Source organism: Stegostoma tigrinum, chromosome 3 (assembly GCF_030684315.1).
Source record: "Stegostoma tigrinum isolate sSteTig4 chromosome 3, sSteTig4.hap1, whole genome shotgun sequence".
Classification (NCBI taxonomy): domain Eukaryota; kingdom Metazoa; phylum Chordata; class Chondrichthyes; order Orectolobiformes; family Stegostomatidae; genus Stegostoma; species Stegostoma tigrinum.
Genome location: NC_081356.1, coordinates 70,697,454 through 70,769,542, shown reverse-complemented (window position 1 = coordinate 70,769,542; position 72,089 = coordinate 70,697,454).

Sequence of the window (72,089 nt, the reverse complement as noted above, 5' to 3'; positions counted from 1 at the left end):
TTCTTCTTGTAAAATCTAGTAAATTCAACTAATCCCTGTATCAACCTGGACTGTATTCAATACATGCAATTTAATAAATCTTTCATTACTCACCCATAAATCTCCTTGTGCAAGTATATTTACTTATGGCCGCTGTGGAAAGAAAATAAAGCTATCAAGATCATAATTTCTTTGGGAATGACAATAAATGAGAAATTGGGATTATAGTCATAAAATAATTGTTTCCATTAATAACTCTTATATAAGAGAATGTCCAAGTGCATTTGCCAAGAAGAAATACACATAGGGTTGTGTCTGACTATTTGGGTTCCCACATGAAGAAAAGAACTGGGGGTTCATTGATGTCAATGAATTTGGACCTCAACTTGTATTAATCCCTGTGAAGAAGTAATGAGTAATATTAGTGTTTGTTTAATCCTCCCAATGCGAGCCCCTTTCAAGATTTCATTGGATCAATGCATTCTATTATCTGGGAACTCCAAATGAATTTACCTTAATCATATTAAAGAATTGGCATCATAAAATGATTATTTGGCTACAGCAATGTTAAAGTCTTGTACGAGTTAAATAGCAAATGTCATCATTTCAGGCAGAAATTCTGATGAAATTTCCAGACAAGGCGCTACCTGAGGAACCTTGCAATTTGTTGCAGATCTCAGGGTAAACCACTGTGAAACTCATTCTCCACCTTTACCTAACTTCTGCATGATCATGACCCTTGCAAAAGGTAACATAGAAAACTCAAGGAAGCCAGAAAATGAAGTTACTCATTCACCAGAAATATATTTACAGACCTTCAAAACACACCTTAACAGAAAATGGGTTAAAAAGAAAAAATAAGTTATAAAACATATCTTATTTAAACAGGAATAGATAAGATGTTAAAATCAAGCTCTGATTTCTATACTTAGAAAATAAACTTTCTTCATTGTGGTGATTTTAATGAGTTAATTACACCTTCTGACTCTTGTGGCATGTTAAACAACACAACCATCTGTCCAGAACAAGATATTTAATTCCATTGGAAGAACCATCTTGGATTATATTCAGAAGATCATAGCTTAGTTGATATTTATATTTGCAACACTATAACAGTGTTTTTTTGTCGTTTCTGTAATGAAAGACATTTTTATGTTGACACACAACATGCAGCTAGGAAGGCTCTGGAGAATGTTTAATCTATCTTACAACTCTTTGGCTTGAGCAGCATTATTGAAGTAGATTCCTTAAAGATAGTCTATGACTGGGATTAAGCTTACGGTGGCGGAGGAGTTGCATCAGAAATAAATACTCATCTTTCTTTTCATGTAAGTCAGCATTCTATTAATAGAGCCGTGCCTTAAATCAGCCATTATGTCTATCCTGAATCAAACAGGGCACTATAGTAGGCCACACATCAATGAATCAAGTTGACCTGGGAACACCTTAAGGATATTGGACAGTCATAGTTCCAGGATTCCTGATCCCATTCCTGGGGTTTCTAATTTTTACAAGTGCCTTTTAATTGTGCAGGTTGGTTCAGTTTGTGAGGCTATGATTGTTTTATTACCTTGGAGTAATGTCCTTTCCAAAGTTCAACATGGTCCATGTGATCACAGACCACAGACACTTGGTCATTGAACAGTCTGGGCAAAGTGTGCCTGAAGATTAATGCTTAATGTATCCATTAGTTTCACTGTAAATAAATCCATCAGAGACCTCAAAGTAAATGGACTCCATGTATCCCACTTGTGTTCCAATTAGATAACACAAGAATATCATTATATTTTGTGCAGTTGGAGTGTTTTGTTTTCTTGAAAGAAATGAAAAGAACAAACAGAACCTTTTAAACTTGAATGCCAGATTGAGTAGCAGGAAACAAAATATAACCGCAATCTGGAAGTTTCTACCATACAAAGCATAGAAGAAAATAAGAGATAACAAAATGTGGAGCTGGATGAACACAGCAGGCCAAGCAGCATCTTAGGAGCACAAAAGCTGACATTTCGGGTCCAGACCCTTGGGTCGAGGCCCAAAATGTCAGCTTTTGTGCTCCTAAGATGCTGCTTGGCCTGCTGTGTTCATCCAGCTCCGCACTTTGTTATCTCGATTCTCCAGCATCTGCAGTTCCCATTATCTCTCATAGAAAATAAGATTCATTTGTAAACTGTGAGTACCTTTAAGTTGGCCAAGGTCCCTGTCAGCTGGTTCAGGCTAATCTCATTGAAAGTTTGCAGACGGCACAAAGATGGAGAAAGAAGGCAGGCTGCCAAAGGACCTGGACAGACTATGAGAATGTGCAAAGAAGAGGCAGATGGAATGCAATGTGGGAAAGTGTGAGGTTGTACACCTGGGTAGGAAGAATAGAATAGAATATTTTCTAAATAGGGATAACCTTCAGAAATCTGAAGCACAAAGGAACTTAGGAGTCCAATTTGGGATTCTCTTAGGATTGCCATGCAGGTTCAGTTGGCAGTTAGGAAAGCAAATGTAATGATAGCATTTATTTTAACAGGTCTAGAATGCGAAAGCTGGGATGTACCACTGAAGCTGTGTAAGGCTCTGGTCAGACCACATTTGGATTATTGTAAGCAGGTTTGGGCACCATATCTAAAAAAGGATGTGCCAACAGTGGAGGGGATCCAGAGAAGGTTTATAAGAATGTTCATGGGGATGAAAGGCTTGTCATATGAGGAGCTGTTGAGGCCTCTGAGTCTGTACTCCATGGTTTAGAAGGGTTAAGGGGTACCTCATTGCAACTTACAGAATGCTGAGAGGCTTGGATAGATTGGACATGGACAAGATGTTTCCACCAGTAAAGGAGATTAGGACCCCTCAGAGTGAAGGGATGGCACTATGGAACTGAGATGAGATGGCATTTCTTCACCCAGAAGGTGATAAATCTGTGGAACATATTGCTGCAGACGTCTGTAGAGAGTAAGTCGTTCAATGCATTTAAGGCAGAGGTGGATACTTTCTTGATTCATAAGGGGATCAAAGGCAAAGGGTGGAAGGCAGGAGACTGGGGTTGAGAAGCATCTCAGCCACGATCAGATGATGGAGCAGACGCTATTGGTCGAATGACCTCATTTTGCTCCTGTATCTTAAGGTCTTAAGGTTATTTACAATTTGATTGACACAATTACAAGTTACACCTGCACTGAACTAAGACAAAACACACCTGTATTCAAACAACAGGATTAAAGAGATTATATTCAGAAGTGATGCAGACCCAATAGAGTAAGTCTTAAAACAAGTTTCAAGCCAAAAAATTGAAACAGTCACGAAATACAGTGCTGAAAGCAGTGAATGAGCGAACAAAGTTAAATAAAATGTGAAATAACAAAGGTAGAACAAAGGGATAGAAACTGGAAAACCAAGGGCCTTCATCTAAGTTCACATTCTTTAAACAAAGGATGCAGCTTCATAGATCAAATAGTTGCTGAACAAGCTCAATAAGATGTGGAAGTGTGGATTGCTATTAGTACTGGGGGTGTTGCATCGTGTCAATACCTCAGTCTTACCTGAAGAATAAGTTCCTACAAAGATGATCAAAGCCCTTAGAAGACTAGCTACACGTAAGAGTCAAATTTTGGATGAATCACTTAGAATTGATGTCCTATGAGCAAAAGTCACAAGAATCAATAGGTTGGCTTCTCAGTAGAAATCATAGCAAGGGCAACAAGGCTGAATTTCTGCATTGAATAATGGAGTTGGTGATTGCTTCAAAATCTATCAAAGCATTCAAAAAGGACTTCTTGGCTAAAAACAAAGAACAGTGCATTTATTCACTGCTAACAGATGGCAGATGACCCTAATATGCAATGCCCTGACAATGGCCAAACTTAAGTACAATGTAGCCCATGCTTTGAATAGGGCCATCAGGCAGCGTAGGTCTGCTGAAGATGAGATTCCAGCATATTCGTGGCCTGCTGTGCTCTGCACAACCTGAGCAGGCAAAGAGGGGACATGATGGATGCTGAAGAGCTGGGAGAAGGGCAGCAGTCATCCAATGAGGAAAATGAGGATAATGATCTTGAAGAACATCCTCTTCAGCAAGATATACTGACCAACTTCAGAGACAACAAGCCTGACAGGACTTAATTGACACCCAGTTCCAACAGATGTGAACTGGGTGCAGTGATCACTCAATAATTATAAAATGTCTTGTTCCTGGAAAGGCAAGCAGTTCCAGTCTGTCCCCAAAAGCAAATACAGTTTCTGTGTTTTTGTTATCTCTTCACCCTTACAGTTGCTGAGGAGAAGTGAATGTTTTCAATTGTTCAAGGATTTCCAAACTATGATGGTCCCACATGGAACAATGCGAAAGTATCAGTCTGTACTTGATGTTGGGGAAAGAGTAGCACTCCCTCAGACAGGTTTCTCAGAAAAGGTGATGTCAAGGATGGGAACTATGTAACTTGGTTCTCAAATACCAATAAATTTACAAATGTGCACTTTTATTTATGATAAAATATCAGCCGTGCCGCCATTATGTTGCCCAAAGCATTTCTTTTTGGTCCCCTCACCTTATGTGTAAAGTGGCAGCCAGTGTTTGATGTGGCACATGACTGTGTTTAAAAATGGCACTGGTGCTGGTAATCTCCGGGAGTTCCAAGCATGGTAGGCAATAGTGGCATTACCACTGGACAATTGATCCAAGGACCCGGATAATATGCTAGGGACCTGGGTTCACATCCTGCAGATGAAGGAATTTGAATTCAATAGTAATCTGGAAATAAGACTTTAATGATGACCATGAAATTGTTATTGATTATCAGGAAAACCCATCTGGTTCACCAATGTCCTTTAGGGAAAGGAATGACCATCCTTATCTGGTTAGGCCTACAATGATTCCAGACCCATAGCCATGTAGTTGACTCTTAGCCCTCTGGGGTAATTAGGGATAGGCAATAAATGCTGGTGCAGCCAATGATGCCCACATCCCATGAATGAATAAATAAAAAAGGTGGGCATTTCCTACCAGTGGTAAGAGGTAAGACAGACAGAGTGGGTGCAATAGAGATGTGGTGCATAACTAATGAGATGAGCTGTGGAGAATAGTGTGAAAAAACTGGTAAGGGCTCACAGAGAGTAAAGGCCCATGGAACTTTCCAACATTAATTCATTTGTTGATTTTAGTGGTTTGCGATCACAGTTATCTAATACAAGCAGTTGATGATTTGGAGTAATTTTCTGATAGTTTGTTGAGAAGAAGCAGTTTAGATATCATACATCAGTTCATTAGGCGAAGAGTGGAAGTATACATCTTGGGGCAGATGAGAGTTTTTCACTGATCCCGAACACACCTGTAAAATGAAGGACTGGAGGAAGCAAGAAACAGAAGTTGCTGGAAAAGCTCAGCATCTGTAAAGGAATGCCCTTGGAACGGTCAGAGGACCAAAACGTTAATTCTGACGACTTCACAAATGCTGCCAGACCTGCTTTTCCAGCAACTTCTGTTTTTGTTCCTGATTTACAAATGTCTACAGTTCTTTCGGTTTTTATTGATTAGAGGAAGCAGACTCCCACAGACAAAATGTCTTGTAGCCTTTAGTGACCTTTGGTAACAGCTGTCAATGTTAATCCCTTGGCCTGATGCAGGGAAACTTCTGGTCTTCCCTCCAGGAGCTGGTGGCTTGTTTCCTGATCTTGCTCATACCTGCCACTTTCCACCTTTCTCTATTGAAGTGCTATTTTGGGGGCTGGCAATCTTTAATCACCCATCTGAATCGTCTTAGTCAATGATCATGGGCAGCTACTCATGATGCCAGGGTGACCTTTGCGGTCTTGCACACCTCTGTTTAAAGGTGAGTTTTCATTTCTTGTGAGAATGAAACCTTATTTCTGAAAACATTGCACTCTGTTTGTGTAGTGTAGTGCCTGATAAATCTTTTGTTTATGCTTGTGGAAGACTAGTTACTAAAGTGACACAGTTAAACGAGATTTCATGTCACACAGGAAATTCCAAATATTCAATGCTGAGGGAACACCGGTTTCAGGGGGATCCAAATTTCCAACAATTATCTGATTTCTTTCTTAAATTCCACTGTAATCTATCCAACTTCTACTGTTACACTACATCAGAATTTCAAGGATTTTGCAGGGCCAGAAAAGATTCTGGCTGTCAAACTGTGAATTCTTGGTACAGGATTGTACTGCAAAGGAAACAATTTTTTTTGCAAGAAAAGAGAAACTGGCAGGCATGATGAGTGGGGAGTAAATTGTACAGCATTTTGAAAGCAATTGATGCTATTTGCCACACTACTTTCTCATAATCACTGAACTGATAATTTAAGCACAAGGCCCTCAGGTACTCACCTCTGAATCAATACCTTAAATTTTTCTTTATCCCGCTGCAATGCATCATTAGAGTGCTCTTTGTATCTAATGTAGGGTGAACTCATGGAAATAAAGAAACAAAAATCTCCCGATGGCAAGTATATTGACATTTACAGATGCAGTCTGAGTCATTAGATTCACAACATAAAAAGGGTAATAAAATTGTGACTGCTTTCCACTGAATAACATTTTTCAGCAATGTCACTAAATCCCACAGTGTTCAGTCATAGAAACATGCAGCTAAGAATCTCTGAGTCAAGCAAATATATTTTCCATTAGCTGGATTTATTAACCAGTGCAAAATTGATAACTTTATGTATTATAATCCAAATAATTATGATTTTATTGATTTAAAACATTCACTTATTCATTGGAGATCAGAATTGACCTGTAAAATCAGGAGCTGTAAATAGAAAATAAAGCCTATAAATGCTTGCAATACTGAGTATTTCCAATACTTTCTGATTTTTATTTCAGATTTTTAACAACTGCAGTATTCTGCTTTTACATTCATGGCAGCAATTAGGAAGACTGTGTGAGGAACAACAAACAAATCAGCTTTCAATTGGGGAATTCCAAAAGGACAGATAACGGAGAGATGATGAAACAATGTGAGCTTGGAATGTCCGAAAGGAAACAAGGGAAAAGTCAGGGACACAGTTGATTGGATGGTCTTGTCAAATGGCAGAGAATCAAAGAGATCCATACAGTTCATAAAGTTGAGACTGGAGGAGACAATGGAAAGAGTTTTAAGAAAATGATTTTGTGGGAAATGAAGGGAGCCAGTTTATCTTTGAATTTCAGGATGATTGTGGGAGAGCCAGAAGTTTTGATAGATGAGAGCAGAATTGTCCAGTTAGAACTGGTGGTGAAAAGCTAAACAAGTTGTCTATTCTTTCATAATAATAAAATGTGAGGCTGGATGAACACAGCAGGCCAAGCAGCATCTCAGGAGCACAAAAGCTGACGTTTCGGGCCTAGACCCTTCATCAGGGAGGGGGATGGGGAGAGGGAACTGGAATATTCCAAAGCCACATGACGTAGCAAGGTCAAAGAGGATGGCATAAATATGAGTTGACAAATCATAGGGAGGATGAGACAGCTGCAGATTCTGGTGAGAGAGAACATGATCAACCAAAATGAAGACTGAAATCACAGGGTGATCAATCCAGAAGCTGAATGGAGAAAGTAGGAAAGATGTCTCAATGATAACGTTGTTGTGATAGTTGGGATGGCAGTAAAGAATTAAAATTTTAAATAGGATAATGAGGGAGGTTATCAAAGGATGTAGCAGGATCTAGATCAGCTGGAAAGTTGGGAGTTTAACACAGACAAGTAGGAGGTGATGTATTTTGAGAAGAAAAATGAAAGAAGAGAATGTAGAGTAAATGACAGGACCCTTAGGAGCACTCGTATATATAGGGATCTGGGAGTCCAAGTGCATAGCTCCTTGAAAGTGGCAACACAAGTGGATAAGGTGGTAACGAAGGCATACAGCACGCTTCATCAGTTGGGTATTGAGTATAAAAGTTGCCAAGTCATGTTGCAGCTCTATAAACTTTGGTCAGGCCATATTTGGAGTGCTGTGTGTAGTTCTGGTCACCATGTAAGAAATATGTAGAGACTTTGTAGAGGGTGTAAAAGAAGTTATCAGGGCATTGCCTGGATTGGAACATATTAGCTATAAGGAGAGGCTGGGCAAGCTTGGATTGTTTTTTCTAGAGCGTCAGAGGCTGAGGGGTAATCTGATTGAAAATGTAAAACTACGAGGGGCATGGATAGAATGGGAATGCCAAATACAAGAGGGCATAGGTTTAAGCTGAGAGGGAAAAGTTTGGAGATGTACAAGGAAAGCTTTTTTACATGGGGGTGTTGTGTCGAACATGCAGCTGGGGAAGTGACAGAAGCAAATGTGTAAGCAACGTTTAAGAGACATTTAGACCGATGCATGTTTAGGTGGAGGACAGAGGGACATGGACCATCTGCAGGCAGGTAGGATTCGTTTAGAAATAGCATGATGGAGGGTTGAAAGGCCTGTTTCTGTGCTCTATTGTTCTACGTTCTATGTTAAATGAAATGTGAGAGGGATGGAACTGAGCAAATTCTCAAAGGAGCAGAGATTTAAGGAGACAGACCAAGATGTAATTTGTCAAGAAGACTTAAACTGCCAAAATGATATTCTGCGCAGATCAAGATTTGAAAGACATCTGGGGTAAGGTGTCATCACCCATAAGCTAGGTTTCCATCAAAGCAAAGATATTGGTTCAATTATCCACAATAAGCTCATGGAACTTCATCACAAGTGTACAGAGACTCTGGAGTGAAGTATGAGGAGGGGCTTTGAAAATTGATCCACAGTTTCAATGGTTTCAATGGGGCTGCAGGATCAACAGTGAACTGAATAAGGTGGAGCTTTTAACACTCGCCCTCATTTGCAGTTGCTTCTCAAAATGAGGCAGTGCCATGTACCATGATCTACCTTTTGGTGGATGTCAAGAGAGGCACGGAGAGAAGTTGTCATCTTACATAGTCAGGGTGGCATGGTGGCTTAGTGGTTAGCACTGCTGCCTTACAGGGCCAGGGACTTGGGTTCAATTCTAGCTTAGGGTGACTGTCTGAGTGGAGTTTGCATGTTCTCCTCATGTCTGCATGGGTTTTGGGGAAAACGGCTGCTCCTGTTTCCTCTTACAGTCCAAAGATGTCCAGGTTAGGTAGACTGGTCATGTTAGATTGCCCATAGTATCCAGGAAAGTGTAAGTGGGTTAGTCATGGTAAAAAGGGGATAAGAAAAGGGGTTAGGTCTGGGTAGAATGCTCTTTAGAGGGTTTCTGTAGACTGATGGGCTGAATGGCCTCTTTCCAAACGGTAGGGATTCCATGATAATTGAGAACTGAATGTGACAAGGACCTAGATGGTGGATATTCAAACAGCACTGAAGTATAGAGACGGACATTTCAAAGGGCACAATACCTGTAAGGGGTAAAGGGAAAAATAAATGTCTGAAGCCATGAGAACAGCTCAAAGAGAAAAAAGGTGAAGAACAACCTAAAAATAGAAGTGATTTGGAACAACAGTTAAATACACAGGCAAATGGACAACGGTAAGTTCCAGTTACATGGGATACATAATATACTGGTGGTAAACAATGACTGATAGGATACTATTGGAGAAAGTCTAGAGTTAAAATCAGAGATCCAATAGTGAAATGAAGTTGATGCAAATAAGATGGAGTCAATATGGAGCAACAATAAACTGTTGCCTAATTAGGCATACTGCAGTGAGTAAATGAAGCCCAGAAGCTTTTTGCAGGTAGGATGTTTTAATGGAGGCATTTCTATGATAAGGAAGAGTCCAAAATTGTCTGGAATCAGTTGTGAGATGAAAAAAGTAATTATAAGAAGCAGAAGAGAATTTATCTTGGCCCAGGAATCACTGGTCAGGCTGAAACTGAGAAACTGTAGGATTAGAGACGTTGTGACTGTTTTCCTTCGAGAGAAAGCTAAGGGGATTTGTGAGAAATTTTAAAAACCATTGGGTGGGGTTGAGTCTGGACAGAATGGATAGGGAGAACTTTTCTGATGAAGGGTCTAGGCCCGAAACGTCAGTTTTTGTGCTCCTAAGATGCTGCTTGGCCTGCTGTGTTCATCCAGCTTCACACTTTGTTATTCCGGATCCTCCAGCATCTGCAGTTCCCATATTCTCGGATAGGGAGAACTGTTCCCTTTATAAACAGATTGAGATTGAGTGCTCAGTTTTAAAGTATTTTGCAAGAAAAGAAAATGTGAAAGTGAACTTTATTACTCAATAAGTAGTTAGGGTCTGGAATTCATTGCTTGGAAGTGTGGAGGAGGTTGTTTCAATTAAGGTGTTCAAAACGTCATTGGATGATTACTGAACAGGGATACACGAAAATTTACACTAAATTGAAATGTTCAGGGTACTGGTGCAGACAGGTTAGCAACCAAATGATGTCCAAATGATGGCAATGATATGCTAGCCACTTTATCTACTACAAATAGACTTTCCATGTGAGATTCACTAAGCAAATAAAATGGCCTGGATTTTCTGCTGGCCAGACAGTCATCATTCCAGTGTAAACAGGAGTTACCATGGGGATCCTGTGGAATCTCCATGATGGTACGCTTTGAATGAATTGCCTGGGGAATTGAATTTTCTGCTTGATAATTCCTCTACACCTGGAAACCTCCTAAAACTAAATTGTAGTCTTTGGAGGGTTTTGATGAGATTAAATAAAATAATTACTTAGCAAATGTTAGATAACTAAATACACAGAGCACATAACATTCTTTAAATTTCAGAATACAGCAGCTGACTGGGGTGATAAGGTTTGCTTTCGTTTGACAGTTGCATGCTGAAAACTATCAGAATGGTCACATGGCTCTACATTTCTGAAGCAGCCCTGAGTGAAATTGCCTCTCAGAAATACCAAATTTCTTCTTACATTCAAAATGACGGGTCAGCGTATCAATCCATGTGAGATTGCCATTCTAAAAATCTCCAAAGCTATTCATCTCCCTCTGCATAGTGTTAATGACATTTATCAACTCTGCAAGGATTTATTCAAGTATTTTGATATAGGCTTATAAATACATGACAAAGCATAGGAAAATACATAAATAGGCATTGGGCCCGTCTTACATACAATATCACCCATCCTGTTTCCCAACCTACCCTAAAAAAAAATACGGTGCAGGCCAGAAATGTGAAATTAAAATCCATGTACAAAAAACTGAGTTAATGTTTTGGATGAGATGTGACAGTCCGGCACATTGGTTCAGATGCTCTGATCAGGATTAGAAATGATATGTCTGACCCTGTTTAGATTAAAAATTACATATTGCCTTCAGTTACCTTCTGTGCTGTAGGTTCCTAGACAGGGTTCTCCTTTTTCGAGGCTGTCCAGAAAGCCATGAATCCAACAGCAGAGGGAATTGTTATAGAGACCATTTCTCTTTTGCAGCAGGCAATTTATGGTATTTCATAATTGAAGTATTCAGCAGCACACTTTGACACTTTCTATGAAAGGGTAGGTACGGAAGGTAAGTGTGAGGCTTGGGTGCTAGATGGATAAGCGTGGGTAGAGAGCCAAGTGGATTGGGGGGCAGGGGGAGGGTGTGGTTGGTGAGGTGGGTAGTACTGAATGATAATCATTTGAATCCTTATTGTCCTTGAGAATGGGATCCTTACTCTGGCTGCCCTGGGTATTAAAGTGACCAAACACTGGACTGTTAGCAGACAATGCCCATAAGGTACTGCACCAGGGTACTCTGACTGAACCTGGCTTGACTGAGGACTACTCCTCCTCGACTTTGAGACATGACCACTGTCTTGAGACATTCAGCAAGCTAGTGTTGTCAGGTATCTGCTTTGAACTTTATTTCAGGACTTCCCTGCATTGTATTAGTGAGGTGACATTATATTATACTGAGGGTGATGAGTGATAATTCCCATAAATAGGTTTCTCACTGCCTGTTAATAACAAACTTGTCTCAACTTTAGGAATTTAGTTGGAGAATGTGACTTACTCGTCTTGACATTGAAAAAGGCCTCCTTGGAATCTGACACACTTGGCATGATCCTCCCAGTTTGCTAACCTTGGTGAGTATCATTCAGGGCCTGGGAAGGTTCTGCCCTCTGAGTTTGTCAGGTGAAAGTGCCTTTGATCTAAATAACACTAATGAAGAGAAACAAACATCTAGAACATCTCTCACTTTGGCAGTTCCAGTTGTGAAGGGCACTACATGCCACAATGTTATGGAACACCCTTTCTGGGCTATGCTGCAAAGCCCTGGTGGAGCAATCAAAGATTTTTTACAGATTAAGGTCTACTTGTTCAGCAATTAAAGTAATAAAACCCCACCCTTATTTTTCCCTGAGAACTTTGTTAGACATTGTTTCCCAAAGTCATTTGTGTTTTTTGGAGACAACAGATAGACAACAGTCTCTGTTAACCTTTTCACTTTCAAGCATTTACAAGATAAATTCTTTTTAAATTAGTAATATGTTGAAAAATCTCCAAATTCCAAGTCTCAAACCACACATAGATTAGATTCTCTACAGTGTGGAAACAGGCCCTTTGGCCCACCAAGTCCACACCGCCCCTTGCAGCATCCCACCCAGACCCATCCCCCTATAACCCACACACCCCTGAACACTATGGGCAATTTAGCATGGCCGATCCACCTAGCCTGCACATCTTTGGACTGTGGGAGGAAACCAGAGCACCCAGAGGAAACCATGCAGACCTGGGGAGAACGTGCAAACTCCGCACAGACAGTCGCCCAAGGCTAGAATTGAGCCCGGGTCTCTGGCACTGTGAGGCTGCAGTGCTAACCACTGAGCCACCGTGCCGCCCAAACACGTGCTCCCAACATTATTTCCAACATTCTGCATGGATTATCAGTTCATGGATCTGAGATGAAGCCTGTGTTCCAAGAAGCAACTGGGCACCTGTACGACATCTCACAACCCTCATGAATCTATGCAGGATGTAACTGATGACCTTTCCTCCAAAGAACAGATCTTCATTTTCTTCCCCTGTGATGAGGAGAGTCATGCAGCCTGGAGCCTGTGAGATTCTCCAAAATCACTGGTTTCCCCAGCTGGAGCATTAAAAACACAACACCCACATTGCTTTGAGAGTGCCCTTCACTAACAGAAAATGTTTACCCCCATCATTACCCAGCTTATCTGTGACCATTGATGATACGTCTCGGAGATGTGCAGTGAATATCTTTGTTGTTGCCAAAACTCTTACTTGCCAGAAAACTTATGGGTTCCCATGTCCTCAGGTCATACAGGAATGGTTGCTGGGAGACAAGGATTACCCAGTCTAAACATGGCTAACAGCTTTGGAATGACGCAGAATGATCCTCATGCTTGAACAAGGTCATAGTGTATGCCTCCAGATGTACCTTTCATTCCTTGATTGCTCCTCCATGTCTTGCAACATAGCTCATGGACACCCCATCTGATTATGGCAGGTTGTGCCCTTCACAACTGGAACTGTCAATGTGAGGGATGGTTTGGATGCACAGGGAAATGGGAAAATCAACAGCAATCCTCAGAGGCTGAAGCGGAACCTGAAGATGAGGATCGGGGCGTTGACCACAGGGGGCATCCAAGAGATAATGATAGATCAATGCATCTTGAGCTCTAGAGTCCAGACTTAAACTGATTGAAACCGTCTTCCCATGGGCCTGAGCTGCTTTGGAGTTCCATTCATTGTGCAACTTTGTTAAACAAAGCAAGCAACCCCTGCTCATTCTACAGTGAGTGCCTTCTTATCCATATGGCATCATCAGGTGGGTCTGACCTTCAAGTACCTGCACATAATAGGTCCTTCTCATTGTTGGGAGAACGTGCGACACTGGCAGGAAAGAAGGTGCCGTAGAATGATGAAATTGTTCCAGCACCAACAGTGTGGCCCCAAGTCATGACTGGCAGAGGCAGTGGCATTCTGGCTGCAGGAGCACATGGGGACTTGGGGCATCTGAGAGTTGGCACACTGAGGGATGAACTTTGTGGCTTCGTCTTTCTGGCAGCAAGGTCTCATGGCAGAAGTGGTGGGGGAGGGGTGTGTGGTTGCTGATCTGGACATTTACTTTTCTTTTGGCTGTTTCTATTATTTCTGCTTCTGTTTTTGATGCTGTCTTTAGTATTCTAAGATGGCACTGGAGAATGGTAACATGTACATTTTTCATGTACTCAAGCATACATGACAATAAAATTGAATAACAACAATAGTGTTGAGATGAGTAAGAGCAGTAACAAGGCATGATGTTGAGATTTTATTGCTTTTGAAACTCTAGTCATCATACCATATCTGAGTGTTGTGCAGTGAAATCTCTCGCAATAGCTAGCAGGTTAGAAGCAATCCTAAGGCACCTCCTATCCACCAATCCATCCACCAGCACCTCCAAGTCGCTTTTGGTAAACCAAGGGATTAACTTGTCTTTTTGGGCCATATCTCTGTGATATTAGCCAAAAAGGAAACTATGAGAAGCAGTTCATTGCTTGGAACATCTGAAGTGCTGTGGAGCTGGGGTTTAAATATAGCGCAAACAGAGTAAGCCACGCAAAATCCTGGCAGCAATGAGCACTTCCACTAGACTTATCCTATGATTGCATGAGCCAGTTGCTATGGCGGCCAGTTACATAATTAATAAGCTGAAGATGGGAAGCTTGCATGAGCCAGATCGTATAGACCACAGCACGATACTCACATGAACCTCACTGAAATTATAAGTTTGTTAAAATTCAGCTTACTGCACATCAATTGGATAAAACATTATACCCATAATATATTACTTTCTAGAAGGCAGTCACTTTTATTATAGAGACAAATATATAAAAACAAAACTTAAAAACATTGATTGGAGTGATTTCAAAACGCCTGTCACAAACTTGATGACAATCAAAATAAAAAACACAGGAAAAACAATTTTGCAGAAACATTAAGACCAAAGCCACTGTTTCAAAGTGACTGAATAGATTGAACTTCTTTTTAATACTTTGGACTTCAGTATTGTCATTTTTTTAAGAGTCACATTCTTCCATTTAGATTATCATTTTCTGCCAAATATTAACAGGGCTGCGAAATGGGCTTATTATCAACTAATAGTTCATTTGTACTATGCCTAATTTTCTTTCCCATTGATTTTACATCAAAGAAAACCAGGCTCAGTGTTTGCAGGCTGTCATTTCAATATGAGCCCATTGTAAGTTATTGGGGAAGATCAATTTCAATCCCTATTACTCTCATCCACCATCTAAACTATTCTAATTCTCCCACACTTGACTCAGTGTCTCCTCAGCCCTTCATGCGGATTTGGATAGATACAATTTAAAATCATTTTCGATAGTTGACTCTTTCCATGCAAATATCAGTTTTCCATCCCCATGCAAACACTGATCAGAAAAGTGTAGACTTATCAAATATAAAAAGCCAAGTACTACAATGGCTGGAGATCCGGAATAAAAATGGAAACTGCAAGAAATACCCAGCTGGCCCAGCAACATCTGTGGAGAAAGAAACAGAATTAATGTCCATTATGACGCTTCTTCAGAGAAAGGACTCTGTCCTCTTTCCAAAGGTGCTGTCAGACCGCCAAGATTGTCCAATATTTTGTATTGTTTACCTATTATGCGGTTTCTAATGTGGGCATGAAGTGAAATTTAAGTTTATAAGTTGGTGTTCCTTAGAATTAAAATTGCTATTGGCTCTATACTTATTGTGTATTTGTGTCTTTTATAAACTTGTTCAGCTTTAATCTTCTCCTATAATAAGCCTATATAACATTCTAACAAAATATGCAACATATTTCTGTTTCTGTCAGTAAGAACATAATATATTGCAGCTAGAAACTGTAAAACTATTCAACAGTTTTAATGAACAACAGCTCAAAACTGATTCAATTTATAAGCTGCCAACTACTTGATTGCTTTGGTATGTCCTTGTATGACAGACTCCAGTATGAAATTCTGTGGTACTGCAAAGATAAACTCAGTGGCATTCACACATTAACAAACAAATTATAAGCAACATATGCAAAACACATTAGCATCTATTTAGCACAACAAGCCATCAAATGTGTGAAAAAAGGGTCTGAAAAAACCTCTGAAGGTTTCTGAGCAAGTCTGTCAACAGCAAGCAAAGATCTTCTCCCGTATCTTTGGGTGGGTTGAATATAAGTGTGCACTCATGCTGCATGGGTTTCCTCCAGGTCCTCTGGTTTCCTCCCACAAGCCAAAAATGTGCAGGTTTGGTAGACTGGCCATGTTAAATTGCCCATAGTGTCCAGAGATGTGTAGGCTAGGTGGATTAGCCATGGGAAGTGCAGGGTTTCAGGGATGGGGTGAGATGCTCTTTGGAGGGTCAGTGCAGACTTGATGGGCTAAATGGCCACTTTCTGTGCTTTGCAGATTCTATGACATTTGCTGTACTAGAGCATCATGTTCATAGTCTTGGTACTTCTCTTTTCTGGGCACCAAAATCCCAAACTTGGGCCTAGGTATCTCAATTAAGACAGAGGTGAGGAGGAATTCATTCTCAGATGGTTGTTAGTCTTTGAAATTCTCTGGTATTACAAAAGCAATTGAAATTCTCCAAACATTGGAGTTCGGGTCATTGATTGTAGCCATGACTGTTTTATCAAGGGAGTCAAAGGTTATGGGGGAGGGCTGACCCTAGTGATGGTACTGAGTTTGGAAGGGAGGAACATGTGGGGTCATGTACTATGATACATGCCTTAACATGAGGGAATTCCTAGGCCACAACATAACTATCAGGGGTCACTTGGCTGCCCCACCACATGTCATCCACCAGTAAAATACCAATGAGGGGAAGACCACAAGTGGTCTTTAATGCACTGCTTAAGAGTTCCAAATGCCCTCTTTGGCAAGTATCCTCCCGACTAGTGCAATTCCCTGGCTAGTGCCAAGATTTTGGCAATGTGTCATCTTTTAAACCCTTTCCTGAAGTTGACTCCCCAGTAGTCAAACAGATTACTTGTACCTCTCCCTATAGATTTTGCAACTCCTAATTAATATTTATGATTCTTTACCAATAGGGCAAGTGCTATTAGCCTTCCCTAACAATCAGACACATGGATCACTTTCCTTGAACCAATCAACTTGCAGCAATCCTAATTGTTATTTATAGCTGGAACAGGGGGTACTTTGGCTCCTTCCTGACCATTTCCCTCTTAAAACCACATTACAGCATCCAGCACTTTAGCAGACATGAAATTTAAGATGATTCATAAAGTAAACTATGCACGGTATAATTTACCAATTTTAAGCTCTATTAACTACATAAAACAAATGTGCCAGTGAAGTGAATTCTAATATCCAGGACATTGGTTGCAGAGGGGTTCAAGTAAAACACATTCCAGCATATTATTGCACAGATTCCAGAAAAGTACAGAATATAGAATCATAGAATCCCTGTAATGCAGAAAGAAACCAATCAACCCATTAAGTCAGCACTGACCCTCCGAAGGCCATCCAACCATAGCTCTCCATTTATCATGGCTAATCTAAGCATGTCCGTGAACACTTTGGACGATTTAACATAGCCAATCCGCCTATCCTGCACACGTTTGGGTCCCTTTAAGAAAGCTAGGTTACATCATGATATTATGGTCTACAATATGAGGTCTCCACCTTATTCTCTGTTTATCCATAGAATCAAAGGATCATATAGCATGGAAACAGATGCTTTGGTGCAACTCGTCTATTCCGGCTATATTTCCCAAACTAAAATGGGTTTGGTCTATATCCCTCTAAACCTTTCCTATTCACGTACCCGTCCAAATGCCTGTACCTGCATCTACCACTTCGTCTGGCAGTTCATTCCACATAAGGAACCATTCTTTATATGATAAAGCTGTTCCTTTTAAACCTTTCTCTTGTCACCTTAGAATTACGCTCTCCAGTTATGAACTTCCCAACCCTAAGGAAAAGGCTTTTCCTATTCACCTTATCTATGCCTCTCATGATTTTATAAACCTCCATACGTTAGCAATCTATCTGTTAGCAGCTAACTGATCAGTCAGTCATCCGCGTACATAATGTCATAGCAATCAAAGTCAGCATAGTACTCACACAATATATGTATGTCTTATTAGTCTGCATGGTTAGATATTAACAAACTAACAGATACCTGTTTGAATAAAAAGCTGAGTCTTTGTAGTACATTATGTTGACTAACATATGGAAAAACACATCACATTAGTTCCTACAATGAACTTATTTCTCCGGGACTGCTGTCAGTTTTGCAAACCTTGAAACCCATTTCACCCAAACCAATCTTGCAGCCATGCAATTAACTCTTTAATCTTATTTACCCTAATCCATTAGCTTCTAATTCTTGCTATTAAATTATGTTAAGTTAATTACAGAAGTATTTTACAAGAAACATATATGGATTCGGACACTTGAACTGACATAATTTTGGAGCTAACAGAAATTTTTTGCAATCTGAATTTACATCTAACAAATTTTCCTTTAGAAATCACTCATTTACTGTGCCATATTTTCAAATTGTGGTAAAGGAAGCATAAAACCAAGAACATTTCAGAATTATTTGAGATTCAATGAATGAAGCAAAGACGTGCTTACTGGATTGTAACAGGAATTACAAATTAATTGACAGGAAAAGGAAACAACATTCAGTCAACTGCACAACATCTGCAAATTAGTCTTGTGTAGACCACTTCTGTATTGTTGCCACTAATAAGTGAAAAGGTTAATGAACTCAATCACATTCCCGAATACTTACAGAATTATTGAACACCATGCACTGCCTTATCATTACTATTCTACCATCATTTCTTGGAAAAGTAACCATGTCACATGAACAAAGCAAACATAGAAATCCAGGGCCATTAATGCACTCTTCCTGCTAAGGTAACATGCTCAGGTTGTCTAAGAGAATGCCATGTGCCAGTGATAAGGACCCTTGACCACAAATTTCTATCAATTACATTCATTCCAAGAAACTAATTTGCTGAACCAATCTGTTATTAGTGTCTAGGATTTCGTTGGCTTGGTTCTACAGAGCAGGAATCATCATACTCAAAATATTTCAGGGCTCTCTTCTATGTTGTTTTCTAGAGTATCTCATTTTTGCAGGTGGAAGATAGGAAAGGAATATGTTTCCAACAGACCCCTGTTATTACCTCATTCTGCCAGTAATATATATGAAAAACAGCATATTCTTTTGTGCCAATCAGCTCTTCACAACTGTCTTTAACAATGGACCCAAAGCTCATGATACAACAATTATTATTGCAGTCATGGACTAGGTCAGCCTCATATCATGCAAGGAAGAATGTTTGCTCTCCTCTCTCTCTTCAGGTTCATGAGAAAGCATTGGTGACCATAGACTTCAATTTTGATATTGGTCTAGTGTCATGGATCATAGAATCCCTAAAGTCTGTAAACGGGCCCTTTGGCCCAACAAATCCACACAGCATCCCACCAGACTGATCCTGCATAACCCACCTAATCTACACACCCCTGAAAACTATGGGCAACTTAGCATGGCCAATCCACCTATCCTGTACATCTTTGGATGGGAGGAAATCAGCGAATCCAAAGGAAACCCACGCAGACACAGGGAGAATGTACAAACTCCACACAGACAGTTACCCAAGGGTGGAATCGAACCCAGGTCCCTGGTGCTATGAGGCAGCAGTGCTAACCACTGCGCCACCATGGATGATCTTCATTGACAGTGCTTTCATCCAAATTGTAAGTCTCTTTCGAAAGGCTGTTCATTTTCCATGGCAATCCCTTTTATCATCAATATGTTCTGTCAATATCAAACTTCCTAAAGCACATGTTCTTACTGCATTTACAACAAATTCAAATTATTTTTTCCTTATCTTGGTCAGCCATCATTCGTTTGGTCCCTGATTTTTTTCGCACGTCTTCATTGGCATTGTGATTTGTCCAAGACGTTTTCTTGGACAACAACTCCGCTGCTTCAAAGCCTTTTTGCATTATTGCTTTAGTCAACACCTCTTGCTTCTTTGTGTTAAAGTTGATGCGATGCAGCACTGATGTAGCAACACACACTTCGAAAGGTCTAAAAATGGGAATTTCCCAAAGTTGCTGTGATTGGGTGCGAATTAGAAACATTGGTCGGAATCTATCATTTTTGTTTGGCAAAGTCTGAGTTGCATTGAGATTTTTGTAGAGAATTCTGCCACGAGACCTAGAGAATATTAAGCGCATTAACTACCTACCACACCCAGCGGCTTGCCTCACATTCAATCCCAGCCCATCTTAACCAGACACCAGATATCAGCAGATATCATGGAATTCACCAGCATACCTTGAGCCCATGCCTGTTGTGCACTTAGACAGGCACTGTCGGTCTGGAACAGTCCTGCATGGTTCACTACAGTTGCCCCAGACATGGCAGACAGGAGGACCCATGCTGTGGACTGGTACCTGAAGATCCAGGTGGAAGGGTTAGTGCAGAAACAGGACTCCCTCTTCAACCAGGACTAGGGCTAGAGGTTACAACACCAGATGTCAGACTGGTCAATGGATGCCACCCAGGTTAAGGCAGTCTTGGCCAACTGGAGGAATACCCAGAGCTGGAGGAACCTCAAACCTGCCTCTCTCTCATTCCACAGGGAAAGCAGCCTGCCTGCTCCTGGCCCATATTCCCCTCCAAACCTTTCCTGTACATATATCCATCCAAATTCCTTTTAAACGTTGTATTTGTGCCCATATCCACAGCTTCATCAAGAGGTTCATTCCACACTCGAACCACACTGTGTAAAAACTTTGCCCCTTATGTATTTTTTAACTCTCTTTCCTCTCACCTTAAAGATATGTCTTCTAGTCTTGAAATTCCTCATCTTAGAGAAAAGACAACTACCATCAACTTGATGTATACCTCTCATTATTTTATAAACTTCTAATCAGGTCATCTCTTAACCTCCTATGCTCCATTGGAAAAAGTCCCAGCCTATCCAGCCTTTCCCTATAACTCAAACCTTCCATACGCAGCAACATTCTGGAAAATCTCTTCTGAACCCTCTCCAGCTTGTTAATATCCTTTCCATAACTGGGTGACCAGAACTAGACACAGTAATCCAGAAGAGGCCATGACAATGTTCTGTACAACCCCAACGTAACGTCCCAACTCCTATACTCAAAGGACTGAGCAATGAATGCAAGCGTGACAAACGCCTTTTTAACCAGCCTGTCTATGTACGATGCAAACTTTAGAGAATTAAGTACCTGTATCCCTGCATCCCTCTGTTCTACAGCACTATCCAAGGCCCTACCATTAATTTAATAAGCCTTACCCTTGTTTGCTGTACCAAAATGCAATACCTTATGACTCAGGGTATTTCAACATGCTTCGAAGTCAATTGAATATTTTTGAAATGTGTTCAATCTTGAAACACAGGAAGCACAGCAGTCATGTTGAGCACAGCAAGATTCCATAAGCAGTACTGTGATCATGATGAAATAAAAGGTTTTAGATGTTTGCTCCTAGCATTGGTTGAACACTGTCACAGGATAAAGCTCTGTAGGTAATTTTCATTAAAGTGAATGAAAGTGAAGTGACTTTGTGGAGTTTGCACATTCTCCCCGTGTCTGCGTGGGTTTCCTCCGGGTGCTCTGGTTTCCTCCCACAATCCAAAGATGTGCAGGCTAGGTGGACTGGCCATGCTTTTATGCCCGTAGTTTTCAGGGGTGTGTGGGTTATAGGGGGATGGGTCTGGGTGGGATGTTGCAAGGGGTGGTGTGGGCTTGTTGGGCCTATTGGCCTGTTTCCACACTGTAGGAAATCTAATCTAATTACCAACATGAAGTAACAGATAAAGTAGTGGGGGAAAGATTTACATTTAGTAAAGCAGGAGTTTGGGCAAATCTTGGAGAAAATGGTCGAGTGGTTCAGAATAATCACATTGATGGAGAATGAGCAGTGTGATGGTATACTTTCCACCAGTCATGATGGTTACGGATCCAACATCACTCAAGAAGCTGGTGCTGCATCCATTTCTTCATGCGTTCATTCCCTCCAGCACCAACACACATACTACTGACAAGATGCACTGCAATGAGTCACCGAGATTGCTTTGACAGCATCTTTCAAACCATGACCTATATCTCGTAGAAGACGTAGGACCACAAATGCATGGAAGCACCATCATGCACAAGCTCCCCTTCAAGTCACACCCCATCCTGACATGGAATGATATCACAGTTCCTTCACAGTCACTGGCCAAAATTCTGGAGCTACCTTTGTAACAATCTTCCTCCAACACGTAGACTACAACCTTTCAAGAAGACAGTTCAACCTACCTCTTCTCGTGGGCAATCAGGGAAGGGCAAGAAATTCTTGCACTGCCCATGTCCTGGAAATGCACAAAAAAACAAAATCAGTTTTAAAACCATGATTTCAAGTGGACATGGACAGGTCGCTTTGGGAGAGAAAAAAAATAAGAAAAATAGTGGAAGGGCAAAGTGTCAAAGTGATAATTGTTTCAAATTTGTAGGCCTGCACATTATACTTGCTTAGATTTAGTGTTCTGAGACAACCTCTCAAAAGCTCGCATGCCCTTCAGACAATCTTTACAGCTCAGTATCTAGTTCAGTGATTGCATTATCCAGGGAGCAAAACAATAAGTCTCTTGTAGTGTGTAATGAATCCTATGATCATGTAGATGTCACCATATATTTGTTTCTGTTTTTTTTTCAGCAAGTGGAATGAAAAGTACTCTCATGCTACATGCTCAATTGTAAAGTAGTGAACTGAATTATTTTACATGAAACATTTATGCGTACAGAATACGGACTTCAGTAAGATGTACCAATGTCTCATTGCTCCTCATATAAAACAATACATATGTGTTTCTATCCCCCTTCCCTTAATAGAAACATAGAAAACTTACAGTGCTGAAGAAGACTATTCTGCCCATCGTGTCTGAACCATTTATGTACTAAGCTCAGCCATCAGCTACAGCTGACAAATCTGATGCAAGCTTTTGCTCCGACGATGCGTCATGTTTCTATAACTCAAGATGGAGTTGCATAGCCTCTGACTCAGACTATTCTAGATTGACTTCTCGAAAGAAAGATAGAAAATGATGGATAGAGATGCAGTCCTGTATCTCAAGTATTAACAAGCAATTTAACATATTCAGTGAAAAACACTTGCTCTTGCTGTGGATGTTCACAGCAGCCAAAACGTCATTTAGGCAAGTCACTTACTAAATAAAGAACATTTAGGTTGTAAGGCATTACACTGCTCTGGGATTTGCTCAATTACTCCCGTTCATCAAAGCTCATATAAGAGTATACAATTTTGATAGTTGCTCCATTTGGTATCCCAACCAACTGTCCTAATCAACACACTGAATGACATTGTGTGCCTCTCAGCATTTTGTAAACTAAACCTAACCTGACATCAGTAATTTGATGCTAAGAAGCTAAAATTGCTTGGGGCTGAATAAGCAAAAAGCTGAATATGTTTTACGGGTGGAGTATGGAGAACCATGCCTTGTGGCCAGTCAAGGAGAATTATAGTGAAGGAAATATGAAGAAACATAAAGGGCGAAGTAATTTATATCTGAATGTTGAAATCTACGTGAAAATATATAAAGCAATTGAAGTAAATTTGAACAAATAGATACAGTAATTAATTGGATTGTTATAAGGCTGTTTGAACTGCAAAAACTTGGTTTCAATTTGTACTATTAGCATTATCCAACCATGATATATTCAAGGAAGCTAGGAAAGGAAGAAAGGGTTATTAAATAAAATCATGACCATAGCCAATAAAAGGACAGCTTTTACTGATGTTGATTGCTATTTAGTCTCTCTAGATAAAGGTTAAAAGCCTCAGTTTTGATTAGGTCCCACCCAAATTTGGGTCAATCTGAAAGGAATGTGGTGAAATATTGACTGCATCATTCTCTGTTGGCTCTCTCGCCAGTTAATGCCTCTCCTGGGATTTTCAATTGAATGTGAAAGTTGCCATTGCACAGATCAGTAAACACGGATTTTTCCTTTCCCTGGAGTGGTGTGAGCAATGGTGTGGAAGGTGCAAAAATACAGAGAGTAAAAATACCAGAGACATAACGTTGAGAAAAGCTTTTGTGATTTTTGCCTCATTCCTTAAATGGTGAATTCAGAATCTCACCACAGAGTGGCAACTGCCCTATTTCCACAATTACCTTATTTCCATGTATAGCAAGCTTTGTTTTAATTGACACCTTCTGAATGGGCACTCACAATAATCTGGCAAAAATTACAGGTCTCAAATACGAGACATTTACTATATTACAGTGATCTCCTTGATGACCAAGTTATGAGTTAAGGATTCATGGGAGAAGGCTCTCTGCCGGTAAGTTCATTGTAAGACAAAGTTGCATTATTATTTAAGTGATTTGTGCTGGAAATAAAGTTTAACAGTGATGCTTTTACAGCCTGCATTACGTTTCTATTTCTCGTGTGTGTCTTTACATTGATTATGTGGCCCTCGTGATCAACCGGAATACAGTCGGTTCTGATATAGCATTTCAGGAGCACAAAAGCTGACGTTTCCGGCCTAGACCCTTCATCAGAGAGCTCTCTGATGAAGGGTCTAGGCCGGAAACGTCAGCTTTTGTGCTCCTGAGATGCTGCTTGGCCTGCTGTGTTCATCCAGCTTCACACTTTGTTATCTTGGATTCTCCAACATCTGCAGTTCCCATTATCACCGGTTCTGATATAACCTGATAGTTCCGCTCTCGCGCTATAAGCAAATCGCCCAATAGCCGCACCATTTAAACTAATGGGACTGGAATCGTGTTGTCGCCAATACAGGTCAGGAAAGTTTGCGTTCAGGAAATAGTGTCGCGTTGCAGAAACATGCATTGTAGCAGAACCAACTGCATTTGATCAACTGGCACATTCCTGGTCCCGTAGGTGTCGGTTCATAAAAAGTTTGCTGCATGTGCATCTCACAAAAGCCCTATCTCACCTTATTTTCAATTCTTCTCCCCTTCCCTGAGAAAGTGGACAGCGCTAACTCTGAGCAGGTAAATCAGAACTAATACCTGAATCCTAGTCTCAGTCATCATGCAGCTGCTTCTTCACAGGAACGTCCCTGCATAAGCCAGGGCCACCGTCTTCCTTGACGATTCGCCATGTAATCAGCAGCCAACCGCCAGCGCTTGGATCAACTCACATCATTTCGGCTGTGCAACACTTTACCTCCGTAACTATTATAACTTGTATGTTTCTGCCTGATACCTTTGCGCGTGCATTTCATGCACCTACACAGGGTGTGTTTTGTGGCTGAGTGATAATGGGAACTGCAGATGCTGGAGAATCCAAGATAATAAAATGTGAGGCTGGATGAACACAGCAGGCCCAGCAGCATCTCAGGAGCACAAAAGCTGATGTTTCGGGCCTAGACCCTTCATCAGAGAGGGGGAAGAGGAGAGAAAACTGGAATAAATAGGGAGAGAGGGGAAGGCGGACCGAAGATGGAGAGAAAAGAAGATAGGTGGAGAGGACAGTATAGGTGGGGAGGTAGGGAGGGGATAGGTCAGTCCAGGGAAGACGGACAGGTCAAGGAGATGGGATGAGGTTAGTAGGTAGGAGATGGAGGTGCGGCTTGGGGTGGGAGGAAGGGATGGGTGAGAGGAAGAACAGGTTAGGGAGGCAGAGACAGGTTGGACTGGTTTTGGGATGCAGTGGGGGGAGAGGAAGAGCTGGGCTAGTTGTGTGGTGCAGTGGGGGGAGGGGACGAACTGGGCTGGTTTTGGGATGCGGTGGGTGAAGGGGGGATTTTGAAGCTGGTGAAGTCCACATTGATACCATTGGGCTGCAGGGTTCCCAAGCGGAATATGAGTTGCTGTTCCTGCAACCTTTGGATGGCATCATTGTGGCACTGCAGGAGGCCCATGATGGACATGTCATCTAAAGAATGGGAGGGGGAGTGGAAGTGGTTTGCGACTGGGAGGTTGCAGGAACAGCAACTCATATTCCGCTTGGGAACCCTGCAGCCCAATGGTATCAATGTGGACTTCACCAGCTTCAAAATCTCCCCTTCACCCACCGCATCCCAAAACCAGCCCAGTTCGTCCCCTCCCCGCACTGCACCACACAACCAGCCCAGCTCTTCCCCTCCACCCACTGCATCCCAAAACCAGTCCAACCTTTCTCTGCCTCCCTAACCTGCTCTTCCTCTCACCCATCCCTTCCTCCCACCCCAAGCCGCACCTCTATCTCCTACCTACTAACCTCATCCCACCTCCTTGACCTGTCCGTCTTCCCTGGACTGACCTATCCCCTCCCTACCTCCCCACCTATACTCTCCTCTCCACCTATCTTCTTTTCTCTCCATCTTCGGTCCGCCTCCACCCCTCTCCCTATTTATTCCAGAACCTTCACCCCATCCCCCTCTCTGATGAAGGGTCTAGGCCCGAAACGTCAGCTTTTGTGCTCCTGAGATGCTGCTGGGCCTGCTGTGTTCATCCAGCCTCACATTTTATTATCTCGTGTTTTATGGCTCTCAGCTTGCTTTCTTGCTCACTTTTTGCTAACTTAGAAGATGCTAGATACTGTTTTCTTAAGCGCACATTTAATGATTTCATCTGTTTCACTCCAATAGCTTTCCTAGTACATAGTGCCTTCTGTGGTCGGTTACAGGCTGCCAACCTCTTGTAGCTTTCTTTGCTTTTCAGTGCAGAGGAGAGGGCAGGTAGCTTGTGACAGTGGTGAATGCTGAACAGTCAAGGAGGTGGATAGGTCTCTGGGCAGCATGTGCCATTAGTTGACACAGCAAACACACAACATGCGCTTCAGTGATAACAAAGTGTGGGGCTGGATGAACACAGCAGGGCAAGCAGCATCTTAGGAGCACAAAAGCTGACGTTTCGGGCCTAGACCCTTCATCAGAAAAAGGGGATTGGGAGACGATTCTGAAATAAATTCAGAGAGATGGGGAGGCAGACTGAAGATGGATAGAGGAGAAGGTAGGTGGAGAGGAGAGTATGGGTGGGGAGGTAGGGAGGGGATAGGTCAGTCTGGGGAGGATGGGCAGGTCAAGGGGGCAGGATGAGGCTAGTAGGTAGGAAATGGAGGCGCGGCTTGAGGTGGGAGGAGGGGATTGGTGAGAGGAAGAGAGATAATGGGAACTGCAGATGCTGGAGAATCCAAGATAAAAAAGTGTGAGGCTGGATGAACACAGCAGGCTAAGCAGCATTTTAGGAGCATAAAAGCTGATGTTTCGGGCCTAGACCCTTCATCAGAATTCTTCCAAAATCTTCTGATGAAGGGTCTAGGTCCGAAATGTCAGCTTTTGAGCTCTGAAGATACTACTTGGCCTGCTCTGTTCATCCAGCCCCACACTTTGTTATCTTGGATTCTCCAGCATCTGCAGTTCCCATTATCTCTGCTGATATGGGAAACACACAAGAATGCTGATGGTGTTTTCTGGGACATTGCATGCAAGGTACAATTCTGTAAGTATGACTGTGTCAAGCTATTGCTTGATTACTTTGTGAGACAATGCACCCAATTTTAGAGACAACAGGAACTGCAGATGCTGGAGAATCCAAGAAAACAAGGTGTAGAACTGGATGAACACAGCAGGCCAAACAGCATCATAGGAGCAGGAAGGCTGATGTTTCGGGCCTAGAAGGGGCTAGACCTGAAACGTCAGCCTTCCTGCTCCTGTGATGCTGCTTAGCCTGCTGTGTTCATCCAGCTCTGCACTCAATTTTAGCACTTGCCCTGTCAGATATCAGTAAGGAGGACACTGCAGGATTGACAGGACTCTATTTGTAATTATTGTTACCATTATATAGGCCAGTGTCAGGTGGTCAGTCCAGTTTCACTCCTTTTTTGAGGCTTTTAGCAGTTTAATACAACTGAGTGGCATTTCAGTGCATGGTTAAGAATCAACCACATCCAGTGGACAGTTAAGAGTTACAAGTAGACAAGACCAAGTAAGAATGGCAGATTTCCTTCCCTAAAGGACATTAGTAAACAAGTTACATTATTATGACAATCAACAAATGGTTTCATGGTCACCATTAGACTGGAGCACACTTGAACCAGTTTTCAGTGTTGTGTAGCAGTGAGAGTGGTGATGTCTTAGCAGTGCAGCTTAGAGTATGTCCACAGCACTGTGGTACAAATAACTGTATGGAAGGGCAATGCAGAGGGTAGGAATGAAGTGATCACAAATGATTCTATAACTGGGGGTGAGGCAGGCATTTTTAAAACTGTGGCCATGCATCCCGCATTGTGTGGTGACCTCCTAATGCTTGGGTAAAGGACGTCACTGAGGGGAGACTTAATATTTTGAGGAGGTGGGGGAAATTACCAGAAGTGGTGGTTTATATGAATCATTGGTTTAGGAAAGAAGAGAGCTCATGATCTTTTTATGAAGTCCTACGGTAAAGATTTCAGGTGATAGAACTGTGACGATAATTTGGGGAGCCAATGACATAGAGTAATGTCGCCGGACCAGTCATCCACAAATATGGGCTAATTTTCAGTAGATAAAAATAGAAAAGGCTGGAGAACCTCAACAAGTCTAACAGTATCTGTGGAGGGCAAAACAGAATGGAGATTGAGTCTGAAATGACTCTTCTGGGCACATTAACTCAATTGCAGCATGACAGATGGTAAAATTTGAAATCTACTAAATTATAGAATAAAAAGCTTGGCTAAAAGTGACTGTGTAACTGCAGTTCATTGTCATAAAATGCTTTTTAGGAAAGGAAATCTTCCAGCCTTATGTGATCTGCTCAACTTTTGATTCCAGGCCAACAGCAGTATGGTTGACTCTTAACTTTTGTTTTATTCATTCACAGGATGAGGGTGTCACTGGCTAGGCAGCATTTATTGCCTATCCCTAATTATCCAGAGGGCAGTTATGAGTCAACCACATTGCATGGGTCTGGAGTCACATATAGACCAGACCAGATAAGGATGGCAGTTTCCTTTCCTAAAGGACATTCATGAACCAGATGGGTTTTTCCTGATAATTGATTCATGATCATCATTAGACTATTAATTTGAGACATTTTATTGAATTCAAATTCCCTGCCAAGGCAGGATTTGAACCCGGGTCCCTAGAATATTCTCTGGGTCTCTGGAATAGCAGTCCAGTGATAGTACCACAAGGCCATCGCCTCCCCATTGGCAGATAGGAATGGGCAATGAATGGTGCCCCAGCCAGCAATAACTACATCTTGTAAACAAATAATGAGAAACATCTCTGGATTATTTGCAATGTTGAACATTTGTTATGTCAAGAATTCTAAGATAAAACGGATTAAAATGCAGGGAGAGAGAAAGAACAGGAAAGATTGCTTTATATTTTAGGGGAATGGGGACCAATTCCAAAACAGGATGACCTGTTCATTGTCATTAATGGCTATGAAAAAGAACAGTGGTCCTGACAGTGACCCCTGAGGAACATCTCAAAACATTTTCAAGTTAAAACAACAATCATTTGTCACTACTGTATTCTTTGTGTTTCTCAGCTAATTCTCCATTCTAGTGTTTCATCTTAGCGTGCATCCTCCAACTAAATGCATTTGACCCCTTCCTCAGTGCACTAGGATACCTTCTTGTAGGACAGCACTGTTGGAAGTTGAACCTAGGGTAATTGATATGATGGGGACAATAGTGGTAAACAAATACAATAAGTATGTTTTTTTTAACTTGAGGAAAGGACACTGATGTTTCTCAGGAGTCAGTATGAGGACCACTTCTCTTTTTGATAGCTTTAACACATGGACTTGAGTGTATAAGACATAATTTGAAAGACTGCAAATAGAAAGCAACTGAGAAATGTGAAATAGTAGCGTGATTGGTAACAGGAGGATACAGCAGACTGGTGAAATGGCCAGACACACAGCAGATTAATTTTAACACAGGAAGAATGAAGAGATGTAATATGAAGTAAATTATACAATTTTATAGAGCTTCAGGAACAGAGCCACCTGGTATGTACACAAATAATTGAAGGTGACGTGCCAAGTTTACAGGGGTGTTGTAAAAGCATATGGATCCTTAGCTTTATTAATAGAGGAGCAGAGTACAAAAGGAAGGAAGTTATGTTAAAGTTATAAAACTCCAGTTCAGCCAAAGCTGGTGCATTGTGTTAAATTCAAAGTGGAGGTACTTGAAAAGCTGGAATATTTGCCTGAGAGCAAAGAAAGTTAAGACAAACTTGAGAGAGATAAGACTATGATTAGTTTAGACATATAAACTATTGTCAATAGCTGCAAGTTAACCAGAGTACACCAATTTAAGTTGATTGGTCTAATTTTGGCTTTCCATCACAGTCCTGTCTGGTTTACAGCAGAAACTTAAGAATCATAGAATCCCTACAATCTGGAAACAGACCATTCGGCCTAACAAATCCACACCGACCTTCTAAAGAGCATCCCGCCCAGAACCAGCCCTCTATACTTTCCCTGTAATTCTGTATTTCCCACGGCCTATGCACCTAACCTACATATCCCTGAACACTATGTGCAACTTAGCATGGCTAATCCACCTAGACTGCACATCTTTGGACTGTGGGAGGAATTGGAACACCCGATGGAAATCCATGCAGACATGGGGAGAATGTGCAAACTCTACACAGACAGTTGCCCAAAGGTGGAATCAGACCCAGGCCCCTGCTGCCGTGAGGCAGCTAACCACTGAGCCACCGTGCCACCCAGCAAAGACTGAAAATTTTAGTCCAATGGTATTTTTATTAGTTTGAACTCCTTCTACCCTGTGTTGAACAACAAATGTAACCAGCCTGCATTTGCATAGTGTAACACACCTCTGGGGCCGATTGGACTTCTGTTGCCTCCTTAGTGCTAGGGTCAAGGATGTCTCAGTACAGCTAAAGGACATCCTGGATAGGGAGGGTGAATAGCCAGCAGCTGTGTACTCATTGGTACCAAAGATATGGGTTAAAAAAAAGGGATGAGGTCCTAAAAGCAGAATATAAGGATTTAGGAAGCAAGCTGAAAAATAATAATCTCAGGATTACTGCCAGTGCCACTTGCTAGTCAGAATAGAAATAATAGGAAAATAACCCCAAAAAATCTGCGGATGCTGTAAATCAGGAATAAAAACAAAGTTGCTGGCAAAGCTCAGCAGGTCTGGCAGCATCTGTGGTGGAGAAAACAGAGTTAACATTTCAGGTCCAGTGACCCTTCCTCAGTGTGTGTAGAAATAATACAATATGTCGGATGAAGATGTGGTTGAAGAGATAGTGTGAGGGCGGAGAAGGGTTCAAATTTCTGGAGCTTTGGAACTGGACCTGGGGAGGTGGGACCAGTGCAAACTGGATGGGTTACACCTGGGCAGGACTGGGACTGATGCCCTAATGGGAGTATTTCCAAGAGAGGGTAGGGACAGTTTAAACTAAATTGAAGGAGGGATAGGAACCTACACAGGGTGTCCGAAGAAGGGGAAGTAAAGGCCAGAATAAAAAGGCAGAAAATGGAATAAGAGAAGTTACAGGAAAAGGCCAGAATTAAACAAGGCCCCAGTAAAATAAATTATGTGAATGGTCACAGAGCATTAAAAAGAAAACCCTTAAAGCTTTGTGGCTGAATACACAGAGCATTAAAAAAGTGGATAAATTAATGTCACAAACAGATTTTAATGGGTAGTTGGTACGATGGAGATATGGCTGCAGGGTGACCAAGGATGGGAATTGAACATCCAGGGCATTCAATTTTTATGAGGGACAGACAAAAGGAAAAGGCAGTGGGGATGCATTGCTAGTTAAAGAGGATAGAAGTGCAATATTGAGGAAAGATATTAACTCAGACAATGTAAACTCAATGTAGGTAAAATGGAGAAAGTATCAAGGGTTGAAAGACATTTGTGGGATTGCTATTTAGACCACTAAACTACATTGGTGGTGTTGGGAATGGCATTAGACAAGATACCAGAGATACATGCGGTAAAGGAACATCTATATTAATGGGCGACTGTAATTTTCATTTAGATTAGGTGAATCAAATTAGTCAAAATATCATAGCGGAGGAATCCCTACAGTATATATGGGATGGTTTTCGGGATTAATTGGTTGAGGAACCAACTTGAGACCTGGCCATCTTAGACTGCGAATTATGCAATGGGAGAAGGAATAATGTCGTTGTGAGTGACCTGCTTCAGATGAGCAACCATAAATTTTAGAATTCTTCATCATGATGTAGAGTGAGGTAGTTGATTCTGAGGCTAATGATGTGAATCTTAATAAGGGAAACTATGATGATTAGGTGTGAATTGGCTATGATGCATTAAGAAATGTTACTGAAAGGAATGACAACAGATAGGCAATAGTATACATTCAAAAAGTGAATGCGTGATCTACAAAAATTGTTTATTCCTGACTGGCACAAGAGTACAAAGACACATTGGCTAAAACATGGCTTACAGTAGAGATACTTAGAGTCAGTAATAGTGTTATCAGACTCATGAATGAACCTCTCATATATTAGAGTTGATCTTTCTCTACATCTTCTCTGTGGCTGTAACACTATATTCTGCATTCTATTCTATTACCCTGATATACTTATTTAAGGTATGATTTGCCTGGATAGCATGAAAAAGAATACTTATCATTGCATCTCAGTACACGTGACAATAATAAATCAAACCAAATCAATCAACGTTAAAAAGAGACATACAAATTGGTAAGAAAAAACAGATGTGATACTTAGGAACAGTTTAGAAGCCAGCAAAGGAGGACCAAGGGATTGATTAAGAAGGGAAAGTGGAGTATAAGATTAAGCTTTCGGGGAACATAAGAACTGAATGTAAAAGTTTCTGTTTTTGTCTAAAGGGAAGAGATTGATGAAAACTCAGATAGGTCCCTTATAGTCAGAAAAGGGGGGATTTATATTGGGAAACAAAGAAATGGCTGACAGTAAAAATTCATACTTAGCTTCTGTCTTCATAAAGAAGGACACAAATAATGTACCAGAAATGATAAGGAACACAGGCTTAGTCACAGGGAGGAGCTGAAGCTAATCTGTATTAGTTGAGAAACAGAGATGGAGAAATCGATGAGATTGAAGGCAGATAAATCCCCATAAATAATAATCTACGTCCCAAAGAACTCAAGAAAATGATCCTAGAAATAATTAACAAGGTGTGGAGTTGGATGCACGCAGCTTCAGAAGAAGGGTCCAGGCCCGAAACGTCAGCTTTGCTGCTCTTCTGATACATGCTTGGCTGGGTGTATTTATCTAGCTCCACACCTTGTTATCTCAGACTGCAGCATTGGCAGTTCCTACTGTCCCATCCTAGAAATAATGGTTCCATTGGTGGTCGTCTTGTAAGATTCTTTCGACTCTGGAACAGTTCTTACAGATTAGAGTTTAGATGACATAGTTCCTATATCCAAAAGGAAGGTAAAGAGAAAACAGGGAGCGAAAGACCACTGAGTCTGATGTCCAGTTGGGGAAGGTACAAGAGTCCATTGTCAAGGATTTTGTAGCAGATTATTTAGAAAACAGTGATAGAATCAAACACAGTCAGCATGGAATAACCAAAGGTAAACATGCCTGACAAATATCTGGAATTCTTTACGGATGAAACTAGTAGAGATGATTGGAGGAACCAGTGGATATAGTTTATTTGGACTTTCAGAAAGCATTCAAGGAAGTCCCACCAATGAGTCTATTTGTGTAAAATTAGCATGCATGGGACTGGGGCTGCTGTAGTGAGGCAGATAGAAAATTGGCCTAGAGAACAGACAAAGAGTAGGAATAAAAGGACCTTTTTCTGAATGGCAAGCAGCGACTAGTAGATACTAGGACCCCAGGTATTTGAAATATATGTTGATGAACTTAGTTGAGGGATCTAAGTGTAATATCTCAAAATTTGCAGATGACATAAAGCTGGGTGGAAGGTTAAGCTGTGATGATGATACAGAAGTGTTACAGTGTGATTTGGACAGGCTAAGTGAGTGGGAAAATGCATGGGCGGCTGTTGTATAATGTGGATAAATGTGATGCTAATCATTTTGGCAGAAAAAATAGGAAGGCAGATTGTAATTTGAATGGCTGTAAATTGGGAGAGGGGAGAGTGCAGTGGGACCTGGGATCCCTCGTGCACCATTCGCTGGAAGTAAATATGCAGGTACAGCAGACAGTAAAGAAGGCAAACTGTATGTTGGCCTTCATAGCAAGATGATTTGAGCACAGGAATAGGGATGTCTTGCTGCAATTATGCAGGACATTGGTGAGGCCACTCCTGGTGTATTATGTGCCATTTTGATCTCCTTATCTGAAGAAGGATGCTCTTACTGTAGAGGGAGTACAGTGAAGGTTTACCAAACTGATTCCCAGGATAGCAGCTCTAACATGGGAGAGAGATTGAGTCAGTTAGGATTGTATTCATAGAGTTTACAAGAATTGGTGGGAGGGAGGATTTAAGAAATCTAGGAAATGTAACAGAAGTTAACAGGTTAGATGGAGGAAGGATGTTCGTTATGGTTAGGGAGTCTAGAACCAGGCATCACAGTTTAAGGATAAGGACTGAGATGAGGAGAAATTTCTTTACTGAAAGAGCTAGTGGAATTCTCTACCACAAAGAGCAAACATCTTCTATGGTTATATGTTTAGCCTAGTAGGAGGGACACTACTGTTGCACGACAAGACCTTATTTCTCTCCTGCCCTACACTAACAATTTAGTTGATAGCAATTTTCTAGATTTACTATTCTGTCAGTTTTCCTATATTTATCATAGTAAGATAATGACCACAAAATAATTTGGCATTATAGGTGCTGTCCTTTTTGAAAAATGGTGTTTGTTTCATATACATAAACCTCTCGTGTGGGCCACGCTTGATGTCATCTTGACTAGGTGTTCCCAGAAAGTAAAGCCAACAAATCTGGTAAATGAGATTTTGAGTTCTAGAACATAGAACATAGAACAGTGCAGCACAGTACAGACCCTTCAGCCCACAATGTTGTGCCGAATTTTTACTCTAAACCTAAGGTCTATCTAACCTCCACCGCTACCTTATGCTATCATCCATATGCCCATCTAATAGCCACCTAAATGCCTCTAATGAGGCTGACTCCATTACCGTCTCTTGCAACGCATCCCAGGCCCCTACCACTCTGAGTAAAGAACCTACCTCTGACGTCTCTCAGATGTAAGGACATAAGAACTACGTGCAGGATAGGCCATCTGACCCCTCGAGCCTGCCCTACCATTTAATAAAATCATGCCTGATCTTTTTGAGACTCAGCTCCACTTACCCGCCCACTCACCATAACCCTTAATTCCTTTACTGTTCAAAAATTTATCTAGCCTTGCCTTAAAAAGATTCAGTGAGGTAGCTTCACCCGCTTCACTGGGCGGGGAATTCCACAGATTCACAACCCTTTGGGTGAAGAAGTTCTTCCTGACCTCAGTCTGCTTCCCTTTTTTTTGAAGTGATGCCCTCTAGTCCTAGCTTCACCTGCAAGTGGAAATAACCTCCCTGCCTCCACCTTATCTATTCCTTTCATAATTTTATATGTTTCTATGAGATCTCCCCTCATTCTTCTGAATTCTAATGAGTATAAGCCCAGTCTACTCAGTCTCTTCTCATAAACCAACTCTCTCAACTCTGGAATCAACCAAATGAATCTCCTCCACTGCAAGTATATCTCTTCTCAAGTAAGGAGATCAAAACTGCACACAGTACTCCAGGTGTGGCCTCACCAGAACTTTATACAGCTGCAGCATAGCCTCCCTGTTTTAAACTCCATTCCAGCAGCCATGGCAGACAAAATTTCATTTGCCTTCTTAATTACCTGCTGCACCTGCAATCCTACTTGTAGTGATTCATGCACAGCACAGCATTGTGCTGCAGTTTTTCACCATTTAAAACATAGTCCATTTTGCTGTTATTCCTACCAAGTTGGATGACCTCATACTTATCAATGTATCTACCTCCTTTCCCTTTAAACCCAAAAACAAAAGTTGCTGGAGAAACCCATGCAGCATCTGTGAAGAGAGAGCAGAGATAACATTTTGAATCCAGTGACTCTTCTTCAGAACAGATAGAGATCCAATTCATCTTTAATACTTCAAAGTGGAGATTCGGAGCAACCAGTAAGCTAAATTCCCTGTACCATTCCTTTTTTTCACTCACCTTTCTCTCTGGGTTAATATGGCCAAAGAGGTTATCAGTCAGACTCTGCACTGTTCCCCTAATTTAAATCCATAGCCTGAGTTTTGGTGATCAACAGTGCAGATTATGCCCTCTCTGGATCTCACCCAGAAAAACGTGCAATCTGCAGGAAGCAGCATTCACCGCTCCAGAGCTACAAGAAGGGATAAGTAATTATTTTTAGCATAATTTCTGATTTATGCCTCCTGACCAATTTCTGCTGATGGCTGCTGAGTTTGTAGAAGTGTTTGGACATTCAAACTGTTATTTGAGGTTGTGGGAAATTGTTGAACATTAACACGTAGCCACAAATAAGGTTGCTCAGCACCTTTAAATAAACTTGCAAATGTTTCTTCATTGACTACTTTGTTAACTTGTCATGACACCTTCAAAGAATTGTGGAGAAGTTCTTGCAGCTGACTAATAAATAAGCCAAATGTTACTGATGTTAAATGTGAATATGAGCAAAATACAGGAAATGTTGGAAACGCTCAGCACCTTCACCAACCAGCTGGAAAATTCACTCTCCTTCCCCCACAGCTGCTGCTTGACCCCTTGAGTTTTCTAACCTCTGCGGTTTTTACTTCCTTACTTATACCCTACATTTTATTACTCCTACCTCTTCTAGAATCATTTTTTATAAATTGTCCCATTTTGCATATATTGTCTCTCTATATTCTTCAACCAGGATGCAGCACCTTACACATTTCTGCATTGAATTTCATCTGAATAAAAAGTAAAATTTTTGGGTGGGCTGTGATTAATTGGATTGTTGCCTGGTTACTGCCCTCGACAACAGTTATTGGCTTGGCACAAAGAGGAAGAGACTCAAATCTATATTCATTAACAATCAACTTTATTGATTCGTTAAAACAGACATACAATTCATACTGTATCAGAGATAATGAACCATGCAGCCCAATGGTATCAATGTGGATTTCACAAGCTTCAAAATCTCCCCTCCCCCTACTGCACCCCAAAACCAGCCCCAGCTCGTCCCCGCCTCCTTAACCCATTCTTCCTCTCCCCATCCCCTCCTCCCACCTCAAGCTGCACCTCCATCCCCTATCTCCTAACCTCACCCCTTGACCTGTCCGTCCTCCCCGGACTGACCTATCCCCTCCCTACCTCCCCACCTATACTCACCTCTACAGGCTTCATCCTCGCCCCCTTTAACTTGTCTCTTCTCCACCTATCTTCTCCTCTATCCGCCTTCGATCCGCCTCCCCCTGTCTCCCTATTTATTGCAGAACCCTCTCCTCATCCCCCTTTTCTGATGAAGGGTCTCAGCCCGAAACATCAGCTTTTGGTGCTGCTAAGATGCTGCTTGGCCTGCTTTGTTCATCCAGCTCCACACTTCGTTATCTCTGTATACAATTCACACTGTTTGGTAGTATGGGTAAAACGAAAGGTTTAAAAGCAGCCATGCAATTCATACAAGACTAAAATCTATGTGCACACCCACTAGCTTTCTCAGATGTTCCCTGAACAATCACAGCTAATGACTGAAAGTAGGAGTTCATGTCGGCCAGATGATTCCTTGAGTCATCAATGTAGTCTCCATCCTTCCAATGTAGGGTCCCCCACTTCTGTGAAGGTTGATCCCAGAGTTTTCACTGCATGCACGCCTGAAATCTTTCATGTTTATCCTTCTTCCTTAACTTCCCAAATTGTGGTCTCTTGCTTTTGTTGGCTGTGGCTTATCTGCCAGTCCTGTGTCCTTTCGTTATGCGTTCTGGCCCAAGGACACTGGCAGCATTACCTCATTAGTCTTCCATCAAATAAGGATTTGTACCTTATGTCACTCCCATTGTTTTCCTCTGAGCTGAGCCAGTTCCAGCCAGCCCAAGCCAGTGTCTGCGGTTCAAGTTACTTGAGTTTACAAGCTTCTGTCTGTGTGTGTGAGCAGCCTCTGGCCAACAGGATAATAGCTAACATGGACATGACAGGCTCAGTGGTCTCTTTCTGTGCTGTATGATTCCCTGATTCTATGCATCTTTTCACAAAATTGGAACTATTCAGTCAGTCATGGTTCAATCAAATTCCAGTCAAGTTTGTTACAAATCTCGATCGGATACTTCAAGTTGTCCACCCCCAGGTGAGGAGGAACGAACTGTTTTTTTCTCTCGTTTATTCACCCACCCCCTCAGTAGCTTTGTAACAAAGTTAATTTTAAAAAATGATCCCTTCCTTTGTGGATTTCTTTCAAACCATGCCAATTTATGCTTTAGAAATTGATTCAACTTAACTAGACGTTCTTGAATTAACAAAGAGTGAGTTTATTAGTTACTAGACACAAAAAGAATTTGAAACATAATGTACAGATGCACAGATTACAATTAAGAGTTGAGTCCAAAGGGATAATTTTTTAAAAATGCACAGATCAGTCTCTGAATTGTTTGTGAAGCATGGATAATTAAACACCAATCAGTCCCATACAGAATAATTTTACACCAGCAATTATTGTCTCTGTTGCAGTTCTCTTTTTAACAAACACTCATTTTGGAATTAAAAGTAAAAATTGTGTCGAAATATGCTTTGATTCATCATCAAAACAGCTCCCTTTGATGCTTTCTCCTAACCACCAAGGCAAATCTCCATCACACTGCTGGAGCAGATTAGTTTCTTTCCATTTCAATTCATTTTCCTCTCCAAGACCATCTCTTCAGTGAAATTTATTTCCTGCTCCCTCTGCACCATTTTCACTAACACACAAGACAAGGGATGAAAGGGGTTTGTTGGTTCTTCCAATACTGCGAGAAACCTGACTGTATGGGATCAATGATCCTTTACACAGGGGAACTGATTACAAAGGAAGAATGGTGATCTGGAGGGATTCTCTGGAACGGGCGGTAGTCAGTGATCCTAGAGGAGGGGTGGGGGGTTCATCTTCTTCAGCCATTGATCTTAGAGCAGACACCTGGGGGACTGAGGGGGCAGGGAGCACCCCTGTTGAAAAGGCGCTTAAGTCTGCCACACTACAGTTTCCCATCTTCCTTAATCTGCTGGTATCCTAGAGCCCAGGAATCGCCTCTGGCCTGAGTTACATCAGAAAGACAGAGCAAATGTGACTCACACAGTGTCATTAAAGTGTTTAAAGAACCCATTTCCTGATATCAGATTGATTGCTCATTCCTCACACAACCCTGCAGAGGAGTTATCACTGGCGTCCTGACCAACAGTTCTCTATAACTAAAAGCATTATCTGGTCATTTTATTATTTGTTCAAGCTTCACATGCTCAAATTGGCTGCTATATTTCCGACATTTCAACAACAACTACACTTCAAAAAGTGTTAGTTGGATATAAAGTACTTTGAGGCCTTGAGTATGGAAAATACCAAATAAAAGACAGCAGTTTCTTGAATATTGAAAAGAGAGACGCAACTTTTTCTTTTTCATCTTTAAGACAAATGCACAAATGACAAATTTTATATAATCACGGCAATTTATTGTACAGGAGAAACGGATATTGATTTATTGACAAGTTGACACATGATTCCTGCCTGTTAGAAGTAACGTATTCTTATACAAGGGAACATGTTCTCTGTAAACAAAAGGACTATGTTTAAACCTCATGTTCTTTGAACTTCCTGCTGCTGTGATATGGACCATTGTGATTATTTGAAATTTGACCTTCTCACATTGTCATGATGATGAGTTGAATAGTTTCAGCAACATTTCCACCTTTTCAGCAATATAAATGTCAGTCTTTTCCTTTTAAAACTGGAAGTGGGCAAATTGGAGTGGATCAGGGTGGAGATTTTAAACTTTTTTTTAACTTTCCACACCCACATGTTTTAAGGTTTGAAAGTTCCCCTCAATGACTGCAATGTTCTCCTGGCCAGACTCCCATCTTTCAGCCTCTGAGCACTTCATCTCATTCAACAATCTGCTTCTCATATATAATCTGGCAACAAGTCTCACTATAGATCCACATTACCCTGCCTTGGCTTATTCCTCTTCAAATATAAAAAGCGCATCACCTTCATCGACAAATTTAGTTGGCCAGCCTTATTCATCTCTGTTCAAGCACGTATGCAATTGTGTAAATTCAATTGAAATAAAATTGTTCTATCATAGCAGTTGACATGTTGTTGATAAATCAACCACTCTCTCCACCACCTGCTTCTCTTCTGTAAAACACTTCTTAAAGAATTGTTTTCTTGACAATAGTGTCCTTCCACCATTTGTAAAATGTGCTCTAATCCTGAAATCCCATGCTGATTGAACTACTCACCTTTTGCAACCTAAGCTAGTTAGAACTACCTACTTTTTCTTCTGTGATTCCTGAACTTATTTCAGTGTAGTGTTGGAATCGTGGTTATGAACAGTTATTGCTGCAAATGGAGGATTTCAAATTACCCAGGCCTGAAAGCTAAAGCAGTTTGATTACATTTAATCAGGCTCTGCTTTCCAGAAATCTTGTGTGGGTAAATGAGTTACTGTTAGGAAATGGAATGAAATGCTTAAAGAGAATCAATTGCAAATGCTAGCACATTATCTCTCTGTCAGGTTTGTTCACTGTTTATCTGATTACATGCATAATACCGTAGGACCTAATAAAAATATGAGAGTTTTACGCAGCCAGTGTAGATGACAGAGGCAAATTTTGTTGCATTTATCTATCTTCTTACGCTATAACAATAAATTGCATCCATTCTTCAATGCTTCCAGGGTCCTATGTCAGCACCAAGCATTGATTGGAACTATCAATATGTGAGGACTCACAAAGAAGCTATAAAATTGTACAACGCAGAGTTCCAAACATCACCGTCATCGCAGATTTAATTGACAGTCAGCTAGAAGAAAAACCATTGGTTGCCATAGTAACAAAATTGCATTGTTTGCTGGTTTCATGAATATTGACTTTTGCTTGTCAAATTATTGCAAGTTTAATAATACTGAGGTAGCCCAAAGCTCTTTTTATTACCTTCCATGGTACATTTCTTCCAGTGAATAGCATATTTGCCACTAAATTCTTACATTATCAGCAATGTTCACTCTCCTATAATTCACATAAAGATTCCTACTGTGCAGATTGCTCAATTTAAACTTGTGAATGAATTATCTGTAAAACCTCTTCACATGTTGTGAGACCAGAGACTCCTTCAGTCCTCTGAACCATTATGAATTTGCACAAATTGATGAGCAATCACAATATTGCAACTTTATTTTGGTCAGAGAGCAGCAGGTGAGCTAAAAATACCAACCTCCCAGGCTAAGGAAGAATCAGTTATGTTTCTAATACTTAACTGATGATTCCTGGTGAATAGAGAAGAAGATTTGACTGCGTAGTAATATCCCACGTGGAGAATAAATGATTAATTTTCTCTGTCTTGGTCCATACAGGAAGATAGACCGTTTGAGTGAATTGCTAGATGTCATCATCTCTACGGTCTTTCCTGTCTACACCCAATCTCACCTGCAGTTTTATTTATTGGGTGCCAAGTTATGCTTCTTAAGCTGAAATATTTCAATTAACATCACTGCAGGATATAACTTAAGTTAACAGACCAGGGAATATGTCTTAAATAAATTGTTTAAGAGTAAAGGATATCACCTGAATAGGTGCATTCAGCTAAAGTGACAAAAAAAAGACACCTTATACTTATAGTTTATAATAAACTTAGATATTTACTAGAATCACATCTTTTGTTTGTCAGTTTAATTCCTGCAATGGCAAGATTGTTTTATGAGGAGAGATTGAGGAGCCTGGATTTATATTCTCTGGAAATTCAAAGAATGAAAGATAATCTTAGTGAAATTTATAAAATTCTTACGGCCCAACTCAGGGTTAATGCAGTTTCTCCTAGCTGGTCAGTCTTGAGCCAGGGAACATGATCTCACAATAAGAAGTAGACCCATTTAAGACTAAGATAAGGAGAAATTTCTTCATTCAGAGTGTGTTGAATCTTTGAAACTGTCTACCTCAGTGGTCTGTGGAAGATTAATTATTGGTGAAGATACCGATTGATAGATTTCTAGATGCTGATAACACCGAGTGATAAAGGGTTAGTGGGGAAAATGGCACAAAGGTGTATGATCAGCGTGATCTTTTTGACTGGTAAAGCAGGTTCAATGAGTTGCATTGTGTACTCCTGTACCTATTTCCCATATTCCAATGTTCCTTTGGTTTAACAAATCATTTTCAATGTTGTAAAAATCTAGTTCTTATCAGAAATCTTGTAAAAAATAACAATGAAAAATCCATCTCTAAGTTTGTAACAGAGTCAGAGAGTCTTGACAAAGACAAATTACATCCAACAGAAATAACATATTCTTTTGGTTTACAAAATCAAAGGGTGATTTCTTCCAATAGCAGCGTGGGTCTCATCTGTTACTGACAAGGGACCCAAATTGCATCATCTAAGGAAGGCCACTAAACCTGCTGCGAATTTGGCCAATCCAAGGACACTTTCTCTGCAGCTGTGTTCCCAGAGTGAAGCTCCTGCCTTGGCAGCACCATGGAAAAGACCATGATTGCTGGTGCAAGTGCAACCATAGTGTACAAAGATTCAAGACCAGTGTGGATTGGGCTCATGAATGAGGACGATTATGATTGGGAATGCAACGTGTTTGCTACTTTAGTTGAATGTCCTGTTCAAGTGATTTTATTTCTCCCACTTAAGCAGTTTATTTAACATGTACTTCCTGATTTCTTAACTCATGTTACATCCTGTAGTGATGTACTTCAGCTTAATAGCAATAACATAGCACCGAATAAATGAAACTGCAGGTGGGAATATGTGCAGACAGGAAAGACCTTATAAATAATGATGTCCAGCAACTGACCTAAATGGTCACTGTTAGGATTTTGTGTGGGCTCCTCTCTAAGGCAAGGGGGCACAGAACACAATCATCCATAAAATCCAACCCACAGAGTCTTTATGAAAGAGATGGAGACCATTCAGTCCATCAACACCATGCTTGATATCTGTAGATTAAGCCAGTCAGTGCTATAGTCACATTCTGTTCTCTTAGCCCTACAAATGTATCCAAACAAGTGCGCATCTGATCTTGCTTTGAAATTAGTGATCATTTCCTCATCCACCACTCCTATAGGCACCACATTCTCAGTCATTAACACTTGCTATGGAATGAAGTTCATTTTATTCTCCCTCTGTGGATCTTTACAAAACCATAATTCTATGTCCCAAATTTCCTTATACTATCAGACAAATGGAACATTTATTTGTCTTCATTTTATAATTGTGATCATCTTGTACAACAATGAATTTTTTGACTGCTTGTTTATGACTTGTGCTCCTATTTATAGACGTTATTTAAATGTTTTTGAAAGTATAAGTTTAAAAACAGAAAGTACTGAAATAGTCAGCAGGTCAGGTAGCATTGAGAGGGAGAAATCAAGTTAGCATTTCATGTCAAGATGAACTTTCATCAAAACAATTTAGTACACCATGATCAGATCTCCCCTCAATCTCCTTTTGTCCAAGAAGAACGCACACCATCTCCAAACTAACCATGTAGCTAAATTTATTCGTAGCCAGAACAATTCTGGTAAATCTGCTCTGCACCCTGTCAAGGACTTTCTCTTCCTCCTTTAGATGTGGTGATCTGAACTGGATGCACTGCTGTAAAAGTTGAGCTCCATTTTTCAAATTTCCCTTCGAAGTAAATTAATTTCTGCTGTAAAATCAGGCTTGCTGAGGAGTACTTTATTGTGAAGAACTGGGGATGTTCATACTCCTAGCACTTTGTGAATCACCACTGAATACATTCATTTGTTTAACTTTATTTCAGATTTCTAAGTGAAATTTACACCAGTCAGATGATTACGTCTACTCAGCTAGCTGTACTACAATAATAACTCTTCGGTAGGTGCTTTCTAACTGAAGAAAAGGATAATGCAAGGTTACTATAACACTTAACGAATGGCTGTCCATGTGAAAATGTTTTCATTTAAAATTTGTAAGTTTATATTTAAAAAATGATTTTTAAAAAATTCATGATCATTGACTTAGTTTATAATGTCATACATGTTGTGTACTATAAATTACAGAAGCATTTATAAAACATTCATTTACAATTTCATTGCAAAAAGCGCTTAAAAGAAGCCTTCCTGCTGTGATTGTGCCAAGAACCTTGGCATCAAAAGCACCATTTGTGTCATCAAACCATTTTATGCTGTACAGTAGCTGTAACAAAGTGATTTAGCATTATATTCGAATTGATGCATTCATGATTAAGGTCCAAGAAAATCTCCCGGAAAAGTGTGGATTTCTTTTTGATATGCCAATATACAATGAAGACTGTGAACAAATCCAACTCTGCAGTGTGGATAATTTGGGATACGAATTCATCTTGGGCAGTAATGCAGGTATTAGGATCACCTGAAATCTCAGGACATGGTCATCACTGCATTTTGCAAGTTGCCTAAGGCACATGATTATGACCCATAAGCAGCAGTGTGGCCAGTTAACAAGGTATGAAGCTGGAGGAACACAGCAGGCCAGGAGGAGCAGGAAAGATGATGTTTCGGGTCTGGACACTTCATCAGAAATGGGGGAGGGGAATGGGGCTCTGAAATAAATGGGGGCGGGGCGGTGATAGAAGGTGGATAGTGGAGCAGTTAGGTGGGAGAGAAGACAGACAGGTCAAGGAGGCAGGGATGAAGCTAGTAAAAGTGAGTGTAGGTAGGAAGTTGGGATGGGGGTTGGTCAGTGAGGAGGGAGGGGCGGGTAGGTGGGAGAGAAGATGGACAGGTCAGGGAGTCAGGGCTGAAGCTAGAACGTGAGTAGAGCAACTGCAGGAAGTACTACACCTGCCCCTACATCTCCCCCCTCACCTCCATCCCAGGCCCCAAAAAAACCTCCACATCAAACAGATGTTCACCTGCATATCTGCTAATGTGGTCTATTGTTTCCGCTGTTCCCAATGTGGCCTCCTCTACATCAGGGAGACCAAGCAGAGGCTCAGAGACCACTTTGTGGAGCACCTACGCTCAGTTTACGACAAACAAGAACACCTCCCAGTCGCAAGCCAATTAAGTCCCCCCCTCCCACTCCCTGGGCCTCCTCCAGTGCCACAACAATGCCACCCGGAAACTGGAGGAACAGCACCTCATATTCCACCTTGGAACCCTACAACCCAATCATCTCAATGTGGACTTTAATAGCTTCAAAATCTCCCCAGCCCCGACCTCATCCCAAGACCAGTCCCTCTCTCATCCCCACCTCCTTGACCTGACAATCTCTCCCACCTATCCGCTCCTCCCACCTCACTGATCAATCCCCACTCCCACTTCCTACCTCGACTCACCATTACTAGCTTCATCCCTGCCTCCTTGACCTGTCTACCTTCTCTCCCACCTATCTGCTCCATTATCTGCCTTCTATCATCTCCCCCGCCATGTATTTCAGAGCCCCCTTTCCCTCCCCCATTTCTGAAGAAGGGTCCAGACCCAAAACATCAGCTTCCTTGCTCCCCTGATGCCGCCTGGCCTGCTGTGTTACTCCAGCTCCACACCATGTTACTTCAGACTCCGGCATCAGCAGTTCCTACTATCTCTGAGAGTAGCCAGCGTTTCTGCTGTACTGATGGTGGAAGAGCTCGAGGGACGTTACAGGTGGATGGTCCTTAGGGAAGATGATTAGTGTGTCCTTTAAGCACAGGAGGAAGCCAAGAGGAAGCCACTTACTGTATTCATTTCCCTGGTCATGTTATTCATTGAAATTGTAAATGGCAGGCTTCTATGAACTACTGTGTAAAACCACATGGTGTTGCAGAAACATGCAGAGGACGTGCCCTGGGGCAAATTGCCACTTTAAAGAATACAACATGGAAAGTATCACATGGGCCACCTGCTGAAATAAATGAAACAAAATATTGAACAGATTGTACAATGATCTCTAATGCAATACCACCATTTTATGCTGCTGTCAAGACAAAGTTCTCCCTTTTGTAGTACTTCTACAGAATGACTCATTTGACTGATGAAATCATTGCCATTATTTGGAAGGCAGGGAAAAATTAAGATTGTTCATTAACTGCTCTGCTGCACAGATAATGTTGAAGTATTCACTTTACCATTTCACTTTCAGAGGGCAAGCTATTTTGCATTACATTTGACTGAACTTAATGGTAAAGGCACTGTTGTGTAGTCTGAGCATCTCTCTGCAAAATCACATCTCATAAAAATGAAAAATATTCTTTCTCTTTATGGAAATGATGGTTTTTAACATGGACTAACAAGAACGGGTGAGTGATAACATGCAACATGCAGAACTCCTTGCTACTGTGTGGAAGATATGTTTGATATCAATGAGATTTTGTGACGTTTAGGATCTGGGGATATTGATGCTTGTACAAGCATTGCTTCTTGTTCATTTAATCAAAATCACAAACCACTCCTCTGGTATTAATTTTCACATTCTTCAGATTCAAAGCATTATCCATTGCAAAACCTAGGGTTGGGTGCTCAAATGCTAAAGAGAAAGAGAAAAATGCTAAAGAGAATGAGTTGAAAACTGCATTTTTGGAAAGCAGTACTGGATCACTCAGTCTCAGGAACAGTTTGTGAGTTGTAAGGAACCTACAAATAGGAAGAAATATGAACTCACAGTTTGGCAAGTAACGTAAAGACGCATGTTAAGGGGCCGGTCTTGAAAAGAGTGGAGCTTTCAATTTTTTCCATTAAGGCTGAACAGTCTTCACGTTCAGCATACGAATACGTGGCTGATGAGGTCAACAAGGGGCAAAAGGAAGTATATTTCCACATTCTGTTGTGAATTTGATGAGTTAACTTGTACTGTGTTGATGCTGCACCTTGACTTGGAGTTCTCAGCCAGTTTGCACTGTCTTTATTCTCTTGGTCTCTTCATCAGCTGCCGACTCTCCTCATTGAAACTGCCCTTCAGATTGCTGACTCTATCCTTTTTCTCCTGTTCAATGCATCCGTCTGCTGGAGACACTCAATAGAACTTGAGCAGCAAACTCACTTGCTGCCCAGTCGGCCCATCTATTTTCTAGAATAGCAATGCCAGTGTCACTTTGTTCAAGTGTAGCCCTGGGAATCATGCTGCTATCAGGTTTCTGACCCAGCATTGAAAATCCAGTCCACAGTACAAACTAACCAAGAAACCATAACAATGTTCACATCCTCATTCTCTGATGGTATTTTGGTAGAAATATCCCATGGCTAGGAATAAAATCCAGTCCCCAACCTGAAGTGGGTCCCTTTCTCAAGTTGGGGCTGAGGGAGAAGTGTGTGGAGACCAGTTCTTAAACTGGGTGCATGATGGTGGTGGGGTGATGAGAGATGGTGGGTTTGATTGCAAAGCTTCAGTGGCGGGTATGTTTGAGGACTGAGGAAATATTTCTGCTCCTTTTGGACCACATGCTATGCTCCTACGAAACTGGTAGCCATACAGGTTGATAATAGGTTTGAGATTTTTTAATTTAAATTATGTTTCATATGACCCCACTTGACCCTTCTTGTAGAATTAAAATTACACTATGGATGTCTTGACAAGAATTTTCAATTTGATTTGTTGAAGAGGTACAATATTACTGCCGCACACACAGGTAATGCAGGTACCCTGAAAAGGATTCCTGTTAAATCTAAGTTTTCATTTGAAAGCCCATGTTAAGCATGTGGATTGGTGTAATCACAATGAATGGAGAGGCACATTCCTTCAGGCTGACACCAAAATCCAAGACAATGCAACTATAGGTAACTGAGAGAAAAAAAACTGCAGAGACAGGAACTTGTTCACAATGCTTTCAAAAACAAAACTCTTAAATGTTCAGAAAACCAGTTCCCACTGTTTGTTTCATCTAGGCAAATGACATAATGCGATGCGTGTCTGAAAAAATTGGTGATTTCACCATGTGCATAATTTACATTGAATGTAAGTTACAAGATCTATTGAGTTTCTCATATAGTCTTGGAAAGCTTCTAATATATTGAATTTTTTTTTTACGAAGCTGCGCAATGCTGTGCAAATCTGAATCTCAAACCTTAGGCCCAGATTCAGTGCAGTGCATTGTCCACATGTCGGTATACTTAGCTCTGTTCTTTCTAATTCCACAAACACAAAATATCAGAAAGATTCAACTGGTCATGTGCTCTTTGTGAAAACATAAACAGACTTAATGGGGGAAAGTTTAAGCAATTCCCACCCCGATCCTAGAAAACAAATGGGTTTTGTCAGGTGGGAAGGCAAAATAGGAAAGAAACTCTCAGACAGAATCCTCACACACCTTCAACTTACCATTTATATTAAAATATCTAATGCAGCGGCCAGCATCAGATGGCACTTTCTTTGTTTCAGACTGAATGTTGGCCAGCTAGGTTCTCTGGACCTGAGGAAATGATCAGCTTACTGGAGACAGGAACTGCATCATGGAAGAGTTAAGTTAGGGTTTTCCAAACTGTGGGCTGTGAACCAGATGAGACTTTGCAGTTGGGAAGTCTGAGACAGCAATATCTGCTGCAAAATTCAGGCAATTTTCTGAAAGTTGTGAAACCCCTTTATTTTATTGATTGGCATGGCCTTATGGACTTCAATCTGAGGCCCAACTGCTGTTACAAAGAATAAAGCCTGTAAAATGCTAAGTGGTCACATTTTTCGTAGAAGGCTTATACATTCATTCACTAGGATTGTCTTGCATCAATAATGATAGTTATCATTCATGAATAATTATTGATTCTGTGACAATAATAGTCAGAACCCTATTACATCAATGATGGGAATCCTATTAAATCAACATCTAGAGTCACGTTACATTCAGATTTGGGATACTACTTTATTAATATTCAAGATATGATTACATTCATAATCTGATGTCTATTGCATCAACAGTTAGGACCCTATTGCATGAAAAGTAAAAATTATCACATCCTATTGCATTAATTATGCAGATTTTACATTAAAATCAAATCTAATTACATTAATTACATGGTTCCTATTGCATTAATAATCTGATGCCTATTGGTTCAATCATTGGGAAATTATTGCATCAATTGTCAGTATATTAATACACCATTAATTAGGATGATTTCAATTAGCATTCAGAGTCCGTTGCATCAATAATCTGGTTCTACTCCATGAAGGTCATTTGTCAATTGTGTCAATAATCAGGCTGCTATTACATGAATAGTTATAGTCCAGTAGATGGATAATCCATTAATAACTCCCCTGTTCGCCAGCTGAAGCAACCCCTTCATAACTCAATAGCTCATGTAAAACCAAATCTTCATTCTGGAGCCTTGCGCAGTCTGAGAAATGAAAATAGGGTTTTGCTGGGAAAATGCTTTTGCTAGAACTGCACTGTGCATTTTACCAGTGCAGGTTGTAGTTGAGATCAAGCAAGAGTGTTTCTCTTCACCCCCACGAGAAAATCTGTCAACCACTCCAGTAATCAGGTGCACCTCCCATTTTCAGTTAACACCCTCACAAAGGTTTTGATGATTCACAATCTTCTGCAATTTCCCACTTTCCACTAAAACTAAAATATTGCAGGTGCTGGAAATCTGAAACAAAAACAGAAAATAATGGAGAAGCAAGGCAGGGGTCTGGAGGCCTATGTGGGGAGGAAAACACAGTTAAAATTGTGAGTCCAAAGAGTCGCCTTTGGAACTGTTACTAAGTAGAAGCATCAGACTTCAAGCAATAACTGTGTTTCTCTCTCCAAAGATGCTGCCAGGTCTACTGAGTTTCTCCAGCATTTGATCTCTGATTCTCCTTCATGTGCAACCCTTCCTTTTCTCCCTTCCTCTACAATTTTTCTGGCCTTCCACAATCTTCTTTCTCTTTCCACAATTTTTATATCAGTTTCACCATTCCTCCTTTGAGCTTTTACCACGCTACATCACCACACAATCCTCCTTGACTTCTGAAATGGCCCTCCTACCAATTGATATCCCCTGACCCTGATCTTCAATCTTTCTGGATCTCCCCTTGATTCTGCCTAACCACTGCATCACTACACCATCAATTCTCATACATTCTGAACCTCGTGACCTCTCTCTGCCACCTGCTGCTTCTCTGCACTATCACAGTATGCTACAGATCTGCCTGCCTATCACACAATTGGTCTCTCAGTCAGTCTGGCTGTTTCTGAAAATTGAGACAAAAATGTGGAAATCGGATCCTGCTGTAAAATTAAATGTAATTTGACGGTTACCTGTTCCTGCAGAGTTCTAGACTTCCATTCTATCTTTGCTTCCTCATTAATTTCAAGGCCAATATTTCAGGTGAATGACTTTTAATCAGAATTAGGGGATGTGTCCAATCCAGTTTTGAGAACACTATAGAATTGCGTAGATGCTTTCATTTAGGAAAATTATTTATGGCTGATCTAGATATTATGTTTGAATGATATTTCTTGTTAACGTAATTTATTTTGTATGTGATTTAATCATAAACTTTCATTCTGAAAGATCTTGGTGTAAAATTCAAAAATGGCATTTGAACACATAAGCCGATAAAGAATACCTTGTAAGCAAAAATTGCAACAATAACAGTGGAGCATGTACGCTCAAGTATTGGTATCTGCTATGCATATCAGCTGAGAACTGTACCAGCATATACCTTGTATGTCATGGTTAAGAATAATAAAGAAACTAGTAATTACTTGGTATTATAGAATTTGAGAATTGCTGAGAAGACACATATTTTTGCAAAACTTTTGTCTTGCACTCATCAGGACAATTTGCAAGAATAACAATTCAAGGAGGATGAACAACATTTACGCTGCATGAGAGGAGAGTTGTCAAATGGGCTCTGATTGGTAGAGGCTTGGAGAATGCACCAAATAATGATGCTTGATGTCATGGACACCTCTCATTTTGATGTCATCAGTCAACTTACCAAACATATCACTTATGTTCACATCCAAATCATTTATATAAATGACAAAAAGCTTTGGATCCAGCACCGATCCTTGTGGCACACTGCTGATCGTAGGCCTCTAGCGTGGAAAGCAACCGTTCACCACCAATCTCTCTCTTCTAGCTTTGAGTCAGTTCAGTATTCAAATAGTTAGTGCTCACTCTTTTCCATGTGCTCTTATCTTGCTAACCAGTCTTCCAAAAGGAGCCTTGTCAAACATCTTACTGAAGTCCACATAGATGACGTCCACCGGTCTACTATCATCAATCCTTTTTGTTACTTCTTCAAAAATCTCAATTGCATTAGTAAGACATGCTTTCCCACACAGAAAACCATGTTAACTATCCATAATCAGTCCTTTCCTTTCCAAATGCATGCAAATCCTGTCCTTCAGGATTCTCTCCAACAGTTTACCCACCGTTGATGCCAGGCTCACCGGTCTATTGTTCCCTGGCTTTTCCTGAGTTTCTTTCAATTAAGAGGGGAAAATAGTGTAAGATTATATCTGAATAAACTTGTGGGGAACATGCATATTAAGTTTCTATAGGCATGTGAAGAAAGAAAGATGAGTGAAGACAAACGTAAGTTCCTTACAATCAGAAATCATGGGAAATTCTAATGAGGAACAAAGAAATGGCAAAGCAATCAAGTACACATTTTGGTTCTGTCTTCACAAAAGAGGATGCATATAACACCCCAAATAACTTTGGGGAAACTCATGGTTCCATGATGGGGAGGAACTGAAAGAAATCAATATTAGTAGGGAAATGGTGTTTGGTAAAGTGATGGGCTTAAGGGCCAATAAATACCTAAGGGCCAATAATCTACATCACTGAATACTTAAAGAAGTAGCTGTAGAAATAGTGAATGCTCATCCTTCAAGATTCTTTCAACTCTAGAGTGGCTACTTTGGATGGGAGGGTAGCTAATGTGACCCCACTGCTTAAAAAAAGGTAGTAGACAGAAAAATTGGGAATAATAGACTAGTTAGCCTGACATCAGCAGAAGGGAAAATTCTAGCATCCATTATAAACAGTTTTATAGCAGAGCATTTGGAAAACAGTGACAAGACTAGATAGAGTCAACATGGATTTATAAAAGGGAAATCAATCTTGACAAATCTTCGAATAGTTTTTGAGGATCCAACTGGTAGAATTGATATGGGGGAGCTAGTGTATATGATTTATTTGGACGCTTTTCAATGTAGTTCAATGCAAGAGGTTAGCACAAAAAATGATGGCACGTGGCATAGGAGGTAATGTACTGACATAAATAGAGGGCTGGTTGGCAAGCAGGCAACAAAGAGTGGTAATAAACAAGTCTTTATTTGACTGGCAGGCACTGACTAGCACAAGAGTCCTGATAGGACTCCAGCTTTTCATAGTATGTATAAATATTTGAATGAGGGAACTAAATGTAATATTTTCAGATTTACAGATGGCAGCAAGCTAGATAGGAGGGTGAACCGTGAGGAGAATGCAAAGCTGCTTCAATATGATTTGGACATGTTGAATGTGTGCACAAGTACAAGGCAAATGAAATATAACATGGATAAATAGAAAGTTATTCAGTTTGGTAGCAGACATATTAAGGTAAAATATTATCCTAATGTCACTAGATTGGGAAAAGGGGAGGTGCAATGAGACCTCCATGTCTTTGCAAGACCAGTCACTGAAAGTAAGCATGTGGGTACAGTAGGCGATGAAGAAAGCACGTAATGTGTTGACCTTCATTTCGAGAAGCAGGGATATCTTGCTGCAATTATATAAGGCATGTCGAAATCACACCTGGAGACAGCTTCGGTCTCCCTATCTGAGGAACAATACCCTGCCTATTGGGGAAAATGCAACAAATGTTTACCAGACTGGTTCCTATGATGACAGGGCTGACATATGAAAGGAGACTGGGTCAATTGGGACTATATTCACTGAAATTTGAAAGAATGAGGGGGCATCTCATAGAAACCTGTAAGATTTTACCAGGACTAGACATGTAAATACATGAAGGCTATTTTTGATTACCATGGAGTCCAGAACCCGAGGTCACAATCTAAAGATACTGGGAAGGCCATTTTGGACTGAGATGAGGGGAAATTCCTTCACCCAAAGAGTGGTGAGCCTGTGGGATTCTCTACCACAGGAAAGGAAAAAATATTGAATGTTTTCTTGACGGTTTTAGACATAGTTCTTGGGGTTAAAGAGTTCAAAGGGTATGAGGAGAAAATAGGAAGAGGATCAGATTGAATGGCAGAACAGACTTTAAGGGTCAAATGGTGTATATCGTCTTCTATTTTCTATGTTCTTCATCTATGGTTCGTTAACAATATGAGGCTAAAACCACAGCAAATGTACAGCCACCAACAATTGCCTTTCTTATGGAGAATCTGGAAATGAGCCACCTCACTTCTGAATGTTTGAACAAAAATTGGCTGCCTTGAAATTTGAGTAACAGCCCTATCAGAATTTCTACTTCTTACATATCCCTGATCTCGGCAATTATAATACCAGCTGTGCAGGTGAAAATGCACAGGTAGGAAAGAACTTGCACTTTCACGTAGCACATTTTATGACCTCAGGATGTCCCAAAGCATTTTGCAACCATGTAAGAATTTTGAATGTTATCTGATGCAATATAGGAAACAGAGGTGTTATCGTGGGGTCAGAAAGGATCGGAAAGAGTTAATACGATTGAATTCAATAAGCACTGCCCATTGTGATGATGTAGAGGACCTGGTGGGATAGTAAATAGGATCTTGTGGCAGAAAGACCAAAGGCTAAATCCTCCCAACAGTCTTTGTAAAAATGTAAAGCATATTCTTAAAACCCGGAAATAGTTGGAGTGTTGCAATAAACTAAAGCTTGTTTGCTCCACAACATTCTTCATGTCAAGACTAGAAAGTGATTACCCTCACACATAATAAACCACACAATCCCTTAAAGAATCCAAACACTCAGAAACTACAATGACAACACACACAAATGCAGTAAAGTCTCATAAACAGCATGTGATAATGACTAAATAATCCTTTTTACTGATGTTGGATGATAGACATGTTGTCTGAAGCACAACAGAAAAGTGCCTATTTTGAAAGAAAATGCTTTGGAATAGTCGATGTAACCTATGGGATCTTTGTTTAACATTTCAGCTGAAAAAATGTATCTCTAACAGTGGAATGCATCCTCTGTACTGCCTATCTTCATTTTGTGCTCAAAGTTCTGAAGTCGACTTGAAGCCATGACCATATCTGATTCAAAGGTGTAAATTATACCAACTGATACTAGGACTGCCTCTCAGAAATGCAATGGTAACACACCATCTTGGCCAAGATTGATTAATCAACACTAAAGGAAACAATTGCAGATGCTTGAAATCTAAACCAAAACAGCGATAAATGGTGCAAGCATTTCAGATTGATGCTCTGTCACCATGATTGATAGCTCAACTCTTAAATATTATGCATCTGTAATTCCATACTTATGAGGGAGAATGCAGCTTGGGAAACTGCAGATGCACTTCCTGTGAGTGATGGTCCATGCTGGGAGTATCAGATCAAGGAATTACCCCAAATATTCAAATCGATGACCAGATTTTTCTACCTTCACCTCACTGTTGACTTTCAAATCATTTTAGTTCGGCTTTTATCTCTTTTAATTTCTGCACGGTGCTCTGCCTGTGTTGGCACTGTATCTGTGTGCTACAGTCCATTTTTATGGCTATAATATTATTCGTTAGCTATGGAATGTTTTCTAAAGTGTTTGATTACAATAGCATGCTCACTGCCTGATTCGCTAAATATATTACTCAAAACTTCAGTTAACAGCTATTAGTCAAGCTCTTCAGAGTGACAGAGGAACGATCATTGCAGACATAATAGACCTGATGGTGCAAAGCAATTACATATTTGTCTGGTGGGATAATTATGTCTAAACTTTACTTGACCGTGCAGGGTTCAGATATCAGTTACTTGGCATTTTTCAAGCGGCTGATTACAGTTGTTCATTTTTCAATAAAGCCTTTATGAGGGGAAAGAAAAGAGTCTGCATTGTGACTGGATTAAATCACAAACGGATCACAAAATACTGTGGGGTTACAAGAGCCCTTCTGTGGCTCAGTGAATTGACAGATGTCGAAAGTGTTTTCTAGCTGCAGGAAATTGACAGAGGTGGTTCGGTTGGCACCCATCGGTCATTAAAAAGTTAGCATCAGTAATTCACTAAGATTGCATGCTGACAAGCTGAATGCTAATTCCATTTTGAGCATTCAATCAATATCTGAGGGAGAAAATAGATTAGAAGATGAGCAAGTTAAAGTGGAGGCACTACACTTCAGAGCAAGTGTGAACGCGGAGGTCAAAACAGTGAATCATGCATAGAAATGAACAAATTACTGAAGTAGAATTTTTTTTAAATTCTGAAGAGCAAAGCCTATACTTATTATACAGATTTAAATATGGGAGTTGGTATGTTAAGGTGAATGTCTGGTGTAATATCCCTTAAAAATGATTCCAGGTAGTCATAATTGTTCCATTGTATGTTTTTGCAGCTGTGCACCAGTCTAAACAGTTGCAGGCCTGTCTTATTCTGTGATAAATAACATGTTTTCATGACTGTATAGAATAATTTATGAGGACCATGGAATGGAAAACATGGGGATGCAAGGTACTAACTTTTAAAGGGAGCAGTTGTTCCGTTGCTCAGTTTCAACTGGGCTGCCTGGCAGATAAGTTGCAAACCAGGTTGAAGACATCAGGTCAGACCATGAGACTACAACAATACAGCAAGTAAGATTTGCTCATCATGTCTGCTCTGTCATTCAATGAGATCAGGCTGATCTCCTAACCCTTCACTTTACTGCAGTATCCCTATAATCCTTGATCCCTGATTAAAAGTCTGTCTGTCCTAACTTTGAACAGAACTAACAACCCACCTCAACATCTGTCTGTGGAAAAGAGTTCCTCAGATACACTACCCAACGAAAGAAGAAATTCCTCCTCACTTTTCCCTTAAATAGGGAACACATTATTCTGAGACTCTACCCTGTGGTTTTTGTCTCTCCCACAAGATGAAATACTTTCAGCATCTACCCAGCCAAGTCCCTCAAGAATCTTATATGTTTCAATAAAGTCACCTCTAATTCTTCGACACTCTAATGAGTACAGGTCCAACCTATTCAACTGCTCCTCATAAGAAAATTCCTCCACGCCCAGAATCGACTTTCTCTGGCCTGGCACCAATGGCAATAGTTATTTCCTTACACAAAGATCATAAAAATGTCCACAATATTCCAGGTGTGGTCTGATTAGTGCCTAATTTAGTTTTAGCAAGATCTCCCTGTCTTTGTACTTCTCTTGAAATTTGCCTTCCCTACTACCCACTGAATTTGGATGTTAGCTTTTTGTGATTCATGGACGAGGACACTCAAATCTCTGTATGAAGCATTCTGCAGTGTTTCCCCTTTCAAATGGCATTCCGCTTCTCCACTCTTCCTGTCAAAATGCATAGACTTACATTTTCCCATATTATGTTCCATCTGCTATGTTTTTGCCCTTTCACTTAGTCTGTCCATAACCCTCTGCAGCCTCTTTGTATCATCGCCACCACTTGCCTTCCCTCCTACTTGTTGTGCCACTCACAAATTTGACTATAAATAGTTGTGAGCCCAGCACAGATCCCTGTAACACTCCACTTGTTACAGGTTGTCATCCTGAAAATGCTTCCCATATCCTAACTCTGTGACTTGTAGTGTTAACCAGTCCTTAATCCATGCTGACATACTAGCCCCAACACCAAAGACTCTAATCCTATTAAGCAGCCTTACATATAGTGCTTTATCAATGCCTTTTGTTAATTTAACCATTTACTGATTCTTGATCTACTGGTTCTCCTTTATCTATCTTGCATGTTACCTCAAAGAATTCTATAAGAAATACATCAGGTATGATATCCTCTTCATGAGGCTATGTTGACTGTGCTTGATTACATATGTATTTCTAAGTGGGTGTACCATGACATCCTTTATGACAGACTCCAATATTTTCCTAGTGATAGATAATGTTAAGCTGGTTGGCCTATAATTATCTTTATTTGACTTCATTTTTTGAATAATAGTGTTACACTGGCAATTATCCAATCTTTTAGCACTATACATTTTTATATCACTTGCTAGTTGACCTTTGCAGTTTATTTTTCACTTTTTTGTCATCTTTAGTTGGCTTTTAAAACTTCCCGGTTCTCTCATTTACCACTAATCTTTGCCGTATTGTGCGTTATTTTCCTTACAATTTACTGCAATTCTTAATTCCCTTAGTTAAGCACGGTTGGTTTATTCTCATCCTAGAATATTTCCTCGTTGCTGGAATATATCTTTGCTGTGATGCATGAGCCTTTTTTTAATCAATATGTTTGCCATTGTCCTTGCTGCGAAATCCCTTTCCCTGTTCACTCCAACCAGTTCTGCCCTCATCCCAATGTAATAACTCTTAGTTAAGTTTGGCAAAGTTGTTTCCAATCTGAGGAAGAGTTACTTGACCTGGGACATTAACTCTGACTTTTGTCCACAGATATTACCAGATCTGTTGAGCTTTTCCAGCAATTTTTGTTTTTGCCTTTGATTTACAGCATCTGCAGTTCTTTCCCATCTAAGTTTCTCTTAAACTTAAAGGAAAATTCTACCACATCATGGTCACTGTTCCCGAGGGGATCTTTCACTCTGGGTACATTTATTAAACTTGCCTCATTATACATTACTAGCTCCAAAATAACCTGATCTCTGGTTGGATCTATAATGTACCATTCTAGGAGGCTATGAATTCCTTCTCATGGCTACATTTGCCAATTCAGTTTTCCCAATCTGTACGAAGATTAAAACCCATGATTTAATTTCCTGCTTTTTTACAGGTTCTTGCTGTCTCCTGATTTATTCTCTGTCTGACAGAACAGCTACAGTTAAGTTGCCTGTTGACTAATCTTACTGGTGCCCTCTTCCCTTTCTTATTTATTAGCTCCACCCAAATGTGTTCTACATTATCCAATCTGAAGTCATTCCTTGCTGTTGTAATTATTCCATCTCAGGCTAATGAGGCCATACTGCCAGCCTTCCCTTCCTGCCTCTCAAAGATTCACATAACTGAATATTTAGAATCTGAATTCATTGAACTCATTGCAACCATATTTCTGCAATGGCCATAAGGGTATATCCATTAACCTCAATTTGTGCTGTAAATTAATTTAGGTATTTTTGAATACCCTGCATGTTGGTATAACAAGCCATGGTTGTGCCTTTTAACCATAGTTTCCCACTTTGACTATTTTTGTTACTCTTTTTACAATTGTATCCACTGCTATTTCCTGTCCCACCCTGGATATCATTATTAAAATAGCAACCCTGTAATGCCACCATATCTCTTTGCTTTGTAAGCCTACATACCCCCTTTCCCTAATCCTCCCCACTTCCAATTAGTTTATACTGTCTCTACAGCCCTAGTTATTTTGTTCTCCTGGACATTGATCCCAGCATTGTTTAACTGACCCCTGCTCCAGCAGTACAGCACCCTACTACCACAGTACTTATTCCAAAAACTCATTCCTACCACATTAAACTTTAAGCCATGCATTGAACTCCTTGACTGTATCTACCCTGTGCCAATTTGACTGCGGGTCATGTAGTAAACTAGAAATTATTACCTTGAAAGTTCTGCTTTTGAATTTGACTCCAAAATCTAAAATCTTTCAGTAGAAACCCTTTTACAGCCTTATCAATGTCATAAGCACCCATAGGTGTGATGACGACTGCTTTCTTCCCTCAATGTTCTTCACCAGCCCAAAGAGATGTCCTTAACCCTGGCACTGGGAAGGTAACACATCCTTCTAGACTCGTACTCATAGGTGCAGAGACCAATATCTATGCCCCTGAATATACCGTCCCCTTTACCACTACATTCCATTCCCTACTTGAGTGGCTCCTCATACCATTGTGCTATGACCAGTTTGCTCATCCTTCTTGCAGTTCCCTCTCATTCGCACATCTTGCAAGAACCTAATAACTGTTGGACAATTATAGGAACTGAGGCCGCTTCAGGGCTGCCTTTTGGGTACCAATCCTGACTCACCTACCATCACACTTTCCTGTCCTCAATCTCATGTTTGAATTACTTAATCTAAGCGATGTGATTCCTTTCTGGAGAATAGTATTCAGGTACCTTCCCACCCCCTGATGTGATGCAATGCCTGTAGCTCAGAATGCTCTCCTCAATCAGATCCTAAATTGCTTAAGCTGAAAACACTTGCCACAGATGTGTGTACCATGGATTACCACCTCTATTGTATTTATCCCAGTGCTTAATTAAATCAATTGAATATCCCTGCTATTTACGCTTGAAGAATTTCCATTCTTAACATTTTATTGTATATTTTCTCATGTTTTATGTGCTCATAGTAAACTTCATGTCTAACAAGCATTTTCAAGATAAAAAGAGAAAAGAAAAACTAGAGATTTGAGTATGAGCTAAGGATCTTACTTTTACTTTAAAGATTGGAAAATAGAAATAATCTCCCACCACAATCATCAAACAGCTGTTTTGGTTAGGCAATTACAACACCTCCCTTCTTCCTCTGCTGAAATGATGTGACACTCGGAAAGATCGTGTTTTCAGATAAACCTGTTGGACTATAACCTGGCGTTGCGTGATTTCTGACCTTGTCCTCTGTTGAACTTCTTGATGTGCTCAACTTGGGCATTCTGTTGTTTACATTGCATATTCATGTGCTAAATTGCACTAAATTGACTATTTACATATGCTCGAGCACAAAGGGTCTATCTGAGTCAGTTAATGAGGATTTGTTTTTGGGCAGTTCATAATTGGGCTACTCTTTCAATGTAAAATACAATCTGCTTGATAATAGACCTTCTCAAAGCTCGCAAATACAGAATTTTAAACTGCAGAATTCATTTTTATATCAACTATAAAGACTAAATTGGTGTTCATGAAATAATGATTTCCACGTGGGTAGCCTGAGCTTGTCAGATGAGGACAACAGCCATTTTAGGTCAATGGTGTGCTTTTTAAAACTGTTTTGAGTCTATGAAACTTTCACGTGTTATAGCAAATGATGGAAGTTAAACATTCATAGTCTAATTTCACTGCAATCAAAACTGGCAGAACAATAATAAACAGGTAAACACATTAGTTACACACGCAGTAGATAGGTCATCTTGATCCTATATCCTTTGAAATTAAGCCTTGATTGTGAGTAGATCATATTGAACTCAATCTTCTGTATTGTTGCCATCATTTTTGTCACACTCCTCAAACAATTCCTCAAATTGAAACCACGCATTACAACTCAATATCGTAATTGATGCAAAGCTGAGCTTCTGATTTCATGTGTTCTCCAACACACAGCACAATTATTTTCACCTCTGTCACTTTGATGTCAGTCTATTTGCTCCAACACTCTTTCTCACACCCAGCTCAGCTATTCCAAACTTCTTCAGATTGTCTTCGACCATAGACTTTATTTAACCTAAACTCAATATTCTGTTCTGCACCAATTTTCTCGCCCCTCACATGTGTACACCAACCTATATTGCCTCTTAGTCCTTCAAGATCACAAATTTAAAATTAAAGGGGTAAAAGATTATTGGTATTAGGGAGGAATGTGGAATAATCAGACTTGACCTATTGAATAGAGTCGTAGGGTCATACAGCATGGAAACAGACCCTTCGGTCCGACTCCTCCATGCCAACCAAGTTTCCTGAAATAAGTCAGTCCCATTTTCCTGCATTTTCCAGATCCCTCTAAACTTCTCCTATTCATGTATGTGTCCAAATGTCTTTTGAATGTTGTAACTGTACCTGTGTCTACCACTTCCGCTGACAGTTCCACATTTGATGTGTGAAAAGGTTGTCCCTCAGGTCACTTTTAAATCTTTTTCTTCTCACCTTTAAAAAATACCCTCTAGTTTTGAACTTCCTAACCCTGGAGAAAATACCTTTGGTATTCATCTTATCTATGCCCATCAAGGTTTTATAAACCTCTATTATGTCACCCTTAGTGCTCGAGGCTCCAGTGAAAAAGGTGTCAGCCTATCCAGCCTCTCCTTATAACTCAAACCCTCTTGTCTCAGAAGCATCCCAGTAAATCCTTTCTGCACCCTTTTGTATTTAATAATATCCTTCCTATAGCAGAGTGCTGGAGGGGCTTAGTGACCTACTCCTGTTCTTAATTGATCATGGAGCCATAGAGTTACACAGCACGGAAACAGACCCTTTGGTCTAACCAGCCCAAGCCGAACATAATCCAAAACTGGACTAGTCCCACGTGCCTGCTGCAGGCCCATATCCCCCCAGTCCCTCCAATCATCCTCATGCTTAGCTCCCTTAATGACACCTCAATCTTACTCCCCCGTTAACTCATCTAGTGCAAAAATCTTTTAAGAATGTTGCATTTCTCTAACATTGGGTTTTGTCACCTTCTCCACTGTTTTTGCCCCAGACTGGTTGCAATTCCTTTAACCATTTAAGCCTGTTTATTTGCAATTTTCTCCCTAAATCTCTCCACCTTATACTCTTTAAGATGGTCTTAAAATCTTTCTAGTTGAAAAAGCTCCAGTCACCAACCTTCTTTACCTTGATGTTGAATTTTTTAAAAATTCTATCTATGTCTTCATAAAGAAACCTTTTATACATTAATGTTATATAGGTATGCATTGTTGTTCTTCATAAATCTCTAACTAATTGTGCAGAGAACACTGTTACTCTGAGGGGAGAGATGTGCATTTATTGCTGCCCCAGAATGAGTCTGGTTTATCAATCATTTCAAAGACCAGTTTGAAATGTTAAATTAATGACAAAGGCTAACGTTACAATATCACACATCATAATTAACGTCAGTCATTATCTCCAGGCAAGCCAAGCTGACAAAAAGGCATTTACTGAATCAGAATTCAAGTACAGTATAAAAAAGAATACAGAAAGGGATGGCATCAATTATTATTCCCTTACTTTGTTGGAGAAATAAATGGATGATGTAGACTTTAATAACAAAATGCTTAGGACCCTTTCTGAAATAATCAGCAATAGATACTGATCTAATATTCAAGAAATGAGCACTGGATTTTAATCAGAGCTGTCAGGATATCCAACAGAGTTTAACAGTCTAGACTAAAAATTAAAGTACCCTGCAATCACCAAATGATTTTAAAATTGGGTAAAAGTAGACGTAAGATGATATTCAGATTTCCAAAATCCACTCTGTTGCAGGAGTGTTGGCATTTGTCTTTATTTCATCTGCAACAATACCTGACCTTACATAAAGGATTAATTCATATGTAAACATGTAAGTATTCATATCTGAAGTAAAAATCATTTGATTCTTTTCCATTTTTAGTGTCATAGAACATAGAACACTACAGCGAGTACAGGCCCTACGGGCCTCAATGTTGCGCCGACCTGTGAAACCAAACTGAAGCCTATCTAACCTATACTATTCCATTATCATCCATATGTTTATCCAATGACCACATAAATGCCCTTACACTTGCCGAGTCGACTACTATTGCAGGCAGGGCATTCAACGGCCTTACCACACTCTGAGTGAAGAACCTACCTCTGACATCTGTCCTATATCTACCACCCCTCAATTTAAAGCTATGACCCCTCGTGCTAGCCATCTCCATCCAAGGAAAAAGGCTCTCACTGTCCACCCTATCTAATCCTCTGATCATAAAATGTGAGGCTGGATGAACACAGCAGGCCAAGCAGCATCTCAGGAGCACAAAAGCTGACGTTTCGGGCCTAGACCCTTCATCAGAGAGGGGGATGGGGGGAGGGAAATGGAATAAATAGGGAGAGAGGGGGAGGCGGACCGAAGATGGAGAGCAAAGAAGATAGGTGGAGAGGGTGTAGGTGGGGAGGTAGGGAGGGGATAGGTCAGTCCAGGGAAGACGGACAGGTCAAGGAGGTGGGATGAGGTTAGTAGGTAGCTGGGGGTGCGGCTGGGGGTGGGAGGAAGGGATGGGTGAGAGGAAGAACCGGTTAGGGAGGCAGAGACAGGTTGGACTGGTTTTGGGATGCAGTGGGTGGGGGGGAAGAGCTGGGCTGGTTGTGTGGTGCAGTGGGGGGAGGGGATGAACTGGGCTGGTTTAGGGATGCAGTGGGGGAAGGGGAGATTTTGAAACTGGTGAAGTCCACATTGATACCATATGGCTGCAGGGTTCCCAGGCGGAATATGAGTTGCTGTTCCTGCAACCTTCGGGTGGCATCATTGTGGCAGTGCAGGAGGCCCCCCACCCACTGCATCCCAAAACCAGTCCAACCTGTCTCTGCCTCCCTAACCGGTTCTTCCTCTCACCCATCCCTTCCTCCCACCCCCAGCCGCACCCCCAGCTACCTACTAACCTCATCCCACCTCCTTGACCTGTCCGTCTTCCCAGGACTGACCTATCCCCTCCCTACCTCCCCACCTACACCCTCTCCACCTATCTTCTTTGCTCTCCATCTTCGGTCCGCCTCCCCCTCTCTCCCTATTTATTCCATTTCCCTCCCCCCATCCCCCTCTCTGATGAAGGGTCTAGGCCCGAAACGTCAGCTTTTGTGCTCCTGAGATGCTGCTTGGCCTGCTGTGTTCATCTAGCCTCACATTTTATTATCTTGGAATCTCCAGCATCTGCAGTTCCCATTATCTCTAATCCTCTGATCATCTTGAATGTCTCTATTAGGTCACCTCTTAACCTTCTTCTCTCTAACGAAAACAGTCTCAAGTCCCTCAGCCTTTCCTCATAAGACCTTCTCTCCATACCAGGCAACACCCTGGTCAATCTCCTCTGCACCCTTCCCAATGCTTCCACATCCTTCCTATAATGCGGCAACCAGAACTGTATGCAATACCCCAAGTGCATCCGCACCAGAGTTTTGTACAGCTGCAACATGACCTCTGGCTCCGAAACTCAATCCCTCTACCCAGAAAATTTAACACACTGCGCACCTTCTTAACAACCCTATCGACCTGGGTGGCAACTTTCAGGGATCTATGCACATGGACACCAAAATCCCTCTACTCATCTCCACTTGCAATACTTCCCCGCCCACTCTCCTGGGGACATGTCTATCCATGGCCGCCTCCACTGTCAGATTGAAGCCAAACGTAAGCTGGAGAACAACAGATGTTTTGCCTTGGAAGCTTACAGCCAAATGGCCTGAATATTGACTTTGTCAGTTTCAAAATCTCTCCACCCCCATCCTGTCCATCTTCTGACTCAGCTGTCCATTCCACTCTTCCCACTAACCAACCGCAATAACTCCCTACCTGCATCCACTGTCTCCATCTCACCTATCCTCACCCCTGCCTACCCCCTCCCTCTATTTATTTCTGAGCTCCCTCTCCCCCTGACGAAGGGTTTCAGCCCAAAATGTTGACTTCTTTGCTCCTCAGATGCTGCCTGACCTGCCCTGCTTTTCCAGCTCCACATTTATTGACTCTTTTAAACAAACCTTACTATTGCCAACAACCGATTCAGTTAAACTAAAACTATGTTGAATTCTGAAAACTGACGTCTGTTTACAATGGCTCACATTCAACATTTAAATATTCTCCTTAAGATTTGCTGAAAATTAACATTGCTTTTATTTTCTTAACAATAAGTTATCTTAAATGTCATCAAAAATCACAGCAGAATAGTGTTGTACTGTTGAAAAGTAAACATTTGATGGGGTAGGCAGGAGCAGACATAAAATGCTGCCATTTGGAGTAATCCTCTAATAATAATGCTATATTTCCCAGAGAGTTCACCATTCCTAAGAGACCCTGTAAAATCACCACTGAAAAATCACCGTCATTTAAATGTGCGTGCTTAAGTACTGTTAATACCTTTCCCTATTGGCTCTATATATATATGGATATATAAATATATATAAAATAGTTGAGTAAATTAAAACATCATTAACTAAAAACAACAAGATAAAATACATTTTCAAGATTATTTTGAGCTTAACCTTCCTTAATTAGATTGTTTGCCTTATCCCATTATAACAGCAATATATATATAAAAGGTCCCATCAGACATAGACAAAATGGTAAAATGCATGTATGCTTTTAAAACTAATAAACATGCATGACGTATTTCATGATGACAGGTATTTTATGATTTAGCTGTTTCTATTTCAGTAAACCTCACTGAATGGCAGTATTGACAGCTATTGAGCCTGTCCTTGTGGTCATTTTAGCAATGAATAGCACAGTAAAAAAGAAGATTGTGATTACAAAATTGGACAAGTGGTTCCAATTCGCTATTCTAGTAAAGACTCACAGAGCCTTGGTAGCATATGTAAAGTGTGCACTTAGTGATTAATGTCTGCATTCTAATTATCATAGGCATGAGGTCTTCAACCTTAGTAACAAGAAGAGCCTTTTTTTTAAAAAAAAATTGTCAAAGTGCAAATCTTCAAAGCTGCAATCATTGATCAGAAACTCAACTAGACTCATAACATAAACACAGTGGCTGCAAAATCAGATCAAATGCTGGGAATACTTCATCAAGTAATGCAGCACCTGACTCCTCAAAGCCTGCCCACCCTCTACATGGCACAAATCAGGAGTGTGATGGAATACTCACCACTTACATGGATGAATGCAGCCCCAACAACACTCAAGAAGCTTGACACCATCCAGGACAAAACAGCCTGCTTGACTGTCACTACCTGTACAAATGCCCAGTCCCTCCTGCACCAACGCTCAGTGATGTCAGTGTGTGCGATCTACAAGATGCACTGCAGAAATTAACTAAAGATCTTCAGAAAGCACTGTCCAACCCATGATCATTTCTATCTAGAAGGGCAAGGGCAACAGATACATTTAAATATTCAATTCCCCTTCAATTTTCCCTCCAAGCCTCTCACCATCCTGACTTAGAAATATATTGCTGTTCTTTAACTGTCACTGAGTCAAATACCTAGAATTCCCTCCTTAATGATATTGTGGGTCAACCTACAGCAGGTAGACTGCAGTGGTTCAAGAAGACAGCTGACCACCACCTTGTCAAGGGTAACTAGGGATGAGCAAGAAATGATGGCCTGCCAACGATCCCCCAAGGGAATTAAAAAAATGTTATTTCTGAAGCATCAACAGGAAGAAGGCATTTATGGATTGTATGTGACTTCTTTATACTTACACTCATAAATATGTTAATAGTAATATCAATTATCAGATGTATGTAAAAGACTTTGACCACAATTTACTCATTGAAACATGCTTTCTCACCAGTAAGTTGCTTATTAAAGTTTAAAACAGCAAAACAAACTATTCAAGTCACATCAACTCCTCCCTAAAATAACATGCATTCACTTTAATGTAGTTGCTATTTTTGGATTTCTTGGGAGAGTTATTCAATGTCTGGACAGTATGCTAATATTTTCAATATCAAAAAAGACTGTAAACTTTCATAGATCAATTGGCTTCTCAACTTGTGTTTTATGAAATTCATACTTGAAAGCACTTATTCGCACTGGAGCTGAATTCATGTCCTTAAAATGCTAGCTGCTGATATTTATGACCATTTTGGGCATAAGCTCTTCAGAGATAAAGGCATGGTTTCAATGTTTTAGTAATTTCACTTTTGTTTTTCAACTCACTGTGCACTGCACTGAAACTTTGATAGTGTCCTTTTACACATTCACGTTCTGTGAATAGTTTGCCTCATTTTACAATATCATGAGCTGTCACAGGATTAGAAGCACTTGAGCCACCTGATCACATTCAAAATTCTTCTGTCATGTTCTTCTGCTCCTCACTTTTTTTTTGCGTTTTTCTAGTTGGGTAATCCCTCCAGAAAATGCACTATACTTTTTAGTACATAGTCGTTCCAGATTTGATTTCTTCTTTTTGCTGAATTTCACATTGCAAATAAGATACATGTGGAGGTCTGTCAATTTGGAATGAATGGAAATAAAATCAGTACATTGTTTTGAAATTCTTAATTCTCCTCTTCAAATCTTCATTTTTTTGTACAGTTGTTTTCAAGGCAGCTTGAAAACAAGGTCCTGAATCCATTTGTTCCTTCAATGATTTATTTGCTAGCTAGCATTGAGCAACAGCCTTGCTACAGTGGCCAGAGTGAATGTGTCCTTTTATTGACTTATGTGGTTCCCTGTATGCAGTCAGTGGTGCAGTGTATGTACCAATCAAGAGCACCTCTGTCACACTTGAATAGTCAGTGATGTACATTTTCCCAATCATGGAGAGCTAACACAATTCATACTGATCAATCAGTTTACAAATATGGTGTCTAGTCAGATTTTTCTTTCATGCACAGAATGTGAGCATTGTTGCCTGAGCCAGCATCTATTTCTTAACCCCAATTACCTTTGAAAAGTGGTAGTGAGCTTCCTTCTTGAACCGCCACTGCCCTTGAGAGGTACGTACACCCACAGTGCGATTAGGATGCAAGTTCCAGGATTTGGACCCCACAACAGTGAAGGAACAATGATATAGTTCCAAGTCAGGATATTGGCTTGGCAGGGAACTTACAGGCAGTGTGATGTTCCCATGTATCTGCTGTCTTCGTCGGTAGAGGTCACAGGTTTCAATAATGCTGCCATGTGTGAGTGGGATGTTTGAACAGAGCAAACAAAACTAGAGTGAGTGTGTTCATTTATTGAATAATGCCCTTGCTTGCAAGCAACTTAATGAGTGGACCAATTGGCTAGGGTAGTACACAGGGTAGTCCTGGTGAAGTATTTAAGCCAAAAAATTTTTGAACAGCTGATGATTTCTTTTAATTACCATTTCCATGTTGGGAGCATATTGTAGGAACAATTCTCTGAATATTCAATCAATCAATGTTGAAAGGTGTCTGTATTTTGCAGCTGCTTGGGAGCTACAGATTAGACCATGGTGATATATGAGCTGCCAACCCATGTCACGGACACTCACATTTCATGAGCACAATATAACGGTAGTAAGTATATTCAAAACAAATTCAACCAATAGCCGATGCGCATCATAGCAAGATTTATTCTGTAAATCACCCTCTCATATTCTAACAGTCCACAGTAGTTACCGACCAAGGTTCACACATGGCAATTTGGATGAAATACAGATACTAGAGATGCTTAATACCAACTGCCAGCCTGTGCATGTGTAAATTCCAGTGAGAGGCAATCTCGTGCAAAGTACCATCCTGGCCCTTTTTGTGAATGAAGGGAGCTCCACGTTTCCGAGATTCTGGTCAGGGCTTCCTCACAATTGTGGAAGTACGCTGCCGTTCTGACACTCAATGCACTGACCAATAAAGGTTAGTGTACCAAATGCCTTCTTCACTATCACCTCTACTTGTGACTTCACCTTCAAGGAACGATTGACCTGCACCCCAAAGTCAGTTTGTTTGGCAACATTCCCCAGGAACTTACAATTAAATGTATAAGTACAGCCCTTATTTGCCTTTCCAAAATGCAGCACCTCACATTTATCTAAATTGGCGCCAGCTTGTCTACCTCTCTTCGATGGCAACATTCATGCCTACGTATCATTGGAGACCACCAATATTCTCAATGTCTTTAGAGAGAGGAGGGCACCTCAGGAGTGGAGTGCTTCATCTCCCCATTCAACTCCTCCTGCTTTCCCTACCTCTCCTACACCTTTTGTGGTTTGCATTGCCCTTAATGGGCTTTACATGTAACTTTTAAAATTGGAAACATTTACCAGTGGTGGGTAATAGATAAAAGCACAAATACCACAGTGATTTGGTGTTGAGAAAACATAAACAAAGAGGTGATTACGTTAATAAGATGCAGGCTCAGTGTTCTGAGCAACAGTGCGGAGGTGGTCTCATGAACCATTGGGTGATGAGCCAGGCAGCGAGAAACTGTCTTTGGTACTCCTGGCCTTGTCATAAAATTAAAAGAAAAACAGCCCTCACCCCCACACCCCCACCCCTCCACTGAGCAAGGTGCTCCCCATGTCTCACGTATGCCAAATTATGCTACCTAATGTCTCAACCCATTGCCATGCCTCTGCATATCAGCCATACAGATCAAAGCCCTACCTCACATTACCATTACCACTTCATGCCCTCTGTGCGAGCCTGCATCCCTCTGCCCACCACATGCAATTGCAAACCAACCTCTGCCCCACACTTCTCCCTTTGTCTTTAGACCCTCTATAATTACTCACCCAGGATCCATCATGGGAAGACTGTCAGAACTTCTGAATATTTATGCAGACATTGTTACCTTGTTTTTAAAAAATCAACACCTCATTCAACAAAGAATTCAATACAATTAGATTCCTCAGGGTGACACAGTGGCTCAGTGGTTAATACTGCTGCCTCACAGCACCAGGGACCCAGGTTTGATTGCAGCCTTGTTTGTATGGAGATTGCACATTCTCCTTGTGTCTGCATGGGTTTTCTCTGGGTGTTCCTGTTTCCTCCCACAGTCCAAAGATATGAGGTTAGGTGGATTGGTCCTGGTGAATTGTCTGTAGAGTCAAGGGATGTGTTGGCTAGGTGGGTTGGCTATGGTAAAATGTGGGATTACAGGGATGACATAGGGTCTAGGTCTGGGTGGGGTGCTCTTTAGAGGATCAATGTGGACTCATGGGCCGAATATCCTCTTTCCACATTGTATGGATTCAATGATTCAATGAACTAAACCCATATAAAATTGGTTCAGAGATAGTAGGAACTGCAGATGGTGCAGAATCCGAGATAACAAGGCGTAGAATTGGATGAACACAGCAGGGCAAGCAGCACCAGAGGAGCAGGAAAGCTGATGTTTCGGGCCTAGACCCTTCTTGGTCCAGACCCGAAATGTCAGCTTTCCTGCTCCTCTGATACTGGTTGGCCTGCTGTGTTCATCCAGCTCTACACCTTGTTATCCTGTATAAAATTGGTATTTGTATTTGTAGTTTCATTCCAAAGACTTTATAACCACTTGGAACTGTCCACTGTGATAGTGAGACATTGTGTAATCAGTCACATGATGCTAATGCTATAATGATAATCCTAAAGATTATGCCACAGGACAGAATGAAGTAACTTTTTAAACCCTCTCTTTTTTAAAGAACTGGAGATATAAATGCTTTGATAGCTGTCCATTCCAATGGGATTTAAATAGTTTGACACCTTAACAGTTCCTGAGTTATACATCTTTTTGTGCACATTCGTGTTGATATTTGATAATCCCAAAGTGCTCTTCACAACTTCCAAAGAAATCCCTGGACCTAGTTGAAGGGGTCCCATACCTCTGTATTGGGGTGCCTACTTTCCCAAAGAACTTCAGCAATTTTAAATCTTTTCCTGAAAAGTGTAAAGCACATAAATCGTATTTCATGGAGCAGGGTGATGAAAATCACGTTGGAGAGAAGGCAGCTGTACTTTTACATGTGCTGTTCCCATGGCAGTGACACCTGCAACCCATTCCCTCTCTCTCCTTGACAAAAATGCTGTATGCAGGTTCAGAGGTGCAATTGCAAAATCGAGACAATGGCGGTGACCCTTTGTCTCCATGGAAATTCAGGCCAAAGCCTGCTTAAATGTCCTTTAGCAAATTAAAGCATATTTTCTTCCATGCTTGGAAAGCATGTGAATGGACAAGTTTGTTTTGCCTCACAACTTCCTGCACCATGGAAGAGAAAAGGTTTGGTAGGTGAGAAACTGAGAGATGCTCCAAGCTTTCTGTATTAAAATGAAAAAAAGTAAGGAAAAGTAGATGCCATCTTGGCAAGCAGGCACTGTTTCCCAATATTTTAATTCTGGTAGAGAACATTCCCCACAAGAAACACATATCAGACATTTGATCATCTTTGACTTGTGATTTTACAACTACTAAGTTAAATTGTCAGGAAGTTGGAAAGAACATAAGGTCAAATATTTGATTGTTCAGATTCCCGAATGATTTTGAAGATTGAACCTAACACCTCGGCTTTAAATTTTGTTGTTAAATTGACAGCATAAATCATTCAATGCACTCTTGGGCTTGTCAGGTAATACTGATACTGGATCATTAAAGAAAAACTCTATGGTCCTTCAGCTGCAGACCAATGTGAGTCTGATGGAAGAGTCTTAAATTAGGCAAAGAGCCAGTAACGCAAGCCTTTTCAAACAGTTTATTTGTATGCTTAAGGCATCTCCCTGATGTAATGCCAGTGTGTAATAAGAATTATGATTCAGGATATTGATTGCAATAACAGGGATTTTTAGATTCCTGGTCTGATTGAACATCATTGGGATGCACATTCTGAGAAGATTGGTGCACCATCCCAATGAATGGTAAATGTGGGGCTTCCCTTAAGAGCCCAAACGTATGCTATGGCTTGGATATACTAAGGTCTTGGAAACAAATTGCCAGCATTCTCCAGCCTCCATATAATTGGGGCTAATGCAATTTTAAATGTTGATTTTAGGAAGGCTCACCTATTCCATCAGAAGCTACATATTCTGCAGATGGCTGCAACCTCCAGGGATACTCAAATATTTAAGATATGATTTATATTTCAAAGATTTTGTCTCCTTCTGGCTCCACAATCTATCACTGGGACATATACTGAGGTCATGAGTGGGTGCATGCCATATTTAATAATGCTTGGAAATGATCAGGACAGAAGTCCCAGTTATTTGAGCTTTGGCAGAAGTTCGATGCAATATTAGAATCCTATGACAAAAATACCAGTGAGGGTGGTCGAGCGGGCGGCACGGTGGCTCAGCGGTTAGCGCTGCTGCCTAACAACACCAGGGATCTGGGTTCAATTCCAGCTTCAGGTGACTGTGTGGCGTTTGCATATTCTCCCTGTGTCTGCGTGGGTTTCCTCCAGTTTCCTCCCACAGTCTAAACATTTGCAACTTAGGATGCATTGGCCATGCTAAATTGCCTTGTATTGTCCAGGCATGTTCAGGCTAAGTGGGTTAGCCATGGGAAATGTAGGGTTAAAAGAATCGGTTGGGGGTGGGGTGAGTCTGGGTGGGATGATCTTTGGAGGTTTAGTGGAAACTGGATGAGCTGAATGTTCTGCTTCCACACTGTAAACATTCTGTGATAGAGAGCTGACATGATCATGTACTTTCAGCAAGTATTGATGTTCACTTGAAATAGAGGTTGAGAAATTAAGGCTGCAGACCATAATTTCCACTCATTGAATTGCTTCTTCGTTATCCTTCGTTACATATTATTAATCATTAGTCACCTTATATTATTAATTGGATGTATTATAGAACACCTTATGAATATG